This window comes from Ascidiella aspersa, chromosome 7 (genome assembly GCF_963924565.1).
Source record: "Ascidiella aspersa chromosome 7, kaAscAspe10.2, whole genome shotgun sequence".
Taxonomy (NCBI): domain Eukaryota; kingdom Metazoa; phylum Chordata; class Ascidiacea; order Phlebobranchia; family Ascidiidae; genus Ascidiella; species Ascidiella aspersa.
The window spans coordinates 875,248-947,336 of record NC_139453.1 but is presented as its reverse complement, the minus strand read 5'-3'; the positions used below and the strand labels follow the sequence as shown (position 1 = coordinate 947,336).

The window sequence follows — 72,089 nt, the reverse complement described above, 5'->3', positions numbered from 1 at the left end:
CGAAATCTTAAGGCAGTCTACGCCTCTCTGTTAGCACCTGTTGTGCATCTTGCTCCAACCAGCATACCAACATCAGGCCTAAACTTATCTAGCAAAACTTTCGATTTAATAGTTTGCGTATTAGGCACGTAATAGTGTTTTTCATATTGTTTGAAACGACAGATTTAAAGCCTGTTTTAACAGTGATTGCTCGGACCAAGCTATGGTAAAAAATTACCTAGTGAAAGTTTGCAAAAGTATAGCAAACCATAGGCGTTAAACCATTTTTAGTCTTTAAGAGAATGATAATATTTGATTTTCAAACACGTAAGCTGGTCAAAATTTAATAAAATAGCCATATGCATTATCTAAGTAAATTCTATTTATCAAATATATGTTTCGATCATTCCCCAAATTCTACGCCATATTTGAACCCCTTTCGCATCAAAGGCGCCGCAAATTTAAATGCGAAATCTGGTGGCAACTCTAATCCAACATATCAACACCAGGCCTACACAACTTAAAATTGTGTGTTGATATGTTGGATTGGAGTAACATACTATACAGGTGCAAATAGCAAATATTCTCCAAATACGATTTTTCCAATATTCTCCAAATCGTATTTCATCGTATTGTTGCGGTAATACACAAAGAGGTAAGGCCGTGAATAAAGTTTCACCCACCGTACAATTAACGGAGGGAAGCATTGCGAGTAGAGATGTTCAAAGCAGAATATCGGCGACTCATTTATAATGCTTGCTTCAAATGCGGCGTCAGCATTTTTTGGGGCGACCAATTACTTTGCGATAAGCTTCGCCTAATAATCAAGTGTCAATAGGGTGTATTTACCGCCGCAAATTTAAATGCGAAATCTTAAGGCAGTGTACGCCTCTCTGTTCGCACCTGTTGTGCATCTTGCTCCAACCAACATACCAATATCAGGCCTAAACAACTAGCAAAACTTTCGATTTAATAGTTTGCGTATTAGGCACATAATAGTGTGTTTCATATTGTTTAAAACTACAGTTTTAAAGTCTGTTTTAACAGTGATTGCTCGGACCAAGCCATGGTAAAAATTTACCGAGAAAAAGTTTGCAAAAGTATTGCAAACCATAGGCGTTAAACCATTTTAAGTCTTGAGGAGAATGATAATATTTGGTTTTCAAACACGTAAGCTCTGGCCAAAATGTAATAAAATGGCCATGTACATTATCTACGCAAATTCTATTTATCAAATATATGTTTCGATCTTTCCCCAAATACTACGCCATATTTGAACCCCTTTCGCATCAAAGTGGGGAAGTTTTCGGCCCATATCTGTTTTTGCTTGCAGAAACAAGTTAAGGAAAATGAAAAACAAAATATATAATATAAAGTACACAATACAAAATATTGAAAAAAAAGTATTAAAGAAAAAAAAAAAAAAAACGAAAAAAAAAAAAAATTAAATCAAAAAAAAAATAAAAATAAAAATATTAAAAAATAAAAATATTGAAAAATAAAAATAAATATTTAAGTCAACTAAAAATATTAAAAAATGAAAATTGAAAAAAAAAATAAAATATAAAAAAAATAACACTAAACCTTAAAAGTATACCCCCTGACAAAATATACAACAACCGCACCCCCGTCTAGTCTTTTTTGGTTTCCTATGGTTTCCTATGGTATGTTTCAGACCGAGTTTTGTCCGAAGCTTTATAGAAAAAGTAGACATCGTAGAACCTTCAAATTTTCAGACATGGCGTAGAGTGGTATGTAGGTGCTTTGTAAAAGTTTATGAGGCTGCACTCCCAGGGGCCTTTGCTTGGGGGGTAAAAACCTGAAATATTGCGTTTTAGCACTTTGTAGCTAACGACAGCCATCTAGCAGCAGAAAAACTTTCATACAGAATTCGTTCATATTCGCTTGCTTTGTCCAGCTCGCGTCGCGACGAGGCGGCTGCTGGCATCCCTGCTGCGCCCTATTGTCCCGCGCGTGCAACATTTGTGTTGGAAGTGGCTTGCCTAGTAAAACTATGCACATGCGACGTGCCTTTCATAAAGAGGCCTCTCTAAGTAAAAAAACCTATTGCTCTTACAACACAAAATATTTTACCACCGCAAATTTAAATGCGAATCCTACAGGCAGTGTACACATCTCTGTTAGCACATGTTGTAATTGTTGCACCATTCAAACATATCAACACCAGGTCTAAGCAAATATAATTATACAAGGGCCGCAACAACAAAAAGCTTAAGTTTAACGCATTCTTAACGACGACGTTACAAAGCTACGTCATAACATGGCGTCATAAATAAATAAATCTTGCGTTTATTGGATTTAAATTGGCAAAACTTTCAATATAAAACGTGGCTTATTAGGCACATAAACGTGTTTGCATATTGCTCAAAACTACAGATTTAAACTCTGTTTCAACAGTGATTGCTCAGACCAAGGCATGGTAAAAATTTGCACAGTAAAAGTTGGAAAAAGTATAGCAAACCATAGACGTTAAATCATTTAGAGAGAATGAAAATATTGACTTTTTAAACATGCTAGCTGACCAAAATGTAATAACATGGCCGTAAGCATTATCTACGTAAATTTTTAATGATCAAATATATGTTTCGATCATTTGCCAAAATCTACGCCATATTTGAACCCCCTTCGCTACAAAGCCATAAGTTATTATATTATTATACACAACTTATAATTGTGTGTAGATACGTTGGATTGGAGTAACATACAGAACAGGTGCAAATAGCAAATATTCTCCAAATACGATGTTTCCAATATTCTCCAAATCGTATTTCATCGTATTGTCGCGGTAATACACAAAGAGGTAAGGCCGTGAATAAAGTTTCACCCACCGTACAATTAACGGAGGGAAGCATTTCGAGTAGGGATGTTCAAGGCAGAATATCGGCGACACATTTATAATGCTTGCTTTAAATGCGGCGTCAGCATTTTTTGGCGCGACCAATTACTTCGCGATAAGCTTCGCCTAATAATTAAGTGTCAATAGGGTGTATTTACCGCCGCAAGTTTAAATGCGAAATCTTAAGGCAGTCTACGCCTCTCTGTTAGCACCTGTTGTGCATCTTGCTCCAACCAGCATACCAACATCAGGCCTAAACTTATCTAGCAAAACTTTCGATTTAATAGTTTGCGTATTAGGCACGTAATAGTGTTTTTCATATTGTTTGAAACGACAGATTTAAAGCCTGTTTTAACAGTGATTGCTCGGACCAAGCTATGGTAAAAAATTACCTAGTGAAAGTTTGCAAAAGTATAGCAAACCATAGGCGTTAAACCATTTTTAGTCTTTAAGAGAATGATAATATTTGATTTTCAAACACGTAAGCTGGTCAAAATTTAATAAAATAGCCATATGCATTATCTAAGTAAATTCTATTTATCAAATATATGTTTCGATCATTCCCCAAATTCTACGCCATATTTGAACCCCTTTCGCATCAAAGGCATATTTTAAGTGGGGAAGTTTTCGGCCCATATCTGTTTTTGCTTGCAGAAACAAGTTAAGGAAAATGAAAAACAAAATATATAATATAAAGTACACAATACAAAATATTAAAAAAAAAATTAAAAAAAAAAAAAATTAAAATAAAGTAAAAATTGAAAATAAACACTAAGCCCTGAAAATATATCCCCTGACAAAATATACAACAACCGCACCCCCGTCTAGTTATATGGGCCGAAAATTTATTTTCGGGACATATCTTGTTTTTGCCGCTATTCTTTTTTGGTTTCCTATGGTATGTTTCAGACCGAGTTTTGTCCGAAGCTTTATAGAAAAAGTAGACATCGTAGAACCTTCAAATTTTCAGACATGGCGTAGAGTGGTATGTAGGTGCTTTGTAAAAGTTTATGAGGCTGCACTCCCAGGGGCCTTTGCTTGGGGGGTAAAAACCTGAAATATTGCGTTTTAGCACTTTGTAGCTAACGACAGCCATCTAGCAGCAGAAGAACTTTCATACAGAATTAGTTCATATTCGCTTACTTTGTCCAGCTCGCGTCGCGACGAGGCGGCTGCTGGCATCCCTGCTGCGCCCTATTGTCCCGCGCGTGCAACATTTGTGTTGGAAGTGGCTTGCCTAGTAAAACTATGCACATGCGACTTGCCTTTCATAAAGAGGCCTCTCTAAGTAAAAAAACCTATTGCTCTTACAACACAAAATATTTTACCACCGCAAATTTAAATGCGAATCCTACAGGCAGTGTACACATCTCTGTTAGCACATGTTGTAATTGTTGCACCATTCAAACGTATCAACACCAGGTCTAAGCAAATATAATTATACAAGGGCCGCAACAACAAAAAGCTTAAGTTTAACGCATTCTTAACGACGACGTTACAAAGCTACGTCATAACATGGCGTCATAAATAAATAAATCTTGCGTTTATTGGATTTAAATTGGCAAAACTTTCAATATAAAACGTGGCTTATTAGGCACATAAACGTGTTTGCATATTGCTAAAAACTACAGATTTAAACTCTGTTTCAACAGTGATTGCTCAGACCAAGGCATGGTAAAAATTTACACAGTAAAAGTTGGAAAAAGTATAGCAAACCATAGACGTTAAATCATTTAGAGAGAATGAAAATATTGACTTTTTAAACATGCTAGCTGACCAAAATGTAATAACATGGCCGTAAGCATTATCTACGTAAATTTTTAATGATCAAATATATGTTTCGATCATTTGCCAAAATCTACGCCATATTTGAACCCCCTTCGCTTCAAAGCCATAAGTTATTATATTATTATACACAACTTATAATTGTGTGTAGATACGTTGGATTGGAGTAACATACAGAACAGGTGCAAATAGCAAATATTCTCCAAATACGATGTTTCCAATATTCTCCAAATCGTATTTCATCGTATTGTCGCGGTAATACACAAAGAGGTAAGGCCGTGAATAAAGTTTCACCCACCGTACAATTAACGGAGGGAAGCATTTCGAGTAGGGATGTTCAAGGCAGAATATCGGCGACACATTTATAATGCTTGCTTTAAATGCGGCGTCAGCATTTTTTGGCGCGACCAATTACTTCGCGATAAGCTTCGCCTAATAATTAAGTGTCAATAGGGTGTATTTACCGCCGCAAGTTTAAATGCGAAATCTTAAGGCAGTCTACGCCTCTCTGTTAGCACCTGTTGTGCATCTTGCTCCAACCAGCATACCAACATCAGGCCTAAACTTATCTAGCAAAACTTTCGATTTAATAGTTTGCGTATTAGGCACGTAATAGTGTTTTTCATATTGTTTGAAACGACAGATTTAAAGCCTGTTTTAACAGTGATTGCTCGGACCAAGCTATGGTAAAAAATTACCTAGTGAAAGTTTGCAAAAGTATAGCAAACCATAGGCGTTAAACCATTTTTAGTCTTTAAGAGAATGATAATATTTGATTTTCAAACACGTAAGCTGGTCAAAATTTAATAAAATAGCCATATGCATTATCTAAGTAAATTCTATTTATCAAATATATGTTTCGATCATTCCCCAAATTCTACGCCATATTTGAACCCCTTTCGCATCAAAGGCATATTTTAAGTGGGGAAGTTTTCGGCCCATATCTGTTTTTGCTTGCAGAAACAAGTTAAGGAAAATGAAAAACAAAATATATAATATAAAGTACACAATACAAAATATTAAAAAAAAAATTAAAAAAAAAAAAAATTAAAATAAAGTAAAAATTGAAAATAAACACTAAGCCCTGAAAATATATCCCCTGACAAAATATACAACAACCGCACCCCCGTCTAGTTATATGGGCCGAAAATTTATTTTCGGGACATATCTTGTTTTTGCCGCTATTCTTTTTTGGTTTCCTATGGTATGTTTCAGACCGAGTTTTGTCCGAAGCTTTATAGAAAAAGTAGACATCGTAGAACCTTCAAATTTTCAGACATGGCGTAGAGTGGTATGTAGGTGCTTTGTAAAAGTTTATGAGGCTGCACTCCCAGGGGCCTTTGCTTGGGGGGTAAAAACCTGAAATATTGCGTTTTAGCACTTTGTAGCTAACGACAGCCATCTAGCAGCAGAAGAACTTTCATACAGAATTAGTTCATATTCGCTTACTTTGTCCAGCTCGCGTCGCGACGAGGCGGCTGCTGGCATCCCTGCTGCGCCCTATTGTCCCGCGCGTGCAACATTTGTGTTGGAAGTGGCTTGCCTAGTAAAACTATGCACATGCGACTTGCCTTTCATAAAGAGGCCTCTCTAAGTAAAAAAACCTATTGCTCTTACAACACAAAATATTTTACCACCGCAAATTTAAATGCGAATCCTACAGGCAGTGTACACATCTCTGTTAGCACATGTTGTAATTGTTGCACCATTCAAACGTATCAACACCAGGTCTAAGCAAATATAATTATACAAGGGCCGCAACAACAAAAAGCTTAAGTTTAACGCATTCTTAACGACGACGTTACAAAGCTACGTCATAACATGGCGTCATAAATAAATAAATCTTGCGTTTATTGGATTTAAATTGGCAAAACTTTCAATATAAAACGTGGCTTATTAGGCACATAAACGTGTTTGCATATTGCTCAAAACTACAGATTTAAACTCTGTTTCAACAGTGATTGCTCAGACCAAGGCATGGTAAAAATTTACACAGTAAAAGTTGGAAAAAGTATAGCAAACCATAGACGTTAAATCATTTAGAGAGAATGAAAATATTGACTTTTTAAACATGCTAGCTGACCAAAATGTAATAACATGGCCGTAAGCATTATCTACGTAAATTTTTATTGATCAAATGTATGTTTCGATCATTTGCCAAAATCTACGCCATATTTGAACCCCCTTCGCTTCAAAGCCATAAGTTATTATATTATTATACACAACTTATAATTGTGTGTAGATATGTTGGATTGGAGTAACATACAGAACAGGTGCAAATAGCAAATGTTCTCCAAATACGATGTTTCCAATATTCTCCAAATCGTATTTCATCGTATTGTCGCGGTAATACACAAAGAGGTAAGGCCGTGAATAAAGTTTCACCCACCGTACAATTAACGGAGGGAAGCATTTCGAGTAGGGATGTTCAAGGCAGAATATCGGCGACACATTTATAATGCTTGCTTTAAATGCGGCGTCAGCATTTTTTGGGGCGACCAATTACTTCGCGATAAGCTTCGCCTAATAATTAAGTGTCAATAGGGTGTATTTACCGCCGCAAGTTTAAATGCGAAATCTTAAGGCAGTCTACGCCTCTCTGTTAGCACCTGTTGTGCATCTTGCTCCAACCAGCATACCAACATCAGGCCTAAACTTATCTAGCAAAACTTTCGATTTAATAGTTTGCGTATTAGGGACGTAATAGTGTTTTTCATATTGTTTGAAACGACAGATTTAAAGCCTGATTTAACAGTGATTGCTCGGACCAAGCTATGGTAAAAAATTACCTAGTAAAAGTTTGCAAAAGTATAGCAAACCATAGGCGTTAAACCATTTTTAGTCTTTAAGAGAATGATAATATTTGATTTTGAAACAAGTAAGCTGGTCAAAATTTAATAAAATAGCCATATGCATTATCTACGTAAATTCTATTTATCAAATATATGTTTCGATCATTCCCCAAATTCTACGCCATATTTGAACCACTTTCGCATCAAAGGCATATTTTAAGTGGGGAAGTTTTCGGCCCATATCTGTTTTTGCTTGCAGAAACAAGTTAAGGAAAATGAAAAACAAAATATATAATATAAAGTACACAATACAAAATATTAAAAAAAAAATTAAAAAAAAAAAAATTAAAATAAAGTAAAAATTGAAAATAAACACTAAGCCCTGAAAATATATCCCCTGACAAAATATACAACAACCGCACCCCCGTCTAGTTCTTTTTTGGTTTCCTATTGTTTCCTATGGTTTCCTATGGTTTCCTATGGTTTGTTTCAGACCGAGTTTTGTCCGAAGCTTTATAGAAAAAGTAGACATCGTAGAACCTTCAAATTTTCAGACATGGCGTAGAGTGGTATGTAGGTGCTTTGTAAAAGTTTATGAGGCTGCACTCCCAGGGGCCTTTGCTTGGGGGGTAAAAACCTGAAATATTGCGTTTTAGCACTTTGTAGCTAACGACAGCCATCTAGCAGCAGAAAAACTTTCATACAGAATTCGTTCATATTCGCTTGCTTTGTCCAGCTCGCGTCGCGACGAGGCGGCTGCTGGCATCCCTGCTGCGCCCTATTGTCCCGCGCGTGCAACATTTGTGTTGGAAGTGGCTTGCCTAGTAAAACTATGCACATGCAACTTGCCTTTCATAAAGAGGCCTCTCTAAGTAAAAAAAACTATTGCTCTTACAACACAAAATATTTTACCACCGCAAATTTAAATGCGAATCCTACAGGCAGTGTACACATCTCTGTTAGCACATGTTGTAATTGTTGCACCATTCAAACATATCAACACCAGGTCTAAGCAAATATAATTATACAAGGGCCGCAACAACAAAAAGCTTAAGTTTAACGCATTCTTAACGACGACGTTACAAAGCTACGTCATAACATGGCGTCATAAATAAATAAATCTTGCGTTTATTGGATTTAAATTGGCAAAACTTTCAATATAAAACGTGGATTATTAGGCACATAAACGTGTTTGCATATTGCTCAAAACTACAGATTTAAACTCTGTTTCAACAGTGATTGCTCAGACCAAGGCATGGTAAAAATTTACACAGTAAAAGTTGGAAAAAGTATAGCAAACCATAGACGTTAAATCATTTAGAGAGAATGAAAATATTGACTTTTTAAACATGCTAGCTGACCAAAATGTAATAACATGGCCGTAAGCATTATCTACGTAAATTTTTATTGATCAAATGTATGTTTCGATCATTTGCCAAAATCTACGCCATATTTGAACCCCCTTCGCTTCAAAGCCATAAGTTATTATATTATTATACACAACTTATAATTGTGTGTAGATATGTTGGATTGGAGTAACATACAGAACAGGTGCAAATAGCAAATATTCTCCAAATACGATGTTTCCAATATTCTCCAAATCGTATTTCATCGTATTGTCGCGGTAATACACAAAGAGGTAAGGCCGTGAATAAAGTTTCACCCACCGTACAATTAACGGAGGGAAGCATTTCGAGTAGGGATGTTCAAGGCAGAATATCGGCGACACATTTATAATGCTTGCTTTAAATGCGGCGTCAGCTTTTTTGGGGGCGACCAATTACTTCGCGATAAGCTTCGCCTAATAATTAAGTGTCAATAGGGTGTATTTACCGCCGCAAGTTTAAATGCGAAATCTTAAGGCAGTCTACGCCTCTCTGTTAGCACCTGTTGTGCATCTTGCTCCAACCAGCATACCAACATCAGGCCTAAACTTATCTAGCAAAACTTTCGATTTAATAGTTTGCGTATTAGGCACGTAATAGTGTTTTTCATATTGTTTGAAACGACAGATTTAAAGCCTGTTTTAACAGTGATTGCTCGGACCAAGCTATGGTAAAAAATTACCTAGTGAAAGTTTGCAAAAGTATAGCAAACCATAGGCGTTAAACCATTTTCAGTCTTTAAGAGAATGATAATATTTGATTTTCAAACACGTAAGCTGGTCAAAATTTAATAAAATAGCCATATGCATTATCTAAGTAAATTCTATTTATCAAATATATGTTTCGATCATTCCCCAAATTCTACGCCATATTTGAACCCCTTTCGCATCAAAGGCATATTTTAAGTGGGAAAGTTTTCGGCCCATATCTGTTTTTGCTTGCAGAAACAAGTTAAGGAAAATGAAAAACAAAATATATAATATAAAGTACACAATACAAAATATTAAAAAAAAAATTTAAACAAAAAAAAATTAAAATAAAGTAAAAATTGAAAATAAACACTAAGCCCTGAAAATATATCCCCTGACAAAATATACAACAACCGCACCCCCGTCTAGTTCTTTTTTGGTTTCCTATGGTTTCCTATGGTTTGTTTCAGACCGACTTTTGTCCGAAGCTTTATAGAAAAAGTAGACATCGTAGAACCTTCAAATTTTCAGACATGGCGTAGAGTGGTATGTAGGTGCTTTGTAAAAGTTTATGAGGCTGCACTCCCAGGGGCCTTTGCTTGGGGGGTAAAAACCTGAAATATTGCGTTTTAGCACTTTGTAGCTAACGACAGCCATCTAGCAGCAGAAAAACTTTCATACAGAATTCGTTCATATTCGCTTGCTTTGTCCAGCTCGCGTCGCGACGAGGCGGCTGCTGGCATCCCTGCTGCGCCCTATTGTCCCGCGCGTGCAACATTTGTGTTGGAAGTGGCTTGCCTAGTGAAACTATGCACACGCGACTTGCCTTTCATAAAGAGGCCTCTCTAAGTCAAAAAACCTATTGCTCTTACAACACAAAATATTTTACCACCGCAAATTTAAATGCGAATCCTACAGGCAGTGTACACATCTCTGTTAGCACATGTTGTAATTGTTGCACCATTCAAACATATCAACACCAGGTCTAAGCAAATATAATTATACAAGGGCCGCAACAACAAAAAGCTTAAGTTTAACGCATTCTTAACGACGACGTTACAAAGCTACGTCATAACATGGCGTCATAAATAAATAAATCTTGCGTTTATTGGATTTAAATTGGCAAAACTTTCAATATAAAACGTGGCTTATTAGGCACATAAACGTGTTTGCATATTGCTCAAAACTACAGATTTAAACTCTGTTTCAACAGTGATTGCTCAGACCAAGGCATGGTAAAAATTTACACAGTAAAAGTTGGAAAAAGTATAGCAAACCATAGACGTTAAATCATTTAGAGAGAATGAAAATATTGACTTTCTAAACATGCTAGCTGACCAAAATGTGATAACATGGCCGTAAGCATTATCTACGTAAATTTTTATTGATCAAATGTATGTTTCGATCATTTGCCAAAATCTACGCCATATTTGAACCCCCTTCGCTTCAAAGCCATAAGTTATTATATTATTATACACAACTTATAATTGTGTGTAGATATGTTGGATTGGAGTAACATACAGAACAGGTGCAAATAGCAAATATTCTCCAAATACGATGTTTCCAATATTCTCCAAATCGTATTTCATCGTATTGTCGCGGTAATACACAAAGAGGTAAGGCCGTGAATAAAGTTTCACCCACCGTACAATTAACGGAGGGAAGCATTTCGAGTAGGGATGTTCAAGGCAGAATATCGGCGACACATTTATAATGCTTGCTTTAAATGCGGCGTCAGCATTTTTTGGGGCGACCAATTACTTCGCGATGAGCTTCGCCTAATAATTAAGTGTCAATAGGGTGTATTTACCGCCGCAAGTTTAAATGCGAAATCTTAAGGCAGTCTACGCCTCTCTGTTAGCACCTGTTGTGCATCTTGCTCCAACCAGCATACCAACATCAGGCCTAAACTTATCTAGCAAAACTTTCGATTTAATAGTTTGCGTATTAGGCACGTAATAGTGTTTTTCATATTGTTTGAAACGACAGATTTAAAGCCTGTTTTAACAGTGATTGCTCGGACCAAGCTATGGTAAAAAATTACCTAGTGAAAGTTTGCAAAAGTATAGCAAACCATAGGCGTTAAACCATTTTTAGTCTTTAAGAGAATGATAATATTTGATTTTCAAACACGTAAGCTGGTCAAAATTGAATAAAATAGCCATATGCATTATCTAAGTAAATTCTATTTATCAAATATATGTTTCGATCATTCCCCAAATTCTACGCCATATTTGAACCCCTTTCGCATCAAAGGCAAATTTTAAGTGGGGAAGTTTTCGGCCCATATCTGTTTTTGCTTGCAGAAACAAGTTAAGGAAAATGAAAAACAAAATATATAATATAAAGTACACAATACAAAATATTAAAAAAAAAATTTAAAAAAAAAAAATTAAAAATAAAGTAAAAATTGAAAATAAACACTAAGCCCTGAAAATATATCCCCTGACAAAATATACAACAACCGCACCCCCGTCTAGTTCTTTTTTGGTTTCCTATGGTATGTTTCAGACCGCTTTTTGTCCGAAGCTTTATAGAAAAAGTAGACATCGTAGAACCTTCAAATTTTCAGACATGGCGTAGAGTGGTATGTAGGTGCTTTGTAAAAGTTTATGAGGCTGCACTCCCTGGGGCCTTTGCTTGGGGGGTAAAAACCTGAAACGTTGCGTTTTAGCACTTTCTAGCTAATGACTGCCATCTAGCAGCAGAAAAACTTTCATACAGAATTCGTTCATATTCGCTTGCTTTGTCCAGCTTGTGAAGTGACGAAGCGACTTACCGCCTGCTGGGCTTTATTGCCCCGCGCGTGAGACTTTCATTGTGCGAAGTGGCACGTCCTAAACTGGACTCGTGCGACTTGCATTTTAAAACGAGGCTTCTCTTTAGTAAAATTACTTAATGCTTTTAAGAAACAACTTATTTTACCGCCGCAAATTTAAATGCGAAATCTGGTGGTAACTCTAATCCAACATATCAACACCAGGCCTACACAACTTGAAATTGTGTGTTGATATGTTGGATTGGAGTAACATACTATAAAGGTGCAAATAGCAAATATTCTCCAAATACGATTTTTCCAATATTCTCCAAATCGTATTTCAACGTATTGTCGCGGTAATACACAAAGAGGTAAGGCCGTGAATAAAGTTTCACCTACCGTACAATTAACGGAGGGAAGCATTGCGAGTAGAGATGTTCAAAGCAGAATATCGGCGAATCATTTATAATGCTTGCTTTCAATGCGGCGTTAGTTTTTTTTTGGGCGACCAATTACTTCGCGATAATCTTCGCCTAATAATTAAGTGTCAATAGGGTGTATTTACCGCCGCAAGTTTAAATGCGAAATCTTAAGGCAGTCTACGCCTCTCTGTTAGCACCTGCCGTGCATCATGCTCCAACCAGCATACTGCCAAGATCAGGCCAAAACATCTAGCAAAACTTTCGATTTAATAGTTTGCGTATTGAGAACATAATAGTGTTTTTCATATTGTTTAAAACTACAGATTTAAAGCCTGTTTTAACAGTGATTGCTCGGCCCAAGCCATGGTAAAAAATTACCGAGTAAAAGTTTGCAAAAGTATAGCAAACCATAGGCGTTAAACCATTTTTAGTCTTTAAGAGAATAATAATATTTGCTTTTCAAACACGTAAGCTGGTCAAAGTTTCGATCATTACCCGAACGCCATATAACAAAATATTTTACGGCTGCAAATTTAAATGGGGGCAATATTCACCTCTCTATTTGCACCTGTTTCGCATGTTACTCTTATCCAACAAATAGGGCCTACACAACTTAAAATTTCTAGGCCTACACAACTTAAAATTGTGTGTTGATATGTTGGATTGGAGTAGCATACGAAACAGGTGCAAATAGCAAATATTCTCCGAATCGTATCTCATTTTACGAATATCAAAGCCCATACAGAAGTAGAGTTTCTCGCGCCCCCCTTGTGAACCTTACACGCTCCCCAGTTTAAGAACCACTGATCTACTGTACTTCATTTGGAAAAAAACCTTGCTTTCACAAATGCACGCTTCCAAATAAGGTATTTATAAATTGCGTATTAGGACTATTTGTTATAAAATATTTAACTCTAATAAAGACGTTAAGCTGGCAGTAGAAGAAAAGAGACCTAAGCTCGCAAAACATGTGCTTACTATATTTGAAAAAAACCTTGTTTACACAAATGCTTGCTTTTAAATAGTAATTTTATAAATTGCGTATTATTACTATTCTGCTTTGTTATACATTTGTAGCAATGTACTGCTCTAATAATTTGCATTTGCAGAAACACCATTAAATTTCCACAACATGAGTTGTGCTAAACTCATATGTGCACAATGCGAATGCCGGTGCTACAGAATCTTCAGCAAGTTATGCATAATACATGCTCAGAAACAAGAGGTGTGAAGAAAACGAAGCAGGACCCGCCCATAAAGTCGCCATGAACGCTAACTTTACACTAGGTTAACCTTATCATCACTTTACACCTTATAAAAACAATTAAGTATAGGCCGACTTTGTAATAGTTTGTTTTGCACCAGATATTGGTATTTGTCCAAGTACTAGATTTATATATATATGATTTTTGAAAGCCACCTCAAACGAACCATTACCAAACAAGAAGCGTAAGAAAACATTTTGTTCTAGATTAAACTTCTGTGCAATAGAAACTAAGTTTACGTTGACGAACAAGTCAGCAAACCGAACAAATGTCAAAACTATACATTTAAAGCAAAAGCGCACATCAGGTATCACACCTACTCAAGTTGGCCAAACAATTTCCGTATAATTGTAAGTAATTTAGTGTTTGCTGACTAAAAACGGGCGGTTTGGTTTACTTATCAAAAATACAGGACAAATCCCTAAAATCGGGTATGTGCCGTCTAAACCAACGCGTATGGTACTTCCCGTAGAAAGTGAAATAGTTTCTCATATCTGAACTAGATAATACTAGGCTATTAGTGGCGAAGCCAGCCGAAAATCGCAGGTTGGACACCCCCAATCTACACAAAGTATATTTTTTGTAATTTAATTTAAAGCTGCAGTAATAAATAAAAAGTATAGGACAACAATCGTGTTTTACTCATCATAGATGCAAATTTTCTAAGCATTGCGAAAAGCTTAACTTATAAAGCGTTAGAGAACTGTGTCATTAGTTTTTAACCTGAAACTGAAAGTCAAGTCACAAGTTTTTTAGCAGTAATTTGGTTTATTGCGTTAAATAATCGTACAATTATTTTAATTCATTGTATCTTTTAATCTTTATACCTTTGTTGGTAACAATATCTCTAATATAGGATTTGTTAGGTATTTGATGTAGACCTTGTTTGTTTTTTTATGTTCGCCAAAATGATTGTTTTTATAAATACCTCGCTTTTAAAACATCATAAAGCGACGTAAATGATTTATAGGAAAACCGCGCACCCCGTTACTTTTGAAACTTTGGGGTAAATAAGGTATATATTTGATAGTCAAATTTCGACATAAAACCAGTTTTAAGCAATGTTTATGGGCGTTAAGTTATATTTTTGGATATAAAGCTATTTTATTTTACTCCGTTATTGCAACGCTGGCGTTGTCTCTTAGCTAAAATTCGAGCGCAAGATTAGCATGCCCCTTGCGTGAGGTTCACTGGCAAAACTATCAATTCAGACGAATAGACCACACATTGGTTATACAAAAAGTATTAACTTTTTGAAGATGGTTTTGGCAAAACTTGGATGATTTGGATCAGTTGTGAGGCACTTTGTGAAGTTAACGTAAAATGAAAAAAAACCAAACATTCGAAGCGTTTATCAGCTTGAAAAACAACGCATTCTACTTTGCAAGCAGTGTTTCTCGGCCAGCCTTTAGGTCAAAAAAAAATTTGTACAAAAATAGTTTTACAAATATTATAGAAAAGCGCAAAGAAATTTACGTATATAGTTTTATAATATTGTCTCTGATCACATAATTTTATGATGAAAACAACGTGATTTCTACTACAATGTAATTAATCACCTAATATTGCACAAGATTGTAAGTATCGGTGAAGTAAAAAGGCGTCAAAAAAAATTCAACATTAGAACGCGACATGCTGTTCTCATATGCTGGTGTGTTGCAAATCGAATGTTGCAAATCGATATATTGATTGTTCCCGAAATCGTTCTTCAATACAGGGTGATGGATATTGCTTCTGTTTTTGCACTTTAAATGACCAGCTAAAAACAGTAGACCACCAACGGTGACGCTTCCTCGACACAAAGGAACGCCAAAGCTTTGTACAACTTTTCCCAGCCTCTGTGTGACATGTCTACCGATAAGTTCAATATGCAGTTCAGCGGGATAGAAATTGCATTGCCATTCAGAGTTTATTAAATGAGTTCGCTGCCGATTTCCATATTGGGTCAGATCTCGACAGGACGATTTGATGGATCTGGGGCTATATGCTGGCGGAGGCTTATTGAATTCCCATTAAAAAGCAGATATGATAACTCAAAGTTACGTCATTGCGTAACTTTATAATTCAAGTCATATTTAGAAGTGTAACAGACTGCGGTGTGCAATTATCCAATTGAAGTCTTTTTTCATTTGGTTTTTCCCAAAACGTTTACCTTTTTGAAAAAAACTTGCACTATTTGGCACATAGAACGATGAAACTATCAACTTCACGGCTAAATTGCACGATGTGTTTTTTAACCAGCACAAAATGCTATTACTTATCCTTATCAATGTTGTCACTTTATAGTACGGTAAGCCGATTTACAGCTTCCGTATTTTATCATTGTAGCAATGCGTTGTGTCTCTCGTAATTTCGTTGTAACAAATTGAAAATGCGCGCTCTTAAACGGTGAACGACAACATATAATGGTGAACTACCCTGATTAGAACAACGGAAATTATCTAAGGCTGTCAGTAAACAATATAATACTTCAGCGATATACGATTATTTATTCACAATACTAAATGATAAAGCGTTAAGTTTTACTTGCTGACAAAGTGGTAAAAGATACCTGAAATCTGGCAAGCAAAGCGTGTATTCAATTTTTTTGGCATACTGGTTGAATTTTTGAATTGCTTGCACGTTTTTTTGACATGTCGTTGAAATAAATTTATTTTATGTTGGTTGCAAATGAAAGCTTATGCTCTATATCGTCGTTCTTTAATCGTAGTGAGCGACCAAAAGTCACAGCATGTTTTAGGATTTAGGAATTGTTGCGCCACACGAAGCAGTGTGTAAAACGGCGTTCTAAATTTAGAAAAACATGTTGACAAATCTGTTTATTTCAGACTAAGTTAATGGGTTGATGAAGGAAAAATTACTACAAAAGGTTTTACGCCAACAAATTAGCCTAACAAAAGTAATACTTTAGTAAACCAAAATATGCAACTGGCGGCGTATCTTCATCCTTCTTATAGTTTTTTTAGAAGTGAAATTCGCACACTAATTGCAAGTGCAACTTGGTCTAATTCCAGGGCGTTTGACGCCCTGCAAGACATTCCGGGCGCCAAAAACGCTCTGCACACCCACGGTCGGCGCCATGGCTAAATGGCTGCGTAAAAATGGCACGATCCGCAAAAAAGTATTTCTTTTGCATTTGTGTTGCTTACAAATACAGTTATATAGGCGTTATGCACGATGTAGGACCATGTTGTAAACATCTTATATAAATTAGTCAGATAACAAAAACAAACGGCAATAACTAGATTATTTGACAGGTGACAGGACATGCATTTGTAGAATATAAATCCACACGGCGGCAGCGCTAGGATAGGCTGTGGGTATCAGGTCGTTCAGCTGCAACCAGTGGGGGATTCAAATTTTTGCCAGCCGGTTCTATCACAAAATTCATATATTTTAGACCAGTGCTTTTCAACCCGTGGGATGGTACGCACTTGCGTGTGCATATTATTATTTTTTATTATGTGTAATACAGTAATAAAATAAGCTGGTGCGCCCACTTATGTGTTACAGGTACACTGGCACAGTAATATAGTCTCGAATAGTGGTTCATTTCAGTTTAAGCTATCTATTTTACATTGGTCAAGGGTTAGTAGGCACACGGTTTCAATAAACAAACCCTTTCATTGTTATTTCACAAATAAAACCAAAGGTTGCCAACTTACTGCGCTGGTTTTGTGCGGATGGAAATTTTCCTAAATAAAAACGTGCCTGCGGATGGAAATTTTAAAGGTTTTAAAGCACTGTTTTAGACGGCTCTGTTACAAAGATCCAAATTTTCCGGGAAATAATTAAAGTAGTTGCAAGAACATGATGCCACCCTAGGTTCCAGTGAATTTTTGCGAACTGCGAATTGGCCGAATCCCATCACTGCAAAAAAGGCACTCTAAATAGCAAGTCGTCTCACGACTTGTACAATTGAATTTTCAGACAAACAATCGCAAAAGGAAAACTACCATAAGCATACAAAGTAAAACAACATATGACTGTTACGTGCGAACTTGACTATTGCACATTTAAAAAAAAACAATCACGTGAGCTACTTGGATGATTGGATCTCAAAAACTGATGAGTAGAATAAGATGCAAAAATCCATTGACAGTAACCAGTAATGCTAACCGGTTCGCTGATCTCATGAAATTTCGTGAGACGGTGCGAACCGGCTGAATCCCACCATTGGCTGCAACTAGAAAAAAAGAAACACTAGAAAAAGGGAAGATCTCTCAAGAAGACTGTGGAAGCGAATAAAACCCGACTACGGCTACAGACAAAGCAGTTAGCAGTTGCTTGTTGGTCCCGAAAAGTAAAGATAGGGACGCTGGTTTTTCTGCATCGTCGAACACTGATGGCCAACCTAAAACAAAGTTTATGTTTTTTCTGCAGAAACCAGCTAAAGATTGATTTAGCAAAACGATTCAGGTAAAACAATTCGTTGCATTCCAGTTACTTGTTTCATAGTTTTGTACACAGGTTTCACATTTGTAGATAAAATTTAAATTGTTTAGTATTGTACCACGTGGAATTCAGCGGCAGGTTAACTCATTAAAAGAAATAAAAATAGAAATCTGCCTATAATTTTATAAAAAACGTATATTGAATTAGGTGATTTCCGTTTAAAGTTTAATAATGTGTATTGACTATAGCTTGGTATGATTTTTAAAGAGTAATATTAGTAATGGCTTTAGACAAGTTTACTAAGAGTTGGCTAAACGATAAGCCTTGCGTGGTTTCTATGCGACCCCATAAATGTTTTCCAAAAATAGCTTGATATAAGCCAATATATCAAACCATTTTGTTGTGTCCCCAATGCGTCATGATTCCTAGATTAAAGTCAACATTATTTTTAGGAAAGTAATTTTAGTATTTTCTTGTTGTTTTAGTGATATGTAATAGAAAAACAATTTTTGCTTTTCGAGTAGTGCGCAAGGCACGCGGAAGAGAAAAGGTTGAGAACCACTGGATTAACCAAAGTTGTAGTGCGCCTCATCGCAAACTTCAAAAAAATGTTAGTGCCACTTGTACATACAAAGGCATATTTTACGCCGAAAGCCCACTTTGGACGTAACTTTGTAACATCAATCTGGTTTTTTTCAGCAACTGCCCTCGAAAAAATATTTTTTGCCGATGTGTTTGATGATACGACAAGGACCTAAAAAAATTTCTTTTTTTTTCAGCAACAAAATTAGGTTTCGTTGGTAGTTCAGGTTATGAAAGTGTTTAAACGGAGCATAGTTTGAATGGTTTTATCACTGAAACTTCATTAGGCATTTAGGAGGTGGTATCCGCTTTTAGCTAACACGCCGTTAACAGAAATGTTGTTCGTTTTGTTGTTCTTTGTATCATTTTCAATTCGCTAACTTTTTGTTTTTCAGATCTATAGCTTTAGTTTATTAACGTAAATATGGAAAACGATCTTGATGTTGCAAGAGCGGCTTGGTCATCGTCGATAGGAGCAATGATAGCTGCTTTGAATAGAAACGACCGGACAGAAATGGTCAGTGCCGCGCGACGTGGAACAACACAAATATCGGAAGCAATTCAACTCGCGAAGGATAAGTTTTTAAAAATTATTAACAAACTTGACACCGAATATGAGCATCTTAATGCCAACCTAGAGATGCTAAATCTAGACACTGGAGACAATCAATTAAAAAATGATAAACAAATGAGTTCATTGCAAGCAAAAAATAATTAATCGTGTAACAAACAGTATTTTCCGAAACGACAAAGCATTAAATCAACTGTTCGATAACTTCTGGCCTAAACATACCCAATAGTAATTTAATCGTGTTCCGTCTAATATTACGTTACGTTGGTTAAGAGTAATTTGATGTTGTGTCTTTATCTCTATTGTTGTGTTATGTGTTGTAAAGGTTGACAAATTTTAGAAAACCACAAAAAAGCAGTAAGCTTGATAAAATCCTTGTTTCGTATTTTGCTTTTGCATTTGAAAGGGGTTTTATAAATCTTATGTTTCTGTAACATACCAACATGTCAAACACAAAACAATGATATTCTATTAAACTTTTTTATTACTTATATCAATACATTTCGTTGTAACTGTTATCCATTGATTTAAACGTTGATAAAATATTCTTTTCATATTGCAATTCTTTATTCGGTTTTTAATGTAGTCTCTATTTGACCATGTAAATGTAACATATTGTTTTTCATACATTGTAAGGAAAAATAACTTTGTGGTTAAAACACTGGACCAAAAAGGAGCCAAGAATCCCACTAAGAGGTAAGCTTAAATGTTACATTTTACCTTAATATTTATTCGCAACTTTATAAATATTTACTGTGCGTTTTAGAGTCAACATTTTACGAGTACAGTTTTATATAAAGTGAGATAATCTTACTATAACCGGAAAACCCTTCTCCACTTGTGTTGGGAATGAGTTCCAATGGGGACACTATACGAAACTTATTATTTTTTCGAGGTAAACCAGTGGATCTCTAACTTTTTGTTCTTGCGACGTCGTGTGATAGGATTTAAATATTCTTTTATTTATGAAATCTAACCATGTTGTGCAACATGCAATGCCTAGAATAAGTGGTGTACAACCTTCGACCGCGGGTGTGGGCGGTATGCCGCCCACCGGGGCATTTATAGCCCTGTTGCTATTTGGGAGGCGCTGATAGCACATAACGGGGCGTTAGGTAAAATTACTTAATTTCCGAAAAAATTATAAACAATTTACACAAAAATGGTAACAAACAGCATTGTTGTATGTCACATTTACCCTTAAATAGCAACTTCCGTAGCCTACTGCGAACTTGCAGTAGTTTTCCGACCATTGATACTATATATTTGGCTTTCTTATCTAAAGTTTTTGGCTGCTGTTCCGTATCACCGTTATGTACGCGGCAAAATGTCAACCTTTTTTGGCCTGCGACACCCTTGCTACAATAACTGCACATTAACTGTCCAAGAATGTTTAACAAAACTTTCTAAAAAAAATTGATATATCTCTCGGCACCCTTAAGCGGTAAAAATGGAACCGTCGACTTCCGCGGCACCCCGGTTACGAACCACTGATTTAAAGTCTTGGACTGGAGCAGAAAGTTGATTTTTTTCTGGTAATAGCATAACCTTAGGAAATAATGCACGTATAGTAGCAAGCAATCTTGTATGCTAAACGACAAAACTGGATTGCATTATCATGCTGAATTTTCCGCAAGCTGTATTCAAACTAGGTTTTCAGTTTCATATCGGACGAAACGAAAGATAAAATAAAATTACGTATTTTATGAAAATTTTCACGGTAAAACATATTTTACTTTTAGCCTTGGTCAAAAGTGGAAACGTTCAGTTGGTTTGTGAACTTTGACCGAAATGTGGAAATTACCTTTGTATTGGATCTTGGTATCAGGGCAGAGGCACAACACTATCCTTTCTCCATGTTACACACAAAACAAAACCCACACACACACTTCTGTGACAAGCGCATGCGCAACAAACGCGTGCTTGTGTGTGTGCGCGTGCAAATCTAATCCAAACAAACCTTACCTTGCCCTGCCATCAGCTTACTCGCTTTTGTCGCTTTCTTGTAGATCATCGCGTACGCTATTATGACGTAGGCCATGGCCGCGAGGTTAAAAAGGTTCACGGCGGCGGAGAACCCTACAGCGGGGTCAGTTGGCCGGGGGAGCATGTTGGGGATACACACACTGTGGCTCCCGTAATAACCCACCCTAGAGAACCTATCACTTGGGGGGAAGTACCGGGACAGGAACCGCTCGATTGAGTCCCAGCTCCAATCTGACGAAAAAATCGATAAAAAATGTTCCGGGATGTAAAAATCGAGTTGGTTTTGCCTGACACAGCAACATTTCTTTCTTAAAAAAGTCTTTTTTTTCTTGTCATTAAATTATTTCAAACCCTATTTCATAAATTAAGTTAAATTCCCCCAGAATATCGCCCCCCGCTTCTATCGGACCCTATGCCCGTGTTATTATCGCATGCGGTTAATTGCGAGCGTTGGTCTGTGACGTCACAATTCAAATAAGTTGTTTAAAGTGTTCTCAACTTACCTCTAGGTGGCATAACAGAGTCGTTGGCCAAAACGTGAAATCTCTGGATTGTTTGAACGAGCGATTGTTTCGTCACAATGTCGGAAGAATAGAAGGGAGAGAAATACCACACAGACCCGGAAAAATAGTCGGAAAACCTGAAGATAAAAATTCATTTGAAAGCTCAGTTTGTTTTTTGGATAAGAAAATTTAATTTATCCCACTCATTTGAACTAGAGTAAAAAAGCATAAAACATATTAAACAACTTTGAAACATTTAATAATGATCTTCAAAAAATATATTAGAAATCAATATAATATTACGCGGGATTTGGATTTCTTCAACAACGATGTGAAACATTTACTCTTAAACACCAAACAATCAAATTATTGTATTATCCAAAAGCTCTTTAGCGCCACAACTACGTTACGTCATCAATACGTTACGTCACAGCTCTACTTACATGTGCAACCTTGGGGGTAGCATTGTTGTGATGGAGAAAGCCCACCCGATGGCGCAGCAGAGCGCAGTCCGTTTAAATGTGAATCGTTTGAAGGGGAGATATACTGAGTGGAGTCTGTTTTAATGTGAATTGTTTGAAGGGGAGATATACTGAGTGGAGTCTGTTTAAATGTAAATTGTTTGAAGGGGAGATATACTGAGTGGAGTCTGTTTAAATGTGAATTGTTTGAAGGGGAGATGTACTGAGTGGAGTCTGTTTAAATGTGAATTGTTTGAAGGGGAGATATACTGAGTGGAGTCTGTTTAAATGTAAATTGTTTGAAGGGGAGATATACTGAGCGCAGTCCGTTTAAATGTAAATTGTTTGAAGGGGAGATATACTGAGTGGAGTCTGTTTTAATGTGAATTGTTTGAAGGGCAGATATACTGAGTGGAGTCTGTTTAAATGTAAATTGTTTGAAGGGGAGATATACTGAGTGGAGTCTGTTTAAATGTGAATTGTTTGAAGGGGAGATGTACTGAGTGGAGTCTGTTTAAATGTGAATTGTTTGAAGGGCAGATATACTGAGTGGAGTCTGTTTAAATGTGAATTGTTTAAAGGGGAGATGTACTGAGTGGAGTCTGTTTAAATGTGAATTGTTTGAAGGGGAGATATACTTAGTGGAGTCTGTTTAAATGTGAATTGTTTGAAGGGGAGATATACTGAGTGGAGTCTGTTTAAATGTGAATTGTTTGAAGGGGAGATATACTGAGTGGAGTCTGTTTTAATGTGAATTGTTTGAAGGGGAGATATACTGAGTGGAGTCTGTTTAAATGTGAATTGTTTGAAGGGCAGATATACTGAGTGGAGTCTGTTTAAATGTAAATTGTTTGAAGGGGAGATATACTGAGTGGAGTCTGTTTTAATGTGAATTGTTTGAAGGGCAGATATACTGAGTGGAGTCTGTTTAAATGTAAATTGTTTGAAGGGGAGATATACTGAGTGGAGTCTGTTTAAATGTGAATTGTTTGAAGGGGAGATGAACTGAGTGGAGTCTGTTTAAATGTGAATTGTTTGAAGGGCAGATATACTGAGTGGAGTCTGTTTAAATGTGAATTGTTTGAAGGGGAGATGTACTGAGTGGAGTCTGTTTAAATGTGAATTGTTTGAAGGGGAGATGTACTGAGTGGAGTCTGTTTAAATGTGAATTGTTTGAAGGGCAGATATACTGAGTGGAGTCTGTTTAAATGTGAATTGTTTGAAGGGGAGATATACTGAGTGGAGTCTGTTTAAATGTGAATTGTTTGAAGGGGAGATATACTGAGTGGAGTCTGTTTAAATGTGAATTGTTTGAAGGGGAGATGTACTGAGTGGAGTCTGTTTAAATGTGAATTGTTTGAAGGGGAGATGTACTGAGTGGAGTCTGTTTAAATGTGAATTGTTTGAAGGGCAGATATACTGAGTGGAGTCTGTTTAAATGTGAATTGTTTGAAGGGGAGATGTACTGAGTGGAGTCTGTTTAAATGTGAATTGTTTGATGGGGAGATATACTTAGTGGAGTCTGTTTAAATGTGAATTGTTTGAAGGGGAGATATACTGAGTGGAGTCTGTTTAAATGTGAATTGTTTGAAGGGGAGATGTACTGAGTGGAGTCTGTTTAAATGTGAATTGTTTGAAGGGGAGATATACTGAGTGGAGTCTGTTTAAATGTGAATTGTTTGAAGGGGAGATATACTTAGTGGAGTCTGTTTAAATGTGAATTGTTTGAAGGGCAGATATACTGAGTGGAGTCTGTTTAAATGTGAATTGTTTGAAGGGGAGATATACTGAGTGGAGTCTGTTTAAATGTGAATTGTTTGAAGGGCAGATATACTGAGTGGAGTCTGTTTAAATGTGAATTGTTTGAAGGGGAGATGTACTGAGTGGAGTCTGTTTAAATGTGAATTGTTTGAAGGGGAGATATACTGAGTGGAGTCTGTTTTAATGTGAATTGTTTGAAGGGGAGATATACTGAGTGGAGTCTGTTTAAATGTGAATTGTTTGAAGGGCAGATATACTGAGTGGAGTCTGTTTAAATGTAAATTGTTTGAAGGGGAGATATACTGAGCGCAGTCCGTTTAAATGTAAATTGTTTGAAGGGGAGATATACTGAGTGGAGTCTGTTTTAATGTGAATTGTTTGAAGGGCAGATATACTGAGTGGAGTCTGTTTAAATGTAAATTGTTTGAAGGGGAGATATACTGAGTGGAGTCTGTTTAAATGTGAATTGTTTGAAGGGGAGATGTACTGAGTGGAGTCTGTTTAAATGTGAATTGTTTGAAGGGCAGATATACTGAGTGGAGTCTGTTTAAATGTGAATTGTTTGAAGGGGAGATGTACTGAGTGGAGTCTGTTTAAATGTGAATTGTTTGAAGGGGAGATATACTGAGTGGAGTCTGTTTAAATGTGAATTGTTTGAAGGGGAGATATACTGAGTGGAGTCTGTTTAAATGTGAATTGTTTGAAGGGGAGATATACTGAGTGGAGTCTGTTTAAATGTGAATTGTTTGAAGGGGAGATATACTGAGTGGAGTCTGTTTAAATGTGAATTGTTTGAAGGGGAGATGTACTGAGTGGAGTCTGTTTAAATGTGAATTGTTTGAAGGGCAGATGTACTGAGTGGAGTCTGTTTAAATGTGAATTGTTTGAAGGGCAGATATACTGAGTGGAGTCTGTTTAAATGTAAATTGTTTGAAGGGGAGATATACTGAGCGCAGTCCGTTTAAATGTAAATTGTTTGAAGGGGAGATATACTGAGTGGAGTCTGTTTTAATGTGAATTGTTTGAAGGGCAGATATACTGAGTGGAGTCTGTTTAAATGTGAATCGTTTGAAGGGGAGATATACCGAGTGGAGTCTATTTAAATGTGAATTGTTAATTGTTTGAAGGGGAGATATACTGAGTGGAGTCTGTTTAAATGTGAATTGTTTGAAGGGGAGATATACTGAGTGGAGTCTGTTTTAATGTGAATTGTTTGAAGGGGAGATATACTAAGTGGAGTCTGTTAGTTGTAAACATTCACTCACAAGTTCATTTCAAGCAGCTTTTCACTGTGAGTTTACTTTTTATTGCTACTATCGACTTTTACCGGTTGTCCTTTTCAATACATCCGGTTTACTAAGAAACATGTGCCGTTATATTTGATCAGTACACCTTCTGAAAGGCGAGATTACAGAATATACAAAATGTGATGAATATTTAACTTTGAAACACGCTTTAATTAGGGTTTATCATTTTCAGATTTAAATAACCTTAGAAGAAAAAATTTTAAGAAGGTGTCTTTGGAAATCCGTAGGAAACGGTATTATGTTTTACAGTGAGGACTTACAGGAATAATGAATGGATATTAGGTGTGTTTAAAAATTAAAAAACATTCTTTACCTTACTGACGTCATAATAGTTAGAATGACAACCGACGTTTCCGTGGCAACCGAATTAAGGTAGCCGAGATTTCGGCAGGTGTCCGACGTCCGCCATGTTTTGTCCATCTGACAATAAATGCCGGAGAACTTAACCGAGTGGACAGCCACCGTGAGAAGGTAAATCCCCGTGAGTAGATCAGCAACCGCTAGATTTAGAATGAGGAGATGGTTGCTAGTAGCAACGCTGTTGACGTGCCGGTTCTGTGACGCTTGCCAGAGTAGCCACAGCTGGCGGGTTGCCACTGACGAGTTGCCTAATTACAAGCCAGTTCAAGTACAATTACGAGGTCAATTGCTGTTGTGATTGAACACAAGAATGTTTTTTAAATTATTTCTTTTTACTTCTTATTAATTAAATCCCAGTGCCATTTACTTTATTATATCAGCTCATATTTCTTATATTTGCCCAACATACTTACATAAGTTCATGATATTATATATGATCATGCTATTTGTATGACGTCATAACACTGACGTGACGTCATCATTGTAACCCACCAATAAGCGCGAGGAAGGCCATGATCCAGATCATGACGCGGAAGAATGGAAGCGCGATCATCTCACGAGCTGACGCGAAAATCGTCGCCATCGCTTCTTTGGGACACTCGTCGCTTATGTCGTCACAATCGACCTTGCCGTCGTGCATCGATGATCGCGGAACGAACAATGGCTCGCCGCCCTCACAATAGAAGTACTGGAACATCGTAACAATCGATTCGAATGGATTTTATTCGGTCGTGTTTAGAGGTTGTGACGCGGAACCAAAATCAAACACCTTTAGTGTGAGGGTTATAGTTATAAGGTTAGAAATGATCGCTGATTAATCCAGCTGTTCAGCATTGCTTCCTTCCATACAAAAAAATTTGGCGTTAGTTGAAGAATTAACTTTCCAAAGCCAAAAAAGTTTCCTGGGAAAGTTTAAATATTGTGGTTCTGAACGAGCAACGATAATTACAACAGTTATCGTACACTTGCTGCGATATTATCGGTCAACAACAATAATAGTTAAGTGTTTCTGCTTGTTTAGTTTTGATGTTTTTTTAAACAAAGAAAAAGCATCAAAAAATCAACCTCAGAACAGTTCAGCTCGTCACTTCTGTCCAAACAATCCAACGTGCCGTCACACACCTGTCTGACGTCAACACTGGTGATGTCATCACCTACGTAATGAAACAAAAAATTAAATATTCTTGGTAAATAAACGAAACAGCGAACACATTGGTGCAAAATTGTCTGTCAAGCACAAATACAAAATGTAAATCAACTGCTCAAAAGGTTGTGAATAAATTTATTTTGTTGCAAACAAATGAATTGTTAAGAAAATAAATATATTTTAAATTAGGACAACAAACATCAATCTGTGTTGTTTCGTTTATCTGCAATCCAAGTTGCGGCTTAAAGCAGCAATTTATCAGTTCAACATTCCAGCTGGTGACACAAAATGGCGTCCAAACCGACCTGCGTCGCAGTTGAATCGGTGTGGACAGAAGGCTTCGTCCTCCCCCTCGTTACAATCCTCCCTCCCATCGCAGACCGCTCCCCCCAACAATCCGATCCCTTCTGACGTCATACCCTCCTTTAAACCTGCGAGTGACGTCATCATTAGGAGGTTGCATTATTGCAGTAGGTTACACCTTAAAATAAAGTAAATATTAAAACCTTGACAACTTTAAATACACATGGCCACAAAATAAACTAAGTCGTCGAGTTTAGTCGCCTAGTTAGTAAACATTTAGTAAAAAGTCATACTAATTATGACTTTGAGTTTAAAAATCATTCATATTTAAGTACTTACATCACACCCCAGTAGGGTGATGACGTCATACCGATTGCATGATGACGTCACGTGCTTGCTTAGTGCAAGACTATATTCCTTAAGGCTCCTGGTATATCGCTGATATGGATTATGAAATATTCCAGTCACACCTCCTATGACGTCATACAGTATTGCTTGATAACGTCATGTTGTACGATATTATGACGTCACACACCTGACGAGCAGTGGAAGCGCTTCTCCCCTCTCCACGACCAGTCTTTGGCGAGGTGACGGCAATATCCAGCTGTTACGTCACACACAACCTCACACTCGTCGAACAAGTCTGAACACTCGGGTCTGCGTCGGGCGCACAAAAGTCACACCTCAGCTTCAACACTTAACCTTCTTGTCGCGTTGTGGTTTAGCACCCAAGTATAAAGTGGTTGAAAGTATGGTTTACCATAAACTGGGACCCGTGAACCACTTGGGGGACGTGAACTAGTTTTGGGGTTTACGGTTTAATAGAAACCTTATTGTATAACTTAAAATAGAAACTTTAAACTTAATTTAAGTTTTATATTTGCACACAAGTTCCACCGGAAACAGCAGGTTGCCTCAGTCTAATTGTTTTATGTCTGCAGATTTAAATAATCCTTATAAATATAAAAAGTAGATTTTGCTGATGAGCTTTCGGACCATAGTAAAGAATTTCCTTTCGATTTTTCTGTTTATTTAAGTTTCTTTAAATAATTAAATCTTAATAAAAAAGAAACAGCTGACCTGAGGTCACATTTGTGGGCGACCTTTGGCCTCAACACGTCAGTTCCGCTTCCGGTCGGGCAGGAAATGACGTGGTCGTCGACCCTATGACCTTTGACACAGTAATCCTCGTCTGCGTGTTGATACGTGGCGTCCTGTGAGTGGTTGACGCAATCCACGTGACCATCACAAACTCGACTGAAGGGAATCCACAAGGTGTCGCTGCAGCTTATAGTTCCTGAAACATCGTTTTTTTGTGTTAAGTGAGAAATAATATGTTTCGCAAAAAAGATCAATGTTGAAAACATATATTTAGTGTTTCTCAGAACACTGGATTACAATGTAAAAAAATGCTTTAAAATAAAAGCATAAAGGATTTTGGTTTAAAAGCTATTTTGGATCAATAAAACTAGACATATTTTGTTTTAAAAGCTTCATCAAAAACAAATAAAGTAAAGCCAAATTATTGATGTGAATTCATTAAAAACGCATCTTAGTGCGGACCCAGAGTGAATTTTTGTGTTTGCAAATCTTTTAATTCATTATAAACCAAGTATTTTGTTTCAACCGTCTTTGTGTTTTTTCTGCGACCGCAGGCAATTGTCTGACTTAATATTCGTAAGTTAAATTCCTCGAAAGAAACTTACTTACCTCGCGAACAGTTGGTTGTTACGTCATGAGGATCGCATATGACGTCACAGAAGGGAAGTCGTTTCGTTTCGTCACAAAGGCATTCGTCGGACAGGTCGGGGCAGTCTATTATGTCGTCACAAACCTGGTGGGTGGAAATTGTGATGGAACCATCCAAGCACCGGAAACACCTGGGGAGTATTTAGGGGATTACCCGGAAGTATTTATTTACTACGATTTTACAAAAATAAACAAGAATACAAAAGAATGCAGAAAATAAGGATTAAGTTGGAAGCAGTGAAAACATGAGATGGTTTTTGTAATACAAAAAAAAATTATTGGTGACTAAAAATGCAATACCATTACCCCAAAAGTTTCAAACAAAAATGTATTTTTTACAAAATAGAGACTTTCTGGAAAATGGCGGCAACTTCCAAGTTGAAATGTGGTTTAATAACTTCACGCTTTACTTAACAATACCAAACTTTATTCTACCTCCACTTGCCGTCCCTCATGCATATGTCACTGCTGTCTACGCAATCGATGACGTCATCATTCACCATGAGCTGGGGAATGACGCAATCGCCGGAAGTCTTGGAAGCGTTGAGGTGACATTTGAAGCCGAATCCCGATATTCTTTCGTCACTGTCACCGTCACAATGGGACACTCCGTCACACAGGTTGTGACGTAACAAACACTTGGTCGGTGGTTTGTCTTAAAACAATGGAGGACAATTAGAACATTGTGGAATGATTATATAACCAATAAATGCTATTGGGAGCAGATAGAAATATTCAAGATAAAACATGGCTGCGCAGTTAAATAACGAAATGAAACATTTGGTGAGGAAATGCAATTTTATCCCGAGTTTCCCAATCGTGGTTCTCGGACCCCTGGGACCACTAGTGTAATAATTTAATAGAAATCGTGGTTGCCATTGTGACGACAGCGATCGACCTTGTGACGTATTGTGACGTATTTTACTGATACGTGACCTGTGGTTGGTTGGAAGCGGCAAAACACCTTAAATATCTTCCTTAATAAAATCAACAAAACTTCAAACACAATTTCTCACCAATCCCGAAAATCTCGAGCGCAGATCGATCCAAGATCCTCGCCCCTGGCATGACGTCATCATCGAAGAAGCTCCCCTCGTTCCTGGTGACGTCACTGCGTCTGAGGGGGCAAGGCAGGGAGTCTGCACATGCGCACTCGTCGCTCCCGTCGGCGCAGTCGGCCTTCCCGTCGCACCTCTCGCTCGCCATGACGCAGGTTTTGACGTCACGAGTGATGACGTCACTTCGCAGCTGTCGTGTTGCGTCATCGCAGGCGAAGGTTCGGTTGCAGCCGAGGATTTGTTCGTCGGTGCAGTCCAACACATAGAAGGTTCTGGAACGATTTGTTCGGACGGACGTTAAGATGAAACTGGAAAGTTAAAAAATACAACAAAATAATTTAAAAAAATTTAAGAAAGGTAAAAAAATAAGTTTAATTTTATAAAGTGTTGTTTCCAGGCATTATATCAATGATAAAATACCTCCTCTGGTAATTTTATTGTCAACCAACTTTTCGGAAACCTGTTTAAGTCGAAGGAAAAACAAAAGATGAAATGAGCGCAATATTTACAGAAGAGAGGTTTTTGCTTAATATAAAAATTTGGATCCAACATTAGTTTTTCTACCTTAAGAAACTTTCTTTTAATGAAAGGTGATTTATTGCCCGTGTAAGGTAAGTCAAGCATAAAATCGGCGGAGTCGCATATAATTCGCGTTAGGTTTCGATGCGGAGGGGAAACCGACGATTAACGCGCGCGTTATCGATCGAAAACAAAGCGGCACATCGCGCTTACTTCCTGCCAAATGTTTAGGACGTCCCTGATTTGGCGAGCACCGAAAACTAGCAGTGGATTTAACAGCATTTTAGTTTTCAAACAGGGCGTTGTCTGGTTTGCTCTGGTTATTACATCTGAAATCTATTTAACTAATTTTTGTAAAAATATTTTAAGACTTGACTTTCATCACGTTTTGTCGAATGACTTGTTTACAAAAATCCTTGATCATGTAAAAAAAAGCATAAGAGCCGGAGCTTTGGCTTTACCGAGTTCAATTTTCTCAACCGTGAAATAATTAAGTCTTCCATAAATAAATAAGAAATGACGTCACTCAATTAAAACTTGGTGTTGAAATTGTCACCTGTCGTTCGACTTTATTGCGTAACTCCCACAATCGATTTTTCCGTCGCAAATCAACTCCTTGTCGACACACGTCTTTGTTTTCACGCAATGAAACATCAGAGCCGTGTCTATGTCGTCACAATGACACTCGTCACTTCCGTCGCTGCAATCCTTTGTTCCGTCACAAAGCTGCCTTTGTTGAATGCATCTGAAACGAATTTGTGGTTTTCAACAACAACTTTCTATTATTTAATCTTCTGCGGCAGGGAAAAGAAGAGAATAAAAGAAAAAGCAGAAAAAAAAAGTTGGCCAACTTTTTTATGATTACAATTGTTTGGTATTTTTAGTAAAAAATTATTAAAAAATCTTTAAAAACAAAACTGCCCCCCAACCTTTTGTCTCGGCAGAAAGCTGTGTTCGGACAATCACATTCGTCACTAGATGTCGCATCACGACAATCGTCTATTCCGTCACAAAGCGACGATTTCTTGATCGTTTTACCATTATGACGACATAAATGCCAGTCGCATACCTCGTCATCACCTTCCGCGCAATGTATTATGTCGTCACAGATGTTGGACGGTGGAACGCATTTCAATCCCCTATTGTGACGATAAAATAATGCGTCTGAATATGACGTCACAGTCTAGACATCCTTGTTATTTTATTCCGATAACTAAATGCATTGTTAACCAAACTGTATCGCGGCCCGAAACAAATGACGTCATAAATACGCTCAGAGCAAAATGGAAAAATCAAAACCTTGTGTTTTGTTCAAGTTTATTACGTTGAAATTCGCTTCAACCTCGTAGTTTAACAACTTGTTAAAAAAAATACTTTGCGAAGTCGAATCATTGCATTGAAACTACCACTTGGTATCGAGTATCGGTTCCGATCCGATATTATCGGGCATTCTCAGCATATTAATTGAAATTCATTCTAACTTTAGACAATCAGCTTAATCTTCGCGCTAAAAACATCAATAAACTCACCAATTGTTGATCGATCGGTTACACGTCATCGAACCATTGCAATCGCACTCGTCCCAACCATCCACGCAATCAACTACGTCATCACACAATGACGTCACCGGTATGCACGTGACGTCACTCGACGGAGCGCTGGCGTTCTGTGGAAAAAATGACTTTTGCTGTAAATTAAAAGAAAATCCACCATTTTTAATGGACGGTTACAAAGATGTGACGTCATTGGAATTTTATATTACGTCATTAGAATATTGGTGCAAAAGTTGTAAACATGATCTTTGACACTTACACCTTCGGTAGGTGTGTTATAGTTGTAAGCGTAGTCGCCATAATAACCGTCATTGGAACGAGTATTGGTGTCGGTGTTATAGTTGTTCGCATCGTATCCCTGTTGGGTGTAGGCGTTATAGTCATCACTTTGTTCGGGGGTCAAACATTTGACCTTGCCAGTTGGACACGAGGTTTCTGAACGACATTGACAAGACGTTATCCTGTGGTTTATTGCTAAGTAGTAAGTATATTTAATATGACGTCACAATTCACATTCTTCCATTTTCATTTGTCAAATCAATTAATTTTCTTTCATATATATTTATATTTACGGTAGAATGTTTTATAATGTTTCACCTTTGCCTTAGCCATTGTATAAATATAACATATAAAAGTTATATGGCAGTAATAATGTGCGAAAGTTTTGAAAAAGTTTTTTAACTTTTTAACATAAATGATGTTGAAATTGTAGAAGTGTTTATTTAAAAACCTATATAGCCGCTTCACCTATATACCCGTGAACAAGCATATCAAATCTACCTGGTTTCAAACTACGCTTTACTGCAAATTTAAGTATAAGCATAAATAAACAAAATATCTAACAAAACAAAACTGCATTGTTATCCTCATCGCGGCACAAAGCAAATTTTACTAAACCAAAGTAAACAACACAACAAAAAAATGTTAAAACCCTTACCTGCAGAATGTACTTTAGTAACCCACAAGATTATGGTGAGTAATACATAGAAGCTTCGAAGCTCAACCCACAACATGTTGAAACATGTGAACAACAACTTCAACCACATTCACCACTCAACCTCGCTCCAACTAATTTGACCGAATTATTCCAAGAATCCAGTCGCCTCATTCACTCACATCCTGGTCACCCAGGCACTGGCGGAAACATCTGAGCCGCGCACGCCGTTTGGTGGCACGATTTACCGTATTATGACGTCACTGTTCAAAAGTGTAATAACCACGCAAAGCGCGATCTTATTTTCAGCCCCAACAATTACCCACCACTAACCCCAAACAGGGTCCCCTAAAAATATTGCCAAAACAGCCGCACACACCCGAACATCAACACCAAAACGGCCGATGCCATACCCATATCCCCCGATCGTATCCATACCCTCTCCCTACAGTTCCAGGCGTTGTTTTGTTTATTTAGACATTATTCCGATAAACGTCCCTCATTGAGCTGGTATGTCTTATCCATTTTGCAACTGGTTAGCTTAATATGGTCAGATAGCACGGTGGTCAGTGTCCCCTATTGTATATACACGTCCTAAATGTGCACTTTCGTATTGTGCTAAAAGCAAAAATTTCCATTCAGGCTAAACCAGTGTTTCTCTAATGGATGCCGAGTGAAGTACTTCACATTTTATTCAGGATGATTCCGACGAGCAAGATTTTGTTAATACCCATGAAGGCGTGCCTCATATTATTTAACTTTTAACTTTTATGCCAATTTATTTTTAGTCGCCCCGAAAAAAGGTTGAGAAACACTACACTAAACAAACATCTGCGCAGTAATACAATTTTACCTACTGATATTGTTACATTGTTGAAAAGCATTATTAAAAAAGTGCAACGAAGTCGAGAAATATTTCAAAGTATTTTAATTTCGAGATGGATTGCGGCTGTTTAAAAGTGCGCGAGACTATTATAATCAGTGAGCCGTAAAAGGTTTGTTCCTAGGGCGACCAGTTAACTTTTTCAGAAAAAAAAACAGAATTCGGCCATTTTAGAATCCTTTCAGGATTATAATTGATACAACCAATGCAATTACCGGTGTCAAAAAGACCAACATTGTCAACAAAACTTGAAGCAAGCATGTCAAGTAATCGTAAGTTAGATTGGTTTTGTTTATATCTTCGGGTCTTGTGTTATCCTTTGATAAACAGTCGGATATGATTAGTATTTTATTTCAATGCTATTGGGCGATATCTTCGGGAAAAACATGCTACTAACAAATGATAATTAATCATTATTATGGTTTATTATTATATAACTTGGCAAAATTAATGTGCGAACGTGTGTTTTTAAAAATGTTATCAACCTAAAACTTTGATTGTTTATTTTTTTTTATAATTTAGCCTTGAATTTAAAACTACAAGCTTGTAACTAAAAAAAAAATTACAAGTTGATAAAGTTTTAAAATTAACTTTGCTTGAACATCAATTTACCTTGACCCAGCAGTTTAGAAAAACTGAACAAATAATTTCTAGTATTCACAATTCACAACCAGTAGAAAAAGTAAACAACATTAAATATTGAAATCAAACTGTTCCTTAGAAGCTGGAACCTCGAAAACCCAAAATTACATCTCTGATCTACATGGAGGAGTGGCCGTGCAAGTTGGAGGTGAATTATTGTTGCTTAACAACAAAGTAAAATGACAGGGTTGTCGCAAATACGTTAAACCAGGGGCGGGCAACTTCTTTAGCTGGCGGCCGGATATGGAAAAATAAAGTACTTGGCGGGCAGAATTCCTGAATCAACACATTATTCTTACTGACACGGCCTGCATGTTTTGTCGTATATTGTACTCTTTAAATTGTTATACTCTTTAAACACAGCAACACTTACATTGCACACCAAACATACTGCTTTCTTGTGGACTTGAGGGAAACGTACCTGGGCATCCAATCCTTGTTAAATTCGCGACACTCCTTGTTAACTTTTGCGTTTTGCAAAATTCATTGGTAAATTTTTATTGTAAATTCTGAATCTAACTTTAACCTAGAACAAAGAATCAAAAACACAAAAAACTGCAGAATAACTAACAATCACTATTATTTGACATAGTACGCAAGTAGTGGGGGATTGCGGCAGACATATGGTCGCGGGCCACATTATCTTGTAAGTCCGGAAACTATCGGCGGGCCGCTCAAAATCCTGTAGCTAAAATATTCCTGACCCCTGAGCTAAGGTCAAACATTGCGATTGACTAGAAGTTCTGTATGCCATCTTTCAAACTTTGTCAAGGAAGCAAAATTCGTGTTTAAAAGCAAAATAGCTGTCTAACATAAATAAATTTAAAAATTGCTGTTTTAGGAAGCAAAATTCCTGTTTTTGTATTTTTTATTGACTTATAAATCCTAATCTTCTAACCTTGTTGTTTATTCAGATAACGCCAACATCAATAAGAGTATATTCGCCAATGCTGTCCACATCCACCCACCTAATGGTAAGTAAAGTGATGCATTGTGTCACACATGTAACTGATTGAACAATAAAAAATTGAATATTTATTTCCATGATTAGTCAACATTTATCCATCTATTTGGCCTTGTGCATTCAAACTTATGAGCTGCTAAGAGATGAGTAAACTGTTTTAATGTTCTTTTCAACTCTTATATGGTGTTTACTGTATGCAATTCACATAATCTATTTGCACAATCAGCAAACATAACCTTTTAAACCTGAACAGTCACTAACATTTGTAAACACATAAGATTGACCTGTAATGTTTGTGTGGGGTAATGACGTTTTATAAACCTTGATATTGTATATTTCTAGCTGCCGACAAACCAGATGAACGCTCCATTGCAGAGGCCGGTGAGTCATAGATCATAGATACTTTACTGTGCTAAAAGTCATAGATACTTTACTGTGCTAAAATTATAAAGTGCTTTGACATATTGCAAATCTTTACTGTTAAATAATTTTACTTATAATTATGTAAAAGCATCACAATCAATGACACTTTAACTTCATTGTCTTATGGTGTTTTTCTCAATTCCAATTGGTCTAGGACTTATAACATTTACCTTTAAAGTAGCAGTGAAACAAAATGCCAGCCACCAACTTCTGTAATTATGTTTTATAGAAACCAAATTTAATTTTGGTTAACTGTGTCATGTCATATCAATGCTGGCGTCACCAGGCATTTATAATTTCCCTTTTTTACAATACTATACTGATGTAAGTGGATACGTTTACAAAAGACATCTACATGACTTATTCAGGCTAAGTGAGTTAGAAATTAAAAAAAAATAAAAAGTATCACAGTTAACGTCACTTTAACTTCATTGTCTTGTGGTGTTTTTCAATGTTTTACCAAATTCTAAGTACGGTGGAGGTTAGACACAAACCTATGAGGTAGCAGTGAACAAAAAGGTCAACCAACAACTTCTGTAATCACATTTTTATGGAAATCAAAGTGTTTTATATTCACTGTGTCACAACATAATACTGCTGGCGAACCTAGGCATATATAAACTCTCTTTTTTAACATTACTACACTGGTAAACAGATATCAGACGTGTAAGTAGTTACAAAAAAAAAATAGCACTAAACAACAGATCTCAAGAGTTAGAATATTGTAAAATAAGCAGCATTAAAATAACTTAACATTAAATGTTTACAACAATGCTGCATCATTCTGTGTCTTTCGCAGCATTGCTAACTGTGATTTATTGGAAGGACGTTAGGTCAATAGAGTGTTGAAAGACAAACATAATGGTGATTTATGCCAACAACTAATGGCATCTGTTCGGTTTGTGTTTGCCTGAGCTCAATAGATTTACCCCTGGTTCGACTCGCAGTGTTTTCGCATATTCATATTATTCATAATATTGCGGGCTGTGGCATATTTGTACAAACATTCCATGCAGTAAACGAGTATTTGTTTAAAACTTGCTTTTATACATTTACTTGTTGTTGTTTGAAAACAGTTTACAGAGAATGTTATTTTGTGTTTCCAGATGCTTCCTTGAAAAAAGCCCTTAATGAATATGCTGAGAAGATCATTGGAACTCTGCCGATCGATCTGTGTGAACTTGAGGCCATAGTGGAGCGTCAATCAACACCGGAGATGTTTGGTGCAAAAGGATTGATTCCCAGCAAAACATCAAACTCTACCAGGGTTACAGTGGATAAACTGGGTGCTACTGCAAAGAAAAATGCAGCTGAAGAGGCTAAAAGTAAGAAATTCAGCAACAAAGCTGCGTTTGACGATCGTGTTACAAGGTATGGGAACATAATTACTTTGATTGGTTCCGCTGGAATTGGCAAAACTACATTTGCTAAGCAGTATTTCAAGCATAGTAGAGACATATTAAAAAAGCATGTCAGAGATGCAATAACTGCTCACGATAGTTCCTATTTGGCATTTCTATATCTTAGGGAATTAGATAATGATAAGGTTATGAGTGTTCTTGAATTTCTTACAACCTCAACCAGAAATTTCAATCTGAACTGGAAGAGTGAAGCAGGTTTAGAGAATCAACTTTTGGCCAGAATTTCTAAATCCAATAACGTATATATTGTAATGGATGGTATGGACGAATGTAGGTTTAAAGGCCTTTCATTGAATGCTCCAGTGATCAAATTGTATGACCGCAATAAGCCAGTTGTCATTCTCCAAAACCTTCTACGAGGCGACATTCTTCCAAATGCTCACAAGCTGCTTGCTTCACGACCGGGGGCTTATCACAAGCTACACCCAAGTTGCAAGCCCCACTTTCCAGTACGGGTAATTGGCTTTAATGAAATCTCCCAAGATTGGTACTTCAGAAAGATTTATCCAAACCAAGAGGTTTATGACAAGATTAAAAAGTTACTCGAACAAAACCCATCAGCTAATGCTTTGTGTTTTATTCCAATGTTTGCCAAAACTATAGCACCATATATCATAAAGTATTGCACAAATGATAGCTCATTCACTCTTACTGATGTTTTTGCCTCATTTGTTGACACTTGCATTCGCTCCCCAAAGTTTGAAAATAACCCAAATATTTTACATAAACTTTCGCACTTGGCCGTTATCGGAATGCTCAATGACAAGGTTAACTTTGATATGGATGATTTTGCCAAAGCTGATCTTGATGCTGCTGGTTTGGAAGATTTTATTAACATGCAAGTTTCTTCCACAGACCCTGACCTCAAAATAATGGAGGGGGACAAAGTTTTCTTCTTTATCCACCTCCTTTGGCATGAATTTTTTGCAGCACTCCATCTAATGTTCGATACAGACCTTGAAACTTTTTCTAAACAGCTTCAAAGCATGGAAAGTGATGAGTGGGAGATGGTTCTACGATTTCTTTTCGGGTTGCTGAACACGGGAATCCATCGTAAGCTAAAGCCCATATTTAAAATCTCTTCTGCTGATGTTGCCAGCAAGAAAAGTTTGCTTAAAGATCTAATCACTTTGCTTGGGTCCCAGCTTTTAACATGTGGTGATGACAGCTTTAACTCCAAATTGTTTAAGCTTTGCAGTTTAGCACAGGAATCCAGTGATGAAGGCATCACCAGGTCTCTAGCTGATTCCCTCCCTGGAGAGCTTCATATAAAGAGGGGAACGATCGTTCCCAGTGAAGTGTCAAGTCTCTGTCACGTGCTTCGAGCAACACAAAGGGAAATGGTCATCAGCATCGGGGGTTTCTTAAGTGATGTCACATTTACTGGCAACGGTTTGGAAATGTTGATGGATACAATGACGCACACCAATCACAAGGTTTGTCCAACGCAATACGTGCCAGTTACGCATGAATGAATTCCAGTGACGTAATCTGAAATATTAATAATGTAAAAAAATATTTACTCAAACTAAATCGTCTTTTCAACTTATTAAAGGTTAGTACAAGCAATGTTTTGTTATCCTCTATTGAAAGAGCTCAATGTTTACATGGTGTTTTTTTGAACCAATAACTTTTTCCGTGTTTTGCGATTCAACGTGAGTTTCTATTATTAAAGAAATAAATATACAAACAAGTTCATTAAAAAAACAAGATAATAAGGCTTTGTAAAGCAAAATATTTTTTTGCGTAATAGCCTACACCGAAAATTAATTGCAATTATTAATTTATTTATTTATCTTTGCTTAATTGGCCTTAGCAATGACTTCACTCTTCAATCGGAATGTATTTGTATTTGCGGAAATGCAGTTATTCTATCTTGAAATGTAAAAAATATGTTTTCTAAGGTTAAAGGTAATTTTGGCCAGATAACTTAAAAAATCGAGCTTTTACGTATAAATATGATATTTTGCTTGTGCGAGCACGATATTAATAAAGTATTCTTAATTCGCGACGATTTATACTTTGAAAGGTGGTCGTGTAGAACACGTATATTTATTGCTGATTGTTTTATAAAGATATTTAATTTACTTTCTTGTTAAATGTTTTTATTTCCATCATTGAGAAAAATGAATCATGACGTCATCAACTCAAAATGTCGTGGTTATTTTCAGACAACGTGGCGCATCTGTAGAGGGCGAGTGTGTAATAACTCAACTTTCTTGTTTTATAGATGGAGCTTTTGGACCTGAGTGAGAACAAATTGGGGTCACGTGGGTTGAGTTGCCTGGCAACAAGTGTAAGCAACATAAACAAGCTCATGTTGTATAATTGCGAAATCGCTGGATCCGATCTGCAACCTCTGACTGACGCCATCTCACGAATGGATCGACCGGTAAAATATTAAACAGAGTATTTGCGGTTGTTCGAAGTGTGACGTCACTACATGTTAATTACGTCATTAAGGTTGTGTGAAAACAAATTGTTGTTTTTAGTTTAGAGCTCTATTTATTGCCCCGAAATTCAACACAAACAAATTATCATGCTTTAAATAACCCAACATTTGTTTAGGTCTCAGTAACTACACGTTATTACAATTGCGACAAATTCATGAATTTTTTTTTTAAATATAACGTAAACCTCGAATTATTTTGTTGTGATTTAGTTGGATTCTATAAACTGGGCAGACCAGCAGACCTCGTATCTGTCGCCACTCTTAGTGGCTCTGATGGCAGCCAACCATTTACTTGCAAATCAACTATTTATAATGAATTTCACACATTTAATGTTTTATTTAATCGCTGGAATTTCGGCACCACCATTTTGTTTTCCTAATCTACAATTAAAAAATTATTAGTCTGCCATATGCAGTCATTTTAAAGTTATTTTATGTTTACGACGCTATATGTATAAAATGTCTTATGGTTTCAGTAAGGTATAAAAATCTTTTACTTTTGTATCCTGTTATTAACTTATCCTAGTTGCTCGTTACATGGAAAAACTATAATATGTAAAATAGGAAAATTGTTTGTTTACAATTTTATGGTTAGATATAATGTGTCCGTTGAAAGTGAATAGCGACGCATTCAATAAATCTCTTTATTTCCATTAATTAAGGAATATAAATCATGACGTCATTAACTCAAAATGTCGTGGTTATTTTCAGACAACGTGGCGCATCTGTAGAGGGCGAGTGTGTAATAACTCAACTTTCTTGTTTTATAGATGGAGCTTTTGAGCCTGAGTTACAACAAGTTGGGGTCACGTGGGTTGAGTTGCCTGGCAACAAGTGTAAGCAACATAAACCAGCTGGTGTTGTTTAATTGCGAAATCGCTGGATCCGATCTGCAACCTCTGACTGACGCCATCTCACGAATGGATCGACCGGTAAAATATTAAACAGAGTATTTGCGGTTGTTGGAAGTGTGACGTCACTACATGTTAATTACGTCATTCAGGGAATAGGTAAACGAAATGTTACGGGATTGCTGTTTCTCCGCGTTTCCGCCGCAATACAAACCAGCTGGTGTCATTTAATAAAATAATGAGTTCCAAAACGTACAAAATAGTAAAATCCGATGTCCAATAATAATTTATTTTGCAAAAGCATGAATTGTGTTCATCTACGGTCAAAGTGACTTTGTTAGTTTGGAATTCCTGTTGATATTTCCCGTAAATCAACACAAATTAATAATTATCAGGCATCAAAATGACCCAACATTTGTTTACATCTCAGCAGCTGAACGTTTCTTACATTTGCGACAAATCCACCAAATATAGCGTAACATATAACGTAAACCTCCAACTATTTTGTTGTGATTTAGTTGGTTCCATAAACTTGGCAGACCAGCAGACCCCGTACCTGTCGCCACTCTCGGCGGCTCTGATGGCAGCCAAACATTTACTTTAAACTCAGAAATATTTTTTTTAAATATAACGTAAACCTCCAGTTATTTTATTGTGATTTAGTTGGTTCCATAAACTTGGCAGACCAGCAGACCCCGTACCTGTCGCCACTCTCGGCGGCTCTGATGGCAGCCAAACATTTACTTTAAACTCAGAAATATTTTTTTAAAATATAACGTAAACCTCCAGTTATTTTATTGTGATTTAGTTGGTTCCATAAACTGGGCAGACCAGCAGACCCCGTACCTGTCGCCACTCTCGATGAAACTCAACAAATCTCTTTATATCCAGCAATTGTGAAAAATAGACCATGGCGTCATTGAATGTCGTTTTTACTATTAAGATAAAGTGGTATCTTAATTATATAAAAATGTTGTTCTTATTTTCAGACAACGTGGCGCATCTGTAAAGGGCAAGTGCGTAATAACTCAACTTTCTTGTTTTATAGATGGAGCTTTTGTACCTGGGTAAAAACAAGTTGGGGTCACGTGGGTTGAGTTGCCTGGCAACAAGTGTAAGCAACATAAACCAGCTGGAGTTGGAGGATTGCGAAATCGCTGGATCCGATCTGCAACCTCTGACTGACGCCATCTCACGAATGGATCGACCGGTAAAATAATAAACATAGTTGTGGTTGTTGAAAGTGTGACGTCACTACATTTATTACGTCATTAGCTAAACAAAACGTTATGGCAGTGTTGTTCCTACGCGTTCCCGCCACAATACAAACCAGTTGGTGTTCATTTAAATTGAGAAAAAAATCAAATAATCAGTTCAAAAAATACAAACTAGTAAAATATAACGTAAACCTTCAGTTATTTTATTGTGATTTAGTTTGTTCCATAAATTGGGCAGACCAGCAGACCCCGTACCTGTCGCCACTCTCGGCCGCTCTTATGGCAGCCAAACATTTACTTGGAAATCAACAATTTTTATTGAATTTCACACATTTAATGTTTTATTTAATCGCTGGAATTTCGGCACCGCCTTTCTGTTTTCCTAACCTACAATTAAACGATTATTAGTCTGCCATATGCATTATTTTCAAGCTTTTTTTTTTATGTTTACGACGATATATGTGTAACATGTCTTATGTTTTCAGCAAGGTCTAAAAATGCATGTTTTACTTTTGCATCCTGTTATTAAGTTATCCTAGTTACTCGTTACTTGGAAAAACTGGAATGTTTATAAATGAGAAAATTATTTGTTTATAATTTTATGGTTAGATGGAATGTATCGGTTAAAAGTAAATAGCGACGCATTCATTAAATGTTTTTATTTCCATTAATTAAGGAACAATAAATCATGACGTCATCAACTCAAAATGTCGTGGTTATTTTCAGACAACGTGGCGCATCTGTAGAGGGCGAGTGTGTAATAACTCAACTTTCTTGTTTCATAGATGGAGCTTTTGAGCCTGAGTTGGAACAAGTTGGGGTCACGTGGGTTGAGTTGCCTGGCAACAAGTGTAAGCAACATAAACAAGCTGATGTTGAGGAATTGCGAAATCGCTGGATCCGATCTGCAACCTCTGACTGACGCCATCTCACGAATGGATCGACCGGTAAAATATAAAACAGAGTTGCGGTTGTTGAAAGTGTGACGTCACTACATGTTAATTACGTCATTCAGGGAATAGGTAAACAAAATGTAATGGGATTGTTGTTCCTACGCGCTCCTGCCGCAATACAAACCAGCTGGCGTTCATTTAAAGAGAAAAAATCTAGTCATTCTAGTCATTCGTGAAGCAACCTAAGTCGAATCTTTAAGTTCAAGAAATAAGTGATTTATTTTATTCTATTGACCGAAAGCGGCAGCAAATCTTTTAGAGTAAACAAAAAAGTCCTAGTTAAGTTGCAATTATAGCAAGCCATGTCCTTGTAAAACTGGTAACTCGTCCGAGTATGAGTAGTATGAAGTAAAATAAACGAAATTATATTTAAAAAAATAATGCTTAATAAAACACTCTGTTTCAATCCAAGTCATTTGTCCAAAAGACTAAAGTCAAAGCTAGTCATTAACTTTAGTTATTACAACACCGTATATTCCTAATAAACGTGTTAATCAAACAATAAAATGAATCACTAAAATCAGTCCAAAACACACAACAGGGTAAAAGTATATGTCCTATAAATGTTTTGTTTTAATTATAAATTGTGTTCACTTTTAACATTTGCGACGAATTCGTGGAATCATTTGTAAAATTAAACTTAAATTTTTTTTTAAATATAACGTAAACCTCGAATTATTTTGTTATGATTTAGCTGGTTCCATAAACTGGGCAGACCAGCAGACCCCGTACCTGTCGCCATTTTGGTGGCTCTGATGGCAGCCAAACATTTAGCTGGATATTTTCAAATTAAATTCCTTGATTTTATGTAATTTTAATTGGCACGAATTTTCTTTGGAAGCCTCAGCAACATTTTTATTATATCACCATCGGACAAGTACCGATATTACGGGCTGATATTATACGATCTGTTTTTAGTATCGAAACCTTCAGCCAACACGTGCTTGTATCTAACATTATGTTGTGCTTATGTAGATGATGATGTTGGAGCTGGGCTACAACAAGTTGGGATCGCAAGGACTCGCTTTTCTCCGAACTTGTGCCCACAATGTACAAGAGCTGGGGTTATTTGGATGCGGCATCGATTATCATGATGTGGATTCTCTGCTCAAGGTAGCTCACAAATATAAGTGGCATTGTGTTGGAACAAATACATACGCGTGACGTCACTTGTTTAACTGACTGTGACGTAACACCTTTCCATTGTGAACCAGTCATTAAGCATAGCGGCGTCGAACAAATACAGCAATACTTTGTAAGTGAACAAACAGAACTTAAGTAGTAAGTTTAATCAGGTTCAATTCGGTTGGACCGTAGACTTTAAGATGTTTGTCGTTGTAATAACATTCAATTCTACTTAATGAAGCGCTATCTGTACTTGAATAAGAATTGTTAACAAACAAAATCCCCCAAGCTATAAACAATTATTAAGCTTAAAAAGTTAGCAACTTTAGATTTATGAATGGGTATAAATTGTTACAAATTTCTTATATTAATAACAGTGAGTTGTCTTCCACTTTTTGTATTCTCACAGTGACTTAACTGATGTTGGGGGTGAAAACACTGGTTTACCGACAACGCTAGTCGTTTGTGTTCTTTTGATGCCCCTGGGTTTGATATCCGGGGTATTTCCCGTCTGTACCCCACTGTATGCACTACACCAGTGGCCGGCAAACTGTGGGCCGCGTCCCAAATGTGGCCTTGGTCATTTTAGTGAACCGCGGATCCATTATTATTTCAGTTATATCATATAGTTGTGGGCCGCGTGATTGCCGTACTTTCACTGTATTTTAAAAAGTTTGTGTGGCGAAGATTTTATATTTTGGCACAATGTTGCATCAGAGGGCCCCTATATTATAAAAACGTACGCGCGATTAGATTGATTTCAGCTGCACATTTGCGCACGAGCTCGCTCGAGAACAACAGGTTTTTTAAAGATTTCATGGCAGCCCCAAACTAAAAATTGGGATTGAAGAAGGACAGTACACAACCCACATTACTAAACAAAGCCTTCTTTTTGTCTCGTTAAAAACGCCGAGTTTTGCGCAGTTGATCGCTGTTCGCTGTCTGCGCTAATACCCGGTGTTGGTGTAACAATGTCATCTTTAACTGAAACAGATTCTGTACTACGACTCAAATCTCCATCTTTAAAACTCGCTACACATTGTAAAAAAGCATTTCTTATCGGTTTTGGTCCACATCCTAAATAACAAGTTTATTGGGTTATTTGACCCCTTAATTGCAATTTCCCGCCTCGGTATATTTGCTCCCCTGTGAGGCAAGTGAATCACTTTGTGAATCCGGTTCTAAGTTGTTGTTACAAATTGTATTTACAGCAATATCAGGAAAACAAATCTTCGATAAAGAAAGCCAATCTTCCGATGAAGAGAGCCAATTTTCACATGAAGTTGCGTAATCAACGTCAGAACCGGAACAAAGACGCAAATGTTGCAATATTCAATAAGGATCAGTGGGACAATACTGCTCTTATGACATGCACCGTCCCAGATTGCCAACAACCAAAACGCAGGAAAAAGACAAAAGCAAGCTTCTGAGCTGGTGGGATTAAGCTGGCGATTCATGTGAGAATATTTGTAAGTTCTCCTTCAACGTAATATCCACTCACTGGCGCACACAAGCCGAACTTAACATCGTTATTTAATACTTGAAGTTCATTTGAAATTACATCCAGGTTCATTTAAACAAGCATTTTGATTTGGTAATAAAGCAAAAGTCATTTTTTGCTTTAATATTGAATAACATACAAAAGTAGGTAACATTTTGTGAATGTTTGCCGCAATTGTTTATAGACGATGTTATTTGAACAAAATGTTACCTCATCACTAGGGCCCGCAAAAGTCAATAAAGTTAAAAAATGTTAAGGACCTCGTCTGTCCACGAATTGAAGAAAAAAGTTGTTTTCAGCACCTAGGGGACTGTTTCTAAGAAGTTTATAGGTCAAAATAAAGTTAAAACTTCCAATAAAGTTAAAACCTTTTAATAAATTTGTCAAAATTTGTCAAATTATGGCTTTTGACAAAGTTTTTTTGTTTCTTGAGAGTAATTTTTGTAAAAATTGTCGTGGAAGCAGTGTAAATCAGGAGATGCGACACAATTAAACCATATTAACCCATAAAAGCAGGGAAAATATCACAATGCCCACATGGATCAGCAGTAACTTTTATCGCAAATTGTACATTTTTTATTTATTTAAATATTTCTTATAAAACACTTCCTCTTCATAAACGTGGTCTTTTCGAAGATCAACAGTTTGGATTTTAGGAATAGCCTACTGACATTCTGTAATACAAAAATAAGCAAGCTAAATATATCGCCAAAAAACCCGACGCACTTTTTATAAACCATAAAAGAACTTGACTTTGCGACAAAATATTACGTTTGAGTCTGAAATCGACAAAATATTATGTTTGGTTAACTGGCATCAATTCAAGGAAGAACTGTGGCCTTCACGAACAAGCAATTTCGTTAGGTTAAAATAAAGTTAAAAATTGATAAAAATAAGTTAAAATTTTTTTTTTAAGTTAAAATAAAAATGGCCCTACTTATCACGAATAATCTTTGGTATTTCTTCCACGTCTTACTACAACCTCCAGACATTATGCTCCACAATGTGGTTTCTTGTTTAATGTATATTTACTCCAACAGGAGTCGGCACAGGAACTCAGGTGCTAAGGTGGAGACAATGTTGGACAATTCTAACGGCGTAGATCGCTCACTGCAACAGATCAGTGTGCAGCAGAGGGAACACCGTTCCTGTGCATCCCACTCCATCACTCATGCAAAGCAAAGTTTAATGAAGCAGCAAAGACGCAATTTCGCCAGATCATTTTGCTTTCCGGTGTTTGAATCTACCTTATTTTGTGTAGCACTTTATGTTTTGCAGATTTTAATAATTTTGTAGTTTTTTATATTTTGTTTTTGTTTGTATTATTACCACGTTCAAATTTTCCCAACATTTATTCTCCTTGAGCGTTAGAAATGGCAGCCCAGGTTGCCGCGGCGGCCCGGATGGGAACCGCTGACTCAGGCAGATCACGCGTAATCAAAACAAATAAGCCAACACAATTTCATTTGCAATTACATTTGCGTCACGTTAAACTCGAAAATTTATCGTTAATTTTGGCATTCGAAAAGAGCAAACAGTTTTAACATCTCCGGCTGAATATTTTCAGCTCGCTTCAAAAGTCGTAAACATATGACGATGACGAATACAAAGCGAAATTATTTACCTTTTTCACTTTTTATTGCCAAACCTCCGTAACCTGAGCAATAGCGGTTCTGGCAGCCGTACCCTACATAAGATCCCAGAATCGAAACGCAGCGACCGTTTCTGTTCAGGTATTTTCCATACGGGCAAGTGCATTGCTTGCGGTATCGCTACGAGGTGCAGGTTGTAACACAAATAGTTGCAGCCAACACTTTAGTTACATCTGAACTCTTTAAACCTTGTGTTTTGCATTTATGTGGTTACCTAGAGTTGTGGTACAGGGGGATCCCCACCACCCATGCATGTACACTTGCAACGATTCCTTAAACCAGCGAATTTATCGGCTACTATTTGTAGAACTCTTCCTATAAGCCGCAGTGACCAACTAATTGCCGTGTGTTCAGGATATCTAAGCTAAAACGGCTAAAATGTTCTAAACCCTTCCTTTATCCCTAATGGCATAAACACTTATATGCAGTGACGTGCGGTGAGGTTCCTAGATGGTGATGCACAAATTTTTTCGAGTCCCGTATTTCTTTAACAACCACAAAAACGGCATCGTAATAATAAAAAATAAAACTCAAAAACCATTAAGAGATCAAAAACAAAACGACTAAAAAGTAGTAAAACTGCATTAATATAGCAAACGTATTAATGACCACATTGTTTATGACGTAACAGTACAATTGAAGGTGTTTATGTTTCCACTACAAAATTGCGTTCCTTGCTGTTATTGTGAATGAGTTTTGCGTAAATCCCCTTGAACTTTTTAGTGTGAGTAATTGTATCGTTGTTTTTGCACTGCGTTTTTCATCGTTTTATTTGCTGTTATTGTTGATGCTTTTCCTTTCAATCTCTTTTGTTATGTGTAGGAATTTTTTTTTATGTTTACTGCGTTTTCCTTCTTTATGATTCTGAAAAAAATGAGCTTCTTGCTGTATCTCCTGAACTTTTGGTATGAATAATTGTATAACTTATTTAAGCTGTAAATATATCACTGCGTTTCTTGCTATTTCTTACAGTAAACTTTCGTTTTCGTTAATGACTTTTCGTTTGTTATCTTATATTTATTGTCAATTAGTTTTGTGTTGGGTATATGTTTCTTTGTTTTTTCTTATAAACATTTGTACAAACAGGGTGCAGTTGACTCGATGTACCTTACGGTCTTTCACTGCATCCTGGAACAAACAACTGTAATTTTCTTTTTAACTTTGTACTGTGTTCTAGTTGTTTCGGTTCCAAAAATAAAATCTATCTATCTATTTATCTGTGATCGACTGTTGTGGTAGGTTACTTCTTATAAAAGCTACAAAACAAATTATTATTATTGAGTACAATATTTATAAATTTTTGGGTGGCCATGGCCCCTCTGGCTACGCCTATGACAGCTATACATCTACTCCTTTTTAACCAATCTCTTTGAAAGTTGCGTGTTATTTTTTTGTCCAGTCGTCTGATGCAAAACTTTTAAATTTGCAATAGGTTATTTATGACTTCAACTTTAGAGCTTTACACTACAAGAAGTCAATGTACACGCACTATGCGGGCATTCAAGCTGGACGAAGAAAGGTTTCATAGCTGGAACGTCATAATTGAGGCATGCCTCAAATCATAGCTAAATCGTTCGTCATGTTTTCTGAGAGAATTAGCGAAAGAAAAAGGCACGCATAATGCAGTGTATGGAAGTTTTGTGATCTGAGAGAGGCACGGCTTGGCAGTTGGCACTGCCTCACTTCGCGATTTTTGCCGCGTGAACGCTTGATATTAATAACGCAAAAATAAAGCACGCTTTAGGTATAGAAACGTAAAATTTGCGGTAGAGATATAACTGATATAACTTTTGCTTTGCCAGATGTTGACAGGTGAGGCACTGCCTCCCCTGACTGCACGTCCCTGCTTATATGTAGTAAATCAAACAAAGTTGTGAGGTGGACCCGACATACAAAAAAAAACCTTATAATTAAGCAGTAGCGAAACCAGTTATAGTCACGACTATTCCAAATAAAAGTAGCTAGGATTACGAAATGGGTATCATTGTAATTCGAGAGATAAACGGACGCTACAGGCCAACGAAACTTAGCGGGAGCCACGTTTGCAACAAACTATCGGTGCAAGAAATGAGGTGTAGCGTCACTTGTGTTTATTTCAAGCGATGCTGGGGTGACGTGGATTTTAAATTGAGCTTACTTACGACAAAAATTTGGCTTATTTTCAAAGAGCCTTACACTGTAATTGCAGCACAAGTGGAGACCAAACTTTTAAGAGAGAAAAAACAAATAACTGCTAATATAATGATCCAAGCTTATTTTGAAGATGTTTAAAATTTCTAGATCTATCTCCAAAAGTCTTTTTGACAATATTCGTTGCGGAACTGTTTGTTAAATTTTCGGGCAACACTTTTAATTTCATATTAGATTGGTGACAAAGGCGCACAGATATATATGATAAATACCCAAATATTTATTTACTGATATCTTTGCCGAAAAAAGTAAAAGAAACGACTGGCCGTAAATTGCTTTTTAAATTCACAAAATTATTATTAATCTAGACCACAACCATAATTAACACCAAATCGCAATTATAATTCCTAAACAAAAGTATAAAACTAACGTTTGGTCGCAAATATAGAAGGTAAAACAAAAAAACCATTGTCATAAACACAACGCATCACTATGACGTCACAACGCACCATTCAACTCGCATAATAAGGCAGGAATAATACAGAGAAACAAAACTTTCATCATTATATTCTTTAAATCAGAGGTTCTCAACGTGGGCGGTACCGCCCCCCTGTGGGCGTTGGCGAGTTCCAAGGGGGCGTTTTGAGTCTGTTCATGATTTGGGGGGCGCTGAACGCACATAAGGGGGCGTTACATGAAAGTACTTATATCAAAATTTTATAAAAAGTTCACATACAAATAGTAACAAACAGCACTGTAGGACGTAGGTAACTTTTAACCTTGGCAACTTCCGTACTGCAAACTTGTAGTAGTTTCCCGACCATTGTTACGTAATAATTGGCTTTCTTATGTAAAGCTGTTGGCTGCTGTTGCGTTTCACCGTTTTATACGCGGCAAAATGTTTGTATATTTAAAGCAGGGGTCGCCAATCTACGGCCCTCTACCCGCCGACTCTTTGACAACTAGACACGAGTCCATTTTAAATACTTTTTGACTATTTTAACTTAGTACGGGCGAAAATTTTTCGCGCTGCGCGAATGATTTTTCTACGTCCAGTTTGTTTACGTTTTGATGCTGTATTTGGACTAGATCAGCGCTTCTTTACCGTTGGGACGTGGAAGGCAGCAAAGTGTGTCGCGGACAAACGGAAAACGTATTAAAAAATATTAGACATATATTTTTTAACATTTTTTATTTTTTCGCCAATGTAATAAAAACTAGCAGGAAATTTAAAAGAAATGCCGTTATACCAAAAAAAAAAATCGCGCTCGCTTCGCTCGCCAGGTGCGCCCGGACTTCAAAACATTAACAAACACTATTACACTTTTCATTATTTGTATGGATAAAAAAATCCGAGGCCCGCCTGATTCACAGTTGTTCTAACATTTTTCTTAGTTATGTAGGGTTTGTGGGTCTGATTAATCTTCATTTTTCTTCATTTATATACTGAATCTTCATTCAGTCTTCATTTATATAATTGCCAAGATGAATCGACCACACTCCTACAAGATTTGAGATGGCCTGTCGTCGTGAGGCCATTCAGGTCCAATTCTTTCCTTTAGTTCAGATACATGAACAGTCAATTTTGCTGTCTTCAGTCACAAAAGCACTCGAGTTTGCTGTCTGAGTAAAAGCTGTAAAAGCCTCTTTTTATATTGATTGAACACGCTATTTATAGACGAGAATCAGTTAAGAAAATTTCTGCGAACAAAGAAAGATTTACGTCATTAATTCTTATAATACTTAACAAAATATCACGTGACAAAAAGAGCGTAACTCAAGCCTTTTTCACACTTATTTCTGACGCTAAACATACAATTTTTACGTCAAAATGCGATTGCGAAACAGATTCTGACTTCAGTTAAATGTCAACAGTTTGAAATCACACGACCGGGGAAACCGACTAATGTTCAGACCGCGGTGTTTTGAAACATATACAAAAAAACGGATGTAAATACCTTGACGCATAAAAATTGGTGTCAGCAATTTGAATTTTTGCAAATTCGCTGCAAGGATATCGCAAACATTAGAATGTGGTTGCAAGAAATCTACGTAACGGAATTTTACCGAAAACTTTCCGTTTATCGTTTGCACATTGGCTGCAAGGAGTAACGCAAACATTGAAAGGATTGCAAAGAATTTAGGCCATAGATTTTTACTGAAAATTTTCCGTTACGACACATCGATTAAAACAAAAATTCTCTGTGTAAACACAATATGACGAAGTGGCTGCTATAGTTAACATTTTGCGTGGCCCACAGAGACATTTATGAGTTTGGTTGCGGCCCGCGACTAAAAAAGGATTTAAAGTCTTGGTGCAGAAAGATATGAATTTTTCCTGGTAATGACATAACCTGGTGAAATAATGAATGTATAAATTCCAATAGTGAATGTATGTTAGACAGCCTTAACTATGACTGACAGCTTATCGAAACGAAAGTGAAGACCATATGATGTTAGACAACGATTAATATAATACTTTACTGTAAAGCAAGATGAGGGGGGCGATATGAAATAATATTGAGCCCAAGGGGGCACTTGTGTAAAAAAGGTTGGGAAACACTGCTTTAAATAAATACATAAAGCAGAACAACAATATACCGGGCGCCTTCGGAAAAACCATTACAGAAATAAGTTGGCCTAATCAGGATTCTAGTGTAAGGCAAGACAAGGCTAGAAAATCTGCCTGCGGTGAGGTTATGAGTGACTTAATCGTTGGTCAGTGCTACTTCAACAGGGCTAGATCACAGTATATACAAATGTGGACTACATTACTTAGTAGCAGAACAACTATTCACTATTACAGGCATAAAAATATTTAGAAAAAACAAAGCTTACCAAGTTAGCGACAATTTCGGGCATCCACAGTTCAAGTGCTCTCGCAGTTGCCACAAACATTTGCAGCCAACAATAAATCGGGCGCTGGTCTAGAATCCTACCACAACGAAACACCATTTGGGTTAGGGTGCGGGTTAGCGTTTGGGTTAAGTTGGGTCAAGTATTATTATTAAACAAAGAATATAATAATATTTGACCCACCCACACCCAAACGATAACCTGCACCCTAACTCAAATTTTGTGCGTTGATTTTAGAACTGTGGTAGGATTCTAGACCAGCGCCATAAATCGTTGTCACAAACATATTCCAAAGGTTTTCCAGCACTTTGACAACTTTAGTTCATAGCAGTGTAGTTTACCAGTCAACAACAAACAAAAAATTGAAAGATTTTGCAAAAATTCCGGACGACAATGAAGGTCATGAAGATGCGCGGTCATGCGTGGAATATTTAAAAGCAATATTTTCTGTCATATTTTAGAGTACGACTTGAACCGTAATTACAGTCTACACAAAAAACCTAAAATTATGTGAAAGCAATCCCAGTGAATAAATATAAATTACAACAAAAGCTGAGGTATATGTTGCCCGGTGTTGTTAGTGGGAAGAGTAACTTATTCCACTCGAAACCAAAAGGTACTAGCGGTGTTCGGGAAAGCACCTTGAGGGGATCTACCAGCGTAGTGTTGTCCAGCAATAATCGCGACTTCACAAAATCAACAACGGTTGGTTATAGTTGGGTTAACGAGATGAATGCAATATGTAAAGAAACGTAAAGTGTACTTGTGAACTCCAAAGTTGAGTTTATCTATTGCGGTTGGTCGCCACATTAGATATATAAATTTCAGGAAGAGGCTGTTTACCCGGACAGCAAAGTAGTTTAAATCCACATATAATCACTAACTGGTGCAAGCGTAAGCCCGTAAAATAGCCTACATACACCTCCTGAGGCTATTTTCGTAACAAAGTAATTTAAATCGATTTTCTGAAAAATAAAATCAAAAAATTAATTGTAATACTACCATACCAATCAGTCTAAACATAAAAGAGTGATCCGGTCAAATAACCTATAGACACCCCCTGAGGCTATTTACCTGGCTAACAAAGCAATTTAAAGCGATTTTCAAAAAATCATTGGGATTATGCAACAAGCAAAAATTTAAATCTAATAAAATACCAACAACTTAACCCGAATCATGAAGTAATCATGTATTGATGCTAACGTAAAAGAGCGATCCAGGCAAATAGTTACTTCCTAATTTTCATTTTACCGCTTGTAACAACCGTACAACAATAATTACTTTATATCTTGCCTTTTTTTGAATGGTATTTAGTTATCTGAAATTCTGAACATTAATAGAATTGTGGCATGTTTAGACTTTTTTGCTTCACAAAATGGTTTCAGTGATTGAACCAATATATAATGGACCATGCAAATATTTCGATTTGTCCTGTCTTTATCCCCACAAAGCGTCTTAGAATAAACATAAAAGCAGAGGTTGAAATTAAGTGTAAACTAAGTTGTTGACATTGTAACAGCAAAGAATTGTCTGTTTGTGATTATAGCATGTTCGCCTGGTAAAGTGTTAAACATTTCATCTTGATTTGCCTTTCCTTGCTGGCTCCATCTGTAATCCCCAACACATTCGCTCTTGTGCTATACAGTTCAACGCGGCAATAACTGAAATAGGCACAGCAATATGATTGTCATACTTGCGAGACTTGCCTGTGCTCCATGTTGTGGACTGTATTCATTGAAAGCAAAGTTACGCTGATTTGTTAAATATGGAATACAACTATCAATCTGACAATACGCACTTTGAAATACTGGGACAGATTGTTTAGTTGTGAACTATTGGAGTCCGATAGAACGGTGGTCAATGTGCCTCTGTTGAAATATGTAATATGAATGAGTGAACAATACATGAAACAGAAGATTGTAAGATGGTTCTTGGAGTCCTGTGCAAAATTACATTTATAATGTTATAACTTAACCATTATTGGCTGACTTTTGTTGTTACAAGTTGCATCAATTGCTTTCAGTTTTATGTGTTAGTTAGATGAGGTTAAAATATGTATCATTAAATGTTTCTTCCCAAAAAACCTTGGATCCCCCCCAAAAAAAAAAAAAAACTTGGAAAGTTTATGCTGTAGAAATGTTTGAGTGAAGAAGAGTGTGATGTGAGCATGAAAAGTTGTAAATTTTGTCTTAAAAACATATCATTTACAATATTTTTTGAGTTAGGTATCTTGATAAATCTTCTCATCCCTAAATTTGCCAATTTTTATGTTTGTTACTTGGATTGCATTCTGGATTAGCAATTCCTTTTTCTTGTTTGGATAGTCAATTTAGTTGAACATTCTGTATAACACGTTCTTGTATGTGTGGCAGTAGAGAAGTGGGTTATTGTTCCAAGCAAGTTTCCGTCTGCGTTTGTTTTAATATAACTCAAAGTCCCAGTCTTTTTATCCAAGTATAAGTTAAGTCATTCATAACTTAACTTAAGTCCCAGTCTAAGTCATGGGTTGCTTAAGTTAGTCATAATTAAAGCAAGACATTCCTTATCTTAAAAATAAAACGTCAAACTATTAAACTGATGAACTCGCCCGATCATGAGAAATACCTTTAGTAAAAATAACATCATTTCTTTGCAAAAATTCAGATCAATAACCCAAGTTTATAAAACATTGCTTGAAGAAAGCAGTTCATTTCAACTCAAGCCATTTGTCCAAAAGACCTAACTCATTTGAAAATAGTGACTTAAGTGTGCTTAAGTCAGAGTGTTGTATAGTCAGTATTTCTAATCACTTGACCGTTGCACAATGTCCCATGTTATCGCCAGCAATGTTTACTTGTGTTCTCAAGGTTGCATATAAAACTCACAATAAACGAATGGAAATTTTGCTTGCTGCCTTGTCCTATATTCGCTAATAAGCCAAGCAAATAAAAGATCCACAACTCTGCAATTTACTTCTACTTATTACATTAAATCATGCAGCATGTCATGGTGGAACATTTTATATGCTGGGTATATGAAAAATATTTTCTAAAGAAGTGCCTTGACCTTGAATGGATTCATAAATCTAAAAGTAATTATATTTTTCGAGCTAACTTTTATAAACCTACGCAAGTTTTGCTGTGTTTTGATTATTTGTCGTACAGAGGTTGGTTACCTACCGGTCTTTTTTGTCCCCTGGGAACTCAGAACCATGATTTTCTTAGCAGAGCGTTTATATTGTTTGTTTTATTTCTGTTCGATGTTCTGAATAAATACATCTGTCTCTCTCTTATGGGTTACGTTTTGGTGTATAGGTTTTACTAAACTGTGATGTAGGTAAGATAAAGTACTTTCATAATAGAACAAATAATCATTTGTTGGTTGTTTAGCATAAATTTTGGGTTGAAGATACAAGTATAGATCATTTTATTTTAAATAAAAAAAAATAAAGTTTAAATTTTAAAATTCTGTTTAAAAATATCCCAAGTTGTGTAAAACTTATGGTTTTATCTTTAATAATAACACATCTACCAATCGTAATATAAAACCACTGCTTCCTTTTAGACAAGTGATAGATTGTTATTATAAAAGAAACTATTTTTATTAAATAATATTATTAAAGCTCTTATGTTCATAACATGCTTTGAGTTGACTGAATTATGCCAACGCAAGGATATTATGGGATTTGTCTTTTAGTTTCAATGAATATGTTGTTGCTGCCAGACATTGTATGTATATAAGAATCAATTTGAAATATATATATATAAGAACAATTTTATAATTGAATTTTAGTTTCAGTCTAATATTTTCTTAATTTTAATATATAGTTGTGTTTAACTGAAATATTGATTACACTTAGTTTTCCAAAGTATGGTTGTAATGGTGCAAGTCTTGGTGTGATACAGTTCCAGTCTCACAACTAGTCAGCTACTGTTTGTTTTACTCAGCATCCAGCTTTTAGGCTGCAACTGAAATGTGCTGGTGGTGTGAGCTAGCTTTGGTAATGGTTAACAACTATGCTTGGATGTGTCAGTAATGTTACAGCCAACTGGATGGAGAGGTTATTGTAGCTGTGATAAGTGATCTGGAGTTGTCTGATGTTACAAGCACTTATGAAAAATGTTCTTGTTTGCGGTTATTGTAGAGTATAACTAAATGTTAATTACATTGTTCAGTTTTTGTAGATAAGTTAAAAATAATTAATTAAATGCTTTTAAAGTAATGTAATTTTAAAGTTTTTTTCTTTATCAGTTAGCATATTTATTTACTAATTTACTATTAATTATACTTCCAGATTTAAGCAACAAATTATAATTTGGTAAAGGTGACGTCAGATTATAAACGTTGACAACAAGCCAAGGATGTCGCAAACAGACAGTAAGTTATAAGTCTGCTTTATTCGTAAGTTATATTTTGCCATGAAGTTGGATAACATGTATTTCCAATTTTTGATCTTTAACTCGTTTTTGAACAATTATATGGGCCAAAAATTTATTTTCCCGAAATATCTTGTTTTTGTCGCTATTCTTTTTTTGTTTTTATGGTTTGCTTGGTATGTTTCAGACTGATTTTTGTCCAGAGCATTATAGAAAAAGTATACATCGTAGAACTTTCAAAGTTTCAGACATGGCGTAGAGCGGTATGAAGGTGCGATGTCGAGGTTTATGAGGCTGCATCCGTCTGACGTAATCGTTTTAGTTCATAACAGCTATCTACTCCTAACTAGCGGGAGAAAAACTTCAATACAGAATGCTTTCATATCATTTGCTTTATTCAGCTCACGTCGCGACGAGGCGGCTGCTGGCATCCCTGCTACGTCTTATTGTCCCGCGCGTGCAACGCTTTTGTTCGAAGTGGCTTGCCTAGTAAAACTAGGCGCATGCGACTTGCCTTTTGTACAGAGGCGCCCTTAAATAAAAAAACTTATTGCTCTTACAACACAACATATTTTACCACCACAAATTTAAATGCGAATCCTGGAAGCAGTGTACACATCTCTGTTAGCACCTGTTGTAATTGTTGCACCATTCAAACATGTCAACACCAGGCCTAAACAAATATAATTATACAAGGGCCGCAACAAGAAAAAGCTTAAATTTAACGCATTTTTAGCGACGACGTTACAAAGCTACGTCATAACATGGCGTCATAAATAAAACTGCGTTTATTGGATTTAAATTGGCAAAACTTTCTATATAAAAGGAATAGCTTTTTAGGCACATAAAAAAATTTTGCACATTGCTCGAAACTACAGATTTAAAGTCTGTTTTAACAGTGATTGCTCGGACCAAGCCATGGTAAAAATTTACCGAGTTAAAGTTTGCAAAAGTATAGCAAACCATAGGCGTTAAACCATTTGAAGTCTTTAAGAGAATGATAATATTTGCTTTTTTAAAATGTTAGATGGCCGAAATGTAACAACATGGCCTTAAGCATTATCTATACGTAAATTATATTTATCAAACATTTGTTTTGATCATTCCCCAAATACTACCACGCCATTATTTGAACCCCTTTCGCATCAAAGGCATAAGTTTAATCATGTTTTTTCGAAACCAAATTGCATTTTGGTTATCTGTGTCATGACATATCACTGCCAGGCATTTATACTTTCCATTTTTTTAAATATCTATATTATTTAAGTCGATACATTTAGAAAACACTGATACATGAGCAAGTTAGAAATTAAGAAAAATTGTAAAAAAGTATCATAATTAATGACACTTTAACTTCATTGTCTTATGGGTGAAATGTTCTATTTTTTGTCAGTTCTAAGACTAAGTGGTCCAGAACTTATAACATGAACCTATAACCTAGCAGTGAAACAAAAATGCCACCAAAACTCCTGTAATCACATTTTTTATGGAAACCAAGTGATTTTATTCACTGTGCCACAACATATTACTGCTGGCATACCTAGGTATATACTTTCCATTTTGCAACATTACTATACTGGTAAACAGATGTTATATGTGTGAGTGATTACTCTAACAAAAAATAAAATTAGCGCTAAACAACAAGTTATTCAGTTTGAGCTCGCGAATTAGAAATTGTGTAATAACAGCATTAAAAAAGTTTGCAACAAAGCAGCCATGTTCTGTGTTTTTCCCAGCATTGCTAAAGCAACGTTAGGTCAACAGAGTGTTGAAAGACAAACATAATGGTGATTTGTGCCAACAACTAATGGCATCTGGTTGGTTTGTGTTTGCCTGAGTCCAACAGCGATACCCTGGTTCGAATCGCAGTGTTTTAATATATTCATAATATTGAACCATAATTGTACAAGCATTCATGTAGTAAACAAGTGTTTAATTCAAACTCGCTTTATAAATTACTTGTTATTGTTTGAAAACAGTTTTACAGAGAATGTTATTTTGTGTTTCCAGATGCAGCCTTAAGAGAAGCCCTTAACGGATATGCTGAGAAGATCATTGGAACTCTGCCGACTGATCTGTGTGAACTTGAGGCCATAGTGGAGCGTCAATCAACACCGGAGATGTTTGGTGCAAAAGGATTGATTCCCAGCAAAACATCAAACTCTACCAGGGTTACAGTGGATGAACTGGGTGCTACTGCAAAGGAAAATGCAGTGGAAGAGGCTGAAAGTAAGAAATTCAGCAACAAAGCTGCGTTTGACGATCATGTTACAAGGTATGGTAACATTATTACTTTGATTGGTTCTGCTGGAATTGGCAAAACTACATTTGCTAAGCAGTATTTCAAGCATAGTAGAGACATATTAAAAAAGCATGTCAGAGATGCAATAACAGCTCACGATAGTTCGTATTTGGCATTTCTATATCTTAAGGAATTAGATAATGATAAGGTTATGAGTGTTCTTGAATTTCTTACAACCTCAACCAGAAATTTCAATCTGAACTGGAAGTGTCAAGCAGGTTTAGAGAATGAACTTTTGGCCAGAATTTCTAAATCCAATAACGTATATATTGTAATGGATGGTATGGACAAATGTAGGTTTAAAGGCATTTCATTGAATGCTCCAGTCATTGGTTTGTACGATAGCGCTAAGCCAGTTGTCATTCTCCAAAACCTTCTACGAGGCGACATTCTTCCAAATGCTCACAAGCTGCTTGCTTCACGACCGGGGGCTTATTACAAGCTACACCCAAGTTGCAAGCCCCACTTTCCAGTACGGGTAATTGGCTTTAATGAAAGCTCCCAAGATTGGTACTTCAGAAAGATTTATCCAAACCAAGAGGATTATGAAAAGATCAAAAAGTTACTCGAACGAAACACATCAGCTAATGCTTTGTGTTTTATTCCAATGTTTGCCAAAACTATAGCTCCATATATCATAAAATATTGCACAAACGATAACTCATTCACTCTTACTGATGTTTTTGCCTCGTTTGTTAACACTTGCATTCGCTCCCCAAAGTTTGAAAATAACCCAAATATTTTACATAAACTTTCGCACTTGGCTGTTATCGGAATGCTCAATGACAAGGTTAACTTTGATATGGATGATTTTGCCAAAGCTAATCTTGATGCTGCTGGTTTGGAAGATTTTATCAACATGCAAGTTTCTTCCACAGACCCTGACCTCAAAATACTGGAGGGGGACAAAGTTTTCTTCTTTATCCACCTCCTTTGGCATAAATTTTTTGCAGCACTCCATCTGATGTTCGATACAGACCTTGACACTTTTTCGAAACAGCTTCAAAGCATGGAAAGTGATGAGTGGGAGATGGTTCTATGATTTCTTTTCGGGTTGCTGAACACGGGAATCCATCGTAAGCTAAAACCCATATTTAAAATCTCTTCTGCTGATGTTGCCAGCAAGAAAAGTTTGCTTAAAGATCTAATCACTTCGCTCGTGTCCCAACTTTCAACATGTTATGATTACAGCTTTAACTCCCAATTGTTTAAGCTTTGCAGTTCAGCACAGGAATCCAATGATGAAGACATCACCAGGGCTCTGGCTGATTCCCTCCCTGGAGAGCTTCGTATAAAGGGAGGAACGATCGTTCCCAGTGAAGTGTCAAGTCTCTGTCACGTGCTTCGAGCAACACAAAGGGAGTTGGTCATCAGCATCGGGGGTTACGGCTCAGTCACATTTACCGGCAACGGTTGGGAAATGTTGATGGATACAATGGCGCACACCAATCACAAGGTTTGTCCAACGCAATACGTGCCAGTTACGCATGAATGAATTCCAGTGACGTAATCTGAAATATTAATAATATAAAAAAATATTTACTCAAACTAAATCGTCTTTTCAACTTATTAAAGGGTAGTACAAGCAATGTTTTGTTATCCTCTATTGAAAGAGCTCAATGTTTACATGGTGTTTTTTTGAACTAATAACTTTTTCCGTGTTTTGCAACGTGAGTTTCTATTTTTAAAGAAAGAAATATACAAACAAGTTCTTTAAAAAAAACAAGATAATAAGACTTTGTAACGCAAAATATTTTTTTGCGTAATAGCCTACACCGAAAATTAATTGCAATTATTAATTAATTTATTTTTTTTGCTTAATTGGCCACAGCACACTAGTTGTTTTAAATATGAAAAATACATTTGATTATTTTAAACTTTTTACCAGGCTTTTACGTACAGTCCGTGTTTAAACAAAATTTTAATCTGACAACCCTGCTGCGGACCGGTAACCAACTCCCCGGACCGGCGTTTGCCGACCACTGGTGTAGAACACATTTATTGCTGATTGTTTTATAAAGATATTTAATTAATTTTATCATTTTTATTTGCTTATATTTTAGTTTTTGTACAAAGAACGGAATAAGTGCATTTAAGAATTTTCCAGTGACGTAAATCTGAGTATGTAATATTGAGACCGTCATAATAGACTCGGATGCAGAATTACTGCGAGTTTAGTTGGTTATTGTTACAATGGAATATTCATGGTTTTCTGCAATAAAATATTCGTGTTTTTCTAAAGCTAACTTTAGGGAAGGTCTGTACAACAAACGACCTTTAAAGCTGTTGTTTTAACTCCTTAACATATCTCTTCATATATACAGCAGGGGTCTTGAACCTATCGTTTGCTGCATCTGGCTCGCTGTTAAATGAATACTGGCAGAATAGCAATGTTTTGCGCACTGAGGACAAATTTCAATTTGTCTTTATACTTCCTTTTAGCCTGTTTTGAGGGAATATTTTTCCCCACAGATACTATACAGTGCGTTCCATGGACGAGTTTTCACCTTTGGTAATGCGCTTCTACAATATTGCAAAGTGAATAGCGACGCTCTTAACGAATCTCTTTATTTCCATCAATTGAGAAAAATGAATCATGACGTCACCAACTCAATAAAATGCCGTGTTTATTATTTTAAGACAACGTGGCGCATCTGTAGAGGGCGAGTGTGTAATAACTCAACTTTCTTGTTTTATAGATGGAGCTTTTGAACCTGAGTTGGAACAAATTGGGGTCACGTGAGTTGAGTTGCCTGGCAACAAGTGTAAGCAACATAAACAAGCTGGTGTTGGTGAGTTGCGAAATCGCTGGATCCGATCTGCAACCTCTGACTGACGCCGTCTCACGAATGGATCGACCGGTAAAATATTAATCAGAGTTGCGGTTGTTGGAAGTTTGACGTCACTACATGTTAATTACGTCATTCAGGGAATAGGCAAACAAAATGTTATGGTAATGTTTTTCCTACGCGTTCCCGACACAATGCAAACCAGCTGGCATTGATTTAAATAAGAAATAAAAAATAAATAATCAGTCCCAAACACACGAAATGGTCATATGTATGTCCTATAAATGTTTAGTTTTGCTTTAAATAACAAATTGTGTGACCTTTGGCCAAATGGTCTTTGTTAGTTTGGAATTCCTGTTGATATTTCCCGTAAATCAACACAAATTCATTATCAGGCATCAAAATGACCCAACATTTGTTTCCGTCTCAGCAGCTGAACGTTTCTTACATTTGCGACAAGTTAACCAAATATATCGTAAAATATAACGTAAACCTTCAATCATTTTATTGTCATTTAGTTGGATTCCATGAACTGGGCAGACCAGCAGACCCCGTACCTGTCGCCATTTTGGTGGCTCTGACGGCTGGCAAACAATTGCTTGATATCAACAATTTATAATCAATTTCACACATTTAATGTTTTATTCAATCGCTGTAATTTTGGCGCCACCTTTCTGTTTTCCTAACCTACAATTAGACAATTATTAGTCTGCCATATGCAGTCGTTTTCAAGTTTTTTTATGTTTACGACGCTATATATGTAAAATGTCTTATGTTTTCAGTAAGGTATAAAAATGCATCTTTTACTTTGTATCCTGTTATTAACTTATCCTAGTTGCTCGTTACATGGGAAAACTGGAATGCGTAAAAATAATGCAAATTATTTGGTCATAATTTGATGGTTGAAATGAATGTGTTGGTTAAATGTAAATAGCGACGCATTCAATAAATCTATTTATTTCCATCAATTAAGAAAAATAAATCATGACTTCATAAAATTCAAAATGCCGTGTTTATTATTTTAAGACAACGTGGCGCATCTGTAGAGGGCGAGTGTGTAATAACTCAACTTTCTTGTTTTATAGATGGAGCTTTTGAACCTGAGTTGGAACAAGTTGGGGTCACGTGGGTTGAGTTGCCTGGCAACAAGTGTAAGCAACATAAACCAGCTAAGGTTGGTGGAATGCGAAATCGCTGGATCCGATCTGCAACCTCTGACTGACGCCGTCTCACGAATGGATCGACCGGTAAAATATTAAACAAAATTGCTTTTGCGTTGTTGGAAGTGTGACGTCACGACCTGTTCATTACGTCATTAAGGCAAGGCTACAAAATAGTGAAAGTATATGTCCTATAAATGTTTCGTTTTTGTATATTTTACAAACTGTGTGCACCTTCAGCCAAAGTGTCTTTGTTAGTTTGGAACTCTGTTCATGAGTCCGTAAATCAACACAAATTAATCATTATCATAAGGCATCAAAATAACCCCAATATATGTGTACTTCTCAGTAACTGCAGGTTTTTACATTTGCAACGAATTCACCAAATATCTCGTAAAATATAACGTAAGCCTCCAATTATTTTGTTGTGATTTAGTTGGTTCCATAAACTGGGCAGACCAGCAGACCCCGTACCTGTCGCCATTTTGGTGGCTCTGATGGCAGCCAACCATTTACTTGAAAATCAACAATTTATAATTAATTTCACACATTTAATGTTTTATTTAATCGCTGGAATTTTGGCACCACCTTTCTGTTTTCCTAACCTACAATTAAACAATTATTAGTCTGCCATATGCAGTCGTTTTAAAGTTTTTTTATGTTTACGACGATATATGTGTAAAATGTAAAATGTCTCATGTTTTCAGTAAGGTCTAAAAATGCATATTTTACTTTTGTATCCTGTTATTAAGTTATCCTAGTTGGTCGTTACATGGGAAAATTGGAATGTTTAAAAATGAGGAAATGATTTGTTCACAATTTTATGGTTAGATGGAATGTATCGGTTAAAAGTAAATAGCGACGCATTTAATAAATCCCTTGATTTCCATCAATTAAGGAAAATAAATCATAACGTCATCAACTCAAATGTCCTGTTTATTTTCAGACAACGTGGCGCATATGTAGAGGGCGAGTGTGTAATAACTCAACTTTCTTGTTTTATAGATGGAGCTTTTGGACCTGAGTGGAAACAAGTTGGGGTCACGTGGGTTGAGTTGCCTGGCAACAAGTGTAAGCAACATAAACCAGCTGTGGTTGTGGAGATGCGAAATCGCTGGATCCGATCTGCAACCTCTGACTGACGCCATCTCACTAATGGATCGACCGGTAAAATATTAAACAGAGTTGCGGGTGTTGGAAGTGTGACGTCACTACATGTTAATTACGTCATTAAGGGAATAGGTAAACAAAATTATATGGGAATGTTTCTATGTGTTCCCGCCGCAATACAAACCAGCTGGCGTTCATTTTAATAAGAAATAATAATAATCGGTCCCAAACATACAAAATAGTAAAAGTATATTATTTATAAATGTTTCGTTTTTGTTTAAATTACAAATTGTGTGACCTTCAGCCAAAGTGTATCAGTAACTACACGTTCTTACAATTGCGACAAATTCATGAAATATTTTTTTTAAATATAACGTAAACCTCCAGTTATTTTATTGTGATTTGATTGGGTTCCATAAACTGGGCAGACCAGCAGACCCCGTACCTGTCGCCACTCTCGGCGGCTCTGATGGCAGCCAAACCATTTACTTGGAAATCAACATTTTTTAATGAATTTCACACATTTAATGTTTTATTTAATCGCTGGAATTTCGGCACCACCTTTCTGTTTTCCTAACCTACAATTAAACAATTATTAGTATACCATTTTCAGTCATTTTAAGGTTATTTTATTTTACGACGGTATATGTGTAAAATGTCTTATGTTTTCAGTAAGGTATAAAAATGCATTTTTTACTTTTGTATCCTGTTATTAACTTATCCTAGTTGCTCGTTACATGGAAAAACTAGAATACAAAAAATAAGAAAATTGTTTGTTTACAATTTTATGTCAAGATATAATGTGTCCGTTAAAAGTGAATAGCGACGCATTCAATAAATCTCTTTATTTCCATTAATTAGGGAAAATAAATCATGACGTCATTAACTCAAAATGTCGTGGTTATTTTCAGACAACGTGGCGCATCTGTAGAGGGCGAGTGTGTAATAACTCAACTTTGTTGTTTTATAGATGGAGCTTTTGAGCCTGAGTGGAAACCAGTTGGGGTCACGTGGGTTGAGTTGCCTGGCAACAGGTGTAAGCAACCTAAACCAGCTGTGGTTGGAGGGTTGCGAAATCGCTGGATCCGATCTGCAACCTCTGACTGACGCCATCTCACGAATGGATCGACCGGTAAAATATAGAAGTGTGACGTAACTGCATGTTAATTACGTCATCAAGTGGCGACAGATTTTTTTTTAAATAAGTACGTTAAAAGCAGGGCTGCGGAATCGGACCCTAGACTCGGTAGAAAGTACCGATCTGTTTTAGTATCGAAACCTTTATGCAGCCAAACACGTGCTTGTATCTAACATTATGTTGTGCTTATGTAGATGGGGAGGTTGGATCTAAGCTTCAACAAGTTGGGATCGCAAGGACTCTTTCCTCCGAACTTGTGCCCACAATGTACAAGAGCTGGGGTTAATTGGATGCGACATCGATGAAGCTGATGTGGATTCTCTGCGCAAGGTAGCTTACAAATATAAGTGTTGCTGTGACAATATGCATACGCGTGACGTCTCTTGTTTAACTGACTATGACGTAACACATTTCCATTGTAAACCAATCATTTACTTTGTGAGTGAAATATAAGTGACATGTAGCTGGAACAAATACATACGCGCGATGTCACTGTTAAACTGACTATGACGTAACACTCGTCCATTGTGAACAAGTCATTTAACATAGCGGCGTCGAACAAATACAGCAATACTTCGTAAGTGAACAAACAGAACTTTAGTAGTAAGTTTCATCAGGTTCAATTCGGTTGGACCTTAGACCTTAAGATATTTGTCGTTGTAATAACATTCAATTCTACTTAATGAAGCGCAATCTGCACTTTAATAAGAATTGTTACCAAACTAAATAGTCCCCTTAAGGCCTAAACTATAAATAAAGAAAGAAATCATAATAACCTTGAAAAGTTATATTTAGGAATGGGTATACATTTTGCTTTCTCACTGTAATTTAACTAACGTTGGGGTTAAAAACACTGGTTTTATGACAACGCTAGTCGTTTGTACTGATTGGACGCGGCCCGAAGTTCTTATTTCAAAGCTATTGAAGGCCCACTACGTAAAACCACCACGAAAACAGAGGCGGATTCAGGATATTTGGTTTTAAGATAAATGTTTTACGGAGCCTTGATGCCAAGCACTGCCATGCCATAATGTAAAACATAATATAAAAATTGTACGCGCGAAGCAAATTTTGCGTTTACACACAGTTAAAGGTGGCAAAAAATATAGTTTGACGGGCTCTCAGGACCACATTTGACAAGTGGGCCTTTCCAAGCTGAGCCAATATAAAAATTTATGCCACACCAACTTTTAAAACAAAGTGCAATGAATGTATGGCTATCACGCGACTCACAACTACATGACAACACCAAGCTGTCTAAAAGTAACTCGCGTCCACTAAAAATGGCTCTGCCGCCCACATTTGGTGGACGAGCGAGTCTAAATGATGAACTTTTCATCGGAATTTCCATTTTAAATCTTTTATGAAAAAATAACAACGATCGATCAGCTTTAGAAGTCATTTATCTTTAAACGTTCTGTTTAATTTTATGTTTTGCCAATTATTTTATGTGGCATGACAATTTAAAGTAACGTCATTATGTGACATCATACCATGACATCAAAATACGTCTAAACGTGACGTCATAAAACGTAACCTTATGAAACGCAGTTCGTATATTTGGTTAAAGTTTTAGATTAGACAGGTGTTACTTTCAATGCAAAATCTATAACGATGTACCTAATTCATATTTATATCGTTAAAGTTTCTCAAACTTTTATTTTCGATGTTGCAATAAACGTACGACGCATTTTGGTTACAACGATTTTATAATAAATCGGCTAAGACACTCAAGCACCATAATCAAAGTCGCGAATTTTTTTTTTGTTTTTTTTTTGTTTTTTTTTCCCATCAACAATGAATTCGACGCATAAAAGGCGCCGAACTTTCAAAATTCCAGGGCGTTTTCCCAACCAAAACAAAATTCCTAATCACCAACGAAACAGCTTTTAAACCGTTTTTGCGCTTCCGTGTCTCCTGTAATTCCACCACCACAAATTGTTTTACTAAGCGAGGTCGGTCCAGTCATTCCAATGCTTCGGTTTGTATATTTAGATGCAGTGCGAAACTTTCGCAGATGTTACACACCAGTGGTTGCAAACAGTGTGGTCGCGGCCCCAAAGTGGCCATGCAGTTATTTTTAGTGGGCCGCGAGCTGTTGTATAGTAGCCGTACATTCATTCTACAGTATTTTAAAAGTGTGGCTACTAATTTTAATTTTGGGTCATGTTTTTAGTATTAATTAATTTATGACTAAATTGTGACGTCATTCTAAAAGTTTCATGGCCCGAAACCAAAATCTTGCACTCGTTCCTGTTGTCGTAGTGTAGTGGTTTTACGTGTGGACCCGCTGAACTACACACCACGGCCAGAAACACATGAGTACTCACACTCAAATCTCATTACAATTTGCAACACATTGTAAAAAGCATTTCTTGTTTTGGCGCATATTCTAAAGCAGAGGGGTTATTTGACGCTTTAATTACAATTTCCCGCCTCGGTATAATTGCTCCCCTGTGAGGCAAGTAAATCACTTTGTGAATCCGGTTCTAAGTTGTTGTTACAAATTGTATTTACAGCAATATGAGGGATACGAATCTTCCGATGAAGTTGCGGAATCAACGTCAGAACCGGAACAGAGACGCAAAAACTGCAATATTCAATAAGGATCAGTGGGACAATACTGCTCTTATGACATCACACACACACCGACAGTTCCAGAATGCCAACAACCAAAACACAGAAAAAGGACAAAAGCAAGCTTCTGAGCTGGTGGGATTAAGCTGGCGATTCATGTGAGAATATTTGTACGTTCTCCTTCAACGTAATATCCACTCACTGGCGCACGCAAGCCAATCAAGAGTTTAAGTTATTTGCAGCAATTACCTTTAGGTTAACCTAAACTACAATGAGATTTGAAAATAGATTAAAAACATACAAAGTTTGTTTTTGTGTCTGTGAATCCATAAATATTGTTAAATTTGTTTAAATACTTTTTATTTAAAAATTTCACACAATGTTACCCATTCTTCCACGTGTTACTACAACCTCCTAACATTATGCTCCACAATATTTTTTTTTGTTTAGCAATGTGTTTTTCACTTATGCAAAGCAAAGTTTAATGAAGCAGCAAAGACGCAATTTCGCCAGATCATTTTGCTTTCCGGTGTTTGAATCTACCTTATTTTGTGTTGCACTTTGTGTTTTGCAGATTTTACACTTTTGTAGTTTTTTTATATTTTGTTTGTGTTTGTATTATTAACACGTTCAAATTTTCTCAATATTTGTCCTCCTTGAGCGTTAGAAATGGCAGGAAGTCAGTAATTGCGTTTTTTTCCCACGTTGGATGTTCACTTTTAAAATAACGACGTAAGAAAACATCAAAGGGAACACAGCAATATAACACACCCTAAACTTATAAATTGCCTGCTATTCGATAAGTGTTATAATGAATGAAGGTAATTAAGTGACTTTTAAAATGTTTTTATTTTTATTTGAACTAATTTAAAGCCATTGCCCACATAAAGTGACAACTTAAACATAATTTGAGGTTTGTAATCACCAAAGCAGATAAAAGGTCTTAATCCAAGGATAAATTAATTCTACCACTTTGGTGTAGAGTAGTAAATAGACCAGTCAAATAGGTATAAAGGTTTTAGAAACCTACAAGAACTCTTCTAACTGGTTGGCGCTAGATTTGTGGCAATTTGGAGAACAAAATTTATTTAAGAAATGTAAAACGAAATACTTTGCAACTTAATATAACTATGATTTTTTAACCAAATTACACAACTGTATTATGCTTATCTATGCTAAAATTTAAAGTTTCCAAATCCTTGATGCACATGTGTTGGGCAGACCGCAGGCGTTTAATTCGCACAAAGGTAAAACAATAATTGAAAATATTTAACTAATTCCAGAGATTTTAAAGACATTTACCATTAACCAAGCTTTAAATTAAACGCTTCTTTGTGAGACTGAAAAGCTTCAAATAATTGAAGAAAGCAAAAAACAAACAAAATAATGTTCATTTACTAGAACACGCAGAAATGTTTAGAAAAATTAAAGGTTAACTCGCGTTAAGCTGAAATATTTGACAAAATGGTTTAAATAAATATCAAAGCTCATACATAAGATGGTGGCATTTTGTTAACGTTTGAATTAATCTCAAGATAATGACTAAAACATGTAGTTAGTTGGGCGCATAATGGATGTACAGAGCTGTAATATATTCCATCTTTAACCACAACCTCCAGCCATCATACTCTGAGGTTTATATTTGTGCGAGTATATTTTCGTGCGTTGCTGAAGAATCCCACAAACAATAAACTTCAAGTGTTTGTTGCCGTTGTCGACTTGCTCAGAGCAGGGGAAGTCCCCGAAGTGCGACTGCACAGCTGTGGCAAGTCGGAGTAGAGCAGCGGGTCAAGCGCGCTGGTGACTGGCAACAAGATGATGGCAGCGGCAGCGTAGACCTGCTGTGACATGCTGACACCTGCCAGCTTGACAAGTGCCAGGACAGTGACAGGTAGCCAGCAGACGAGGTTGCTTGCCACTAGACGGAATATTCGTCTTTGCATGGCGATCGCTCGAGCTTTGGACTGGCGACCTCCTCGTTCTGTGATGAACAGACAATGTAGGGGTTCTTAAACATAAACTTCTTGGGGGTCCGTGAACAAGTTTTAGGGGGTTTTTGAAAGCCTAAAATGTTAGAAGGTACAGAAAAAAAAAAAATACTTTGCGAAGTCGAATCATTGCATTGAAACTACAACTTGGTATCGAGTATCGGTTCCGATCCGATATTATCGGGCATTCTCAGCATATTAATTGAAATTCATTCTAACTTTAGACAATCAGCTTAATCTTCGCGCTAAAAACATCAATAAACTCACCAATTGTTGATCGATCGGTTGCACGTCATCGACCCATTCCGTCCACACAATCAACTACGTCATCACACAATGACGTCACCGGTATGCACGTGACGTCACTCGACGGAGCGCTGGCGTTCTGTGGAAAAAATGACTTTTGCTGTAAATTAAAAGAAAATCCACCATTTTTAATGGACGGTTACAAAGATGTGACGTCATTGGAATTTTATATTACGTCATTAGAATAGTAGTGCAAAAGTTGTAAACATGATCTTTGACACTTACACCTTCGGTAGGTGTGTTATAGTTGTAAGCGTAGTCGCCATAATAACCGTCATTGGAACGAGTATTGGTGTCGGTGTTATAGTTGTTCGCATCGTATCCCTGTTGGGTGTAGGTGTTATAGTCATCACTTTGTTCGGGGGTCAAACATTTGACCTTGCCAGCTGGACACGAGGTTTCTGAACGACATTAACAAGACGTTATCCTGTGGTTTATTGCTAAGTAGTAAGTATATTTAATATGACGTCACAATTCACATTCTTCCATTTTTCATTTGTCAAATCAATTATTTTTCTTTCATATATATTTATATTTGTGGTAGAATGTTTTATAATGTTTCACCTTTGCCTTAGCCATTGTATAAATATAACATATTAAAGTTATATGGCAGTAATAATGTGCGAAAGTTTTGAAAAAGTTTTTTAACTTTTTAACATAAATGATGTTGAAATTGTAGAAGTGTTTATTTAGAAACCTATATACCCGTGAGCATACATGTCAAATCCACCTGGTTTCAAACTATGCTTTACTGTAAATTTAAGTATAAGCATAAATAAACAAAATATCGAACAAAACAAAACTGCATTGTTATCCTCATCGCGGCACAAAGCAAATTTTACTAAACCAAAGTAAACAACACAACAAAAAAATAATAAAAAACCCTTACCTGCAGAATGTACTTTAGTAACCCACAAGATTATGGTGAGTAATACATAGAAGCTTCGAAGCTCAATCAACAACATGTTGAAACATGTGAGCAACATCTTCAACCACATTCACCACTCAACCTCACTCCAACTAATTTGACCGAATTATTCCAAGAATCCAGTCGCCTCATTCACTCACATCCTAGCCACCCAGGCACTGGCGGAAACATCTGAGCCGCGCGCGACGTTTGGTGGCACGATTTACCGTATTGTGACGTCACTGTTCAAAAGTGTAATAACCACGCAAAGCGCGATCTTATTTTCAGCCCCAACAATTACCCACGACTAACCCCAAACAGGGTCCCCTAAAAATATTGCCAAAACAGCCGCACACATCCGAACATCAACACCAAAACGGCCGATGCCATACCCATATCCCCCGATCGTACCCATACCCTCTCCCTACAGTTCCAGGCGTTGTTTTGTTTATTTAGACATTATTCCGATAAACGTCCCTCATTGAGATGGTATGTCTTATCCATTTTGCAACTGGTTAGCTTAATATGGTCAGCACGGTGGTCAGTGTCCCCTATTGTATATACACGTCCTAAATGTGCACTTTCGTATTGCGTTAAAGCAAAAAATATCCATTCAGGCTAAACCAGTGTTTCACCAATGGATGCCGACTGAAGTACTTCACATTTTATTGAGGATGATTTCGACGAGCAAGATTTTGCTAATACCCATGAAGTCAAGATAATTGTAAAGAAATACAAAGAAGTGGCTCATATTTTAAATTTTAACTTTTATACCAATGTCTTATGTTTCGTTTGCTTACAAACCTTCAGTAGGAGAATTGAGTCGCCAAATCTTCGCTCTTATGCTTACGTTTATTTTTGGGTCACTCCTGAAGCGACGTGGAATTGTGAGCAAACCCGGTCATTCGGTTCGAACAGGCTGGCTGGTCGTGACGTCATAACGCCCGCCTATGTGTTTTTCAAACTGTCATCATATTGCTTATCGTGCTTCGAATTGAAACTTGTCCAAAATTTCCTGTTTTTTGTTTCGTGTTTAAGCCGCGCGGTTACGAAATTTAATTTCCGCCATCTGGAATGTGTTATTTCTTGTTGAAATAATAATATTTGTTTGTTAATATCGGGATCATAAGCCTGCTTCGAAATTTCTAGTTTGTCTTTTTTTATATCGTAAGATTCAAGCAAAACCACAAAGGTTGTAAAAAAGATCCAAAACAACCTTATTTAACAAAAGCAGAATTCTATATAGTTTGAGGCATGCGGATTGAT

At 36.6% G+C, this 72,089-nt stretch overlaps 1 protein-coding gene across 1 annotated transcript; it reads right to left on the bottom strand.

Annotated features, from left to right (window-relative positions):
* Positions 1-21,425: 21,425 nt before the first annotated feature.
* Positions 21,426-33,200, bottom strand: LOC146137181 (uncharacterized). Its single transcript, XM_083393755.1, has 16 exons — positions 33,125-33,200; positions 32,447-32,622; positions 32,164-32,300; positions 31,191-31,364; positions 30,074-30,387; positions 29,493-29,712; positions 29,019-29,188; positions 28,389-28,605; positions 27,844-27,965; positions 27,311-27,436; positions 26,924-27,012; positions 26,351-26,546; positions 25,812-26,106; positions 22,413-22,526; positions 21,970-22,106; positions 21,426-21,697 (listed from the first exon to the last, which is right to left on the bottom strand). Exons 1-16 carry the CDS (start codon positions 33,198-33,200, stop codon positions 21,426-21,428), a joined length of 2,835 nt encoding a protein of 944 aa, XP_083249881.1.
* Positions 33,201-72,089: the final 38,889 nt, after the last annotated feature.

Bases quoted from the DNA above. Each gene is read 5' to 3' on its own strand.
- LOC146137181 (XM_083393755.1), bottom strand. From the start codon at position 33,200: ATGTTGTGGGTTGAGCTTCGAAGCTTCTATGTATTACTCACCATAATC. The intron at 29,189-29,492 runs GTAGAATAAAGT...AATACTCCCCAG, and splicing joins ATGAGGGACGGCAAGTGGAG to GTGTTTCCGGTGCTTGGATG. The intron at 28,606-29,018 runs GTAAGTAAGTTT...ACGATGTTTCAG, and splicing joins AACAACCAACTGTTCGCGAG to GAACTATAAGCTGCAGCGAC.